The sequence below is a fragment of the Musa acuminata genome, chromosome BXJ1-1 (genome assembly GCF_036884655.1).
Source record: "Musa acuminata AAA Group cultivar baxijiao chromosome BXJ1-1, Cavendish_Baxijiao_AAA, whole genome shotgun sequence".
Lineage (NCBI taxonomy): Eukaryota > Viridiplantae > Streptophyta > Magnoliopsida > Zingiberales > Musaceae > Musa > Musa acuminata.
The window spans coordinates 36,446,582-36,505,000 of NC_088327.1; the positions used below are offsets into that span (position 1 = coordinate 36,446,582).

A 58,419-nucleotide genomic window follows, 5' to 3' on the forward strand; every position below is an offset into this window, starting at 1 on the left:
ACGATCAGGTATTGACTTCTAAGAAATATTCAGTCCAGTTATTAAACCTATAATAATCCGACTCATCTTAAGTTTGAGTATCACTCAAGGCTAGTACATATGACAACTAAATATTAATAGTGCTTTCTTATAGGGGATCTTAATTGAGGATGTCTTTATGTAGCAACCTTCTGATTTCATCCACCCTCAATATCCAAGCCATACTTGTAAACTACGAAAAGCTATTTATAGACTTCGCTAAGTTTCAAGAGCTTGATATACCGAACTTGACTCATTTTTAGCATCAATTGGTTTTATCAACTCTAAGTCTGATACCTCATTATTTCTACGATAATAAAAAGGAAGTACTATATATTTACTGATATATGTCGATGACATTATCATTACAAGTAGTAATCCTATGGAAATCAAGCAATTGGTAGGTCAATTCTTCATTAAAGATTTAGAAACTTGAAGTTACTTTCTAGGATTTATACTTCAATTCTCCGTTAAAGATCAAGCAATTGGCAGGAGTCAAAGCAACACTCATATTTTCTTAAAGATAAATATATAGAATGAAAAAATAGTTGCTACCCCCTCTCTACTACTAAATCATTAAATTCTATAACGACAAGTTTACTATAAATCTCACACTGTATCAAATACTTAATTTTTTACGATTCTTATCTCTCAAATGTCTAGATGTCTCGTTGGTCAATAATAAAAGCAAAGCACCTTGTAGTTGTTCTCGATGGACTGCGCTGACATCGTAGCTACAGGCAATTAATGCAAAGCAAAGAGATGCGGAGGAAGTGTAGATGAGAGTGGCCTGAATGCTGACGGTGATGATGGAGGAAGATACCGAAAGTAGTTAAATAGATGCTTGCCGTTCTCTCGGGGAAAAATTAAGGTGGTCTCACTCGATGTCTTTTATTGGGATCATATTCATTTCAAGAACACGGAAGTGGAGTCTCAATAAATGTGACGTAGCTTTACGGCATTCAGAATAAGAAGAAAGGGTGAGATCGTATCAACAAAGTCAGAGGCTTAGACTTGTTCAATGACTTTTAGGACTGTACAGGTGCAACAATACAATGCCGGCAGGAAGATTGTCAAATTGGTGTGACCAGTATGGCCACAAGGCCTAAGTTCCAAGCCAAACTGATTGATTCGTTGATTGTGATCACCTCAACTAAAACCCACGCTGAAATTTGAATAATAATTTATCATAACGATTGTATATCATCAATGTTATTGATTAATTAAGACTTAATATTAATGAATCTATATCGATTATATTAACATGTTTTAATTTTGTCTAGAATATTTCCTTTGACCACTTCTCATAAAAATTTTATTTGAATATCTCGTAAGGCTCTGAGCTCAAATCTCGTCTTTTATCGTTTTTTAATCAATACTATATGTCAAGGATAAAACTTGAGTAAATGTCTCTTCAAATTTCAATATCTTCGAGCTAATTTCATGCTCTTTGTTCTCCAAGAATACAATAGAAGGTACTGCTACATTGTGTAGCATTGATCATCAACGCAGTCGAACGATGAGCTCAATCGTGGAGATCGATCTCGAAAGCAGACTCCGGGAAGGTCTCCGATAGCCCGGTGGAAGTCCTGAAGGTGATCTTCTTCCCGGAGGAGTGGTCGTTGACGCAGACCTCGACGACGGTGAACCAGATAAGCAGCTCCCTGGCCTTCACGCCGGTTATCTTCTTCAGCTTGCGCTCCTCCACGAAGGCGGTCACCTCGGCGGCGTATGACACCAGCTGCTTGATCTCCTCGAACATGTGGTTCATCTTCTTCTTCTGTGTCAGCCACACGAAGCCGTCGTCGTGGTTGTAGCCGACCTCTTCTATGTCCTCCAACGGCAGCAGGCCACTGGGGAGGCCGAGCTCTCGGAGCAGCTGCATCGTCTTCTCCCTGCAGACGTCGTCTCCGTGGTAGACCTCGGCGCCCTTGCGGTGATGCTCGATGGCATGGGATGCCATTCTGTGGATACTTCGAGTTGCAGGCAGCCGAGACCGGGATTGATTACTTATAGTGGTGGAGGAGAAGAAGACGACTCGGGCGGCATTAATGCAAACAGCTTGTTGAGCTGTTTGTGATAATTTCAACTAAAAGATCGGTGCAGTAGTGTTGTGTTCTCTCGTTCGTTAGATCTTTTGGGTTCACGAAATGTGCGGTCGGGCGGTGTTTGGAGGTCCACGAATTGAATTAGACCTAAATGCTCGGTTCATTGATTCCGGCCATTGTTGCGTTCACCTGCTTCCATCCGTAGCCATTTGAAGCGTTGTCTTCCTACTACCACCGTCCACATTGCTGGGTGGTCCCTCACACGTGGCATGTAGTGGGACCAATAGAGTTTTTAAGTAAATAAAATTAATCCTATGATGAAAGGAAAAAAATTGTAAAAGATAGGGAAAAGAAACGAAAGATAATTGCAGAACAGAAAAAAGATCTGAGATGGTCTGATGATTGATCTCATAGCATCGAGAGCTAATTAATTTAATTTGCTGCTTGGTGTTGCCCTCCGAAAATATTATCGATATATAGATAGATATTTATATACGCACATCATAGAAACAACACAGAGTGACAAATGTACCTTAGAAGTTTTCTGATCAATCTTGGAATATGGCACGCATATCATGTAACACCCTTGATTAGTCCCACATCGAACATGATTAAAATTGACTTATAAAGGTCTGATGAGTGTATTATTATAAACTTCAGTTTAAGCATTTTAATAAGTGATTTAAACCAAACGAAGTTGATAGACTAATTAGCCCATCAGGCTCGAGTTATGACATATCATGTGTGCGTGAAGAAGGACGGAGTAACACATGGAGTATTAAGAGAGTAGTGAGGATAAGAGAAAACTTATAGGATAATTTTTTTTATTTATTTTAGAAGAAAATCATTAAGAGAAATATCCCCCATAAACAATAATTTTTCTAAGAGAGGTGAGGGTAAACTTATAATTTATGATTTTTCTAATCATTCCCCATAAAAACATAAATTATTTTAAAATAAATAAATAATTAATAAAATGAAGAACAAAATAAAGATTATTATAGTCAATGAGATGTATTTTCAAGGACTAAGCTCATTTAGTGAAATAACTACCTAAAGAGAATGAAGCCAATCAAGTCTTAAACTATGTTCCTTTTGATCTAGATTTCAACTAACCATATATAGTATATAATACATCCTCACAAATTTATGCTTTAGTAGTCAGTATTTTATTTATTCATGAGAAATTATAAGAATTATCTAAATAGGAAAGTCGCTATCAAAGATGTGTATAATCACATGTCATACAAAATATTACTTCGAGTTTCCTTAAAAAATTATATTCATCATATACCTATACATGGGAGTAATTGGTAATCACCATAGGGCTATAGGTTGGAGTTTAACTTCATTTGGACACTAATATGTTTTTCATTATTTATCTTTCAATTTGCTCATTAGCCAATTAATTAATTTGTTATTATCATATTGAATCTCCTTTAAGGATCTCCATTTGTACTCCAACCTTTGTACAAATGTACTACATTAATTAACTTCATTAATTAACTTAATTAACTCCTTTAAGGATCTGCATTAATTAACTTCATTTGTACTCCAACCTTTGTACACTAAGGTTGGAGTTAACTTCAATTTGCTCCTTAAACATACAAAATATGTTTTTCATTATTTATCTTCCGACCATTAAAAGATCTATTATAAACTAACCTATCACCCTCGATTATATCATGGCAATAGTCCATTTATTTATGTAAAACCTATATATAAATATATATATATATATATATATATATATATATATATATATATATTATACATGTATAGAATAAACATGTAATTTATTTTATCAATGATATAATCATTCATGTATCTAAATAACTGACATCTATAGTCAAATGTCAATCGATAAGCATGCTAATATAAAAAAATAAAGTATTTATAATTTATCATAATAAAATGATGGTAAATGATTACACATATTAAGCAAATCCATAATTATAAGCATGATATCGATACAACTACATTTCTTGAAATTTGAAATATCCACACATTTGTTCAAAAATTGAACATATAAAGAATGTAACATAATAATATTGCATGGCGTAATTTGCTAAAATGGATAACATTAATTCATTTATGCATCTATATAGTGTAATTTAAAAAGAGTTTTATAATTTGGAATGTTGTATGAGTTAACATTGCAACGATGTATATTATTCAAAATATATTTTGATAAAGGAAAAGATAAAAATGAAACAAATCACTCATAATATATTGCACCAATTATGAACACATACTAGCATTGATGAGAGCAGAGAAAAATTTGTAGTAATATATGCACCAAAATTCTAAATAAACTTTCCGTGATAAAGTCTTCTTCTAACTTTTTATTGCATTTACTGTGAGCATGTCATGCAAATAAAACATAATAGCATTCAGAAGGAAGAATAATAATACATTTTCAATTTTTGTTCACATGTATTAAATCAATTCATATATACAAATAAGATAGCTAAAACCTCACATTTCTAGGAAAATTTAGAATTAATAATTTGCTCATGACATTACATACATATGATATTTAAAATATGTGTCATATATTTCATGCATGCATAATACAAAAAAAAAAAATAGAATAGAGGTGTATATTCCAATATCACCCCAAGAAATAATACCATATACACATTTAGAAGAGTTATATCGTGAAAACAAATTACTGTAAAATGCAGATAACAAAAGCGTCCACCGGAAGAATGCTCATGTGATTAATATTATCCCAATAGGATAACTAAATATTTAGATTTATTTTATTTGCATAGCATTTAATGAAACATAAACTATGGACTGACCAAAGTCATAACAAGTAAATGCTTCATAGCTATATCTTGGGAGATATTTTCATTTCAAGAACAACATATTACGATATTCTTTTTAATATTGATCCAAATGATTAAATTATTTTAAGATCAAAATTAATTGATTCCAAAACAGTAAGAGTTACGACATGCATATTGGAATAGGAATTTAATATTTTTCCACATATGTTTATATGTATGGTTTGCACACATGTCATGAAGCAATAGGAAGTGAATAGTGTTTGAATTAAAGAGGTCCAGAAATCAAATTTGTTTTATCTTTTTATAACCAAAAAAATGTAGATATTAATTTAGTTATCAGAAATATTAAATCAACAGAAACATTGAAAGATGTTTTTTTTTTATCAAAATAAGAATTTTTATTTTATTTTTGACAGAAATCACAACTCCAATTAAATCAGGGAAGTTTTTTTTTATTATTTAAGTAAAGATATGATTAATATTTAAGAAAATATATGTAGTTAATCGGTTTAGTAATTTTTTTAGTGGAGTCTTATATATTTTTATATGAAAAGAGAATCCGTTTAGTAGCGAAGACGACAAACAGTTACTCAAACAGTTAAAAAATTGTATATTTATTAAAATCTAATTACAATAGATTAAATTCAAAAAAATATAAAACACATTATAATCAGATTAAAAAGCTACGTAGAACAATCAATCAGGATCAACAATAAATATAATAATTTTATTTCGAAATACCAACCCGATATTTAATTCAAGTTATTTTAGCAAACAATCAACCACTAATGCATAGATTAAATACAAATAAATAAATAAATAAATAAATAATCCTTTTTTTAATTATCGATTTAACACCTTGTTTCGTTTTAATCGAAGGGAGAATGTGCTTAGAATAGCGATCACACACCTTGGGATTTCATTTTTCTAACTTTTTATTTTTTTTCTTATAATTTCTTATATATATTTTTTTAATTTTAATCGGAGATCAAATATTATCTCATTCATTCTATCAATTTTAGGCTCAATGAATCTATCTCCACATGCACATGCACCCAAGGTGTCCCAAGGTATCCTTCCTTCGTTCCCAAGACGCACGGAGGCCCCCAAGAATAACAAGCGCTTAATAATGTATCCCTCTACCATCCTTCAAGAACTTGCAATCAGCAACAGTATCATCTACCAAAATGAAGCTAAACCCTCCATCCTCATCTTGGGTCCAACACCTATCACTGCTTAGTTTAGTCCTTTTAATGCTATTAAAAGTTGAGAGTTACTTCTACTCTCGTAGGACAAATTATGAATTATCAGATGACACTAATAAGCATGTTTAAGTTTGATTCTATTGTTTTTAACACTACGCACTGGGATTTAATTTTATGTCAAACCTAATCTACCTTGTACATGAGAGCGGACATTAAAATTTATTCCAGATTCAATCCTTTTCACATAGTTCCAATTTTAGATAGAATAACACTAGTAAAAAATTTGAGATAGAATGATCATAATAGGACTATCTCAAACTTTCAAGTGGCAAGTTGTCAATCTACATCTAATTCATTTGTTTGGGAAAACAATTCTAATAAAACACCAATGCAAAAGTTACATACCCAAAAGAAAAAGAAAAGAATACAAGATTCATATGATTGAATTCAGCATCATGATCTAAGTCCACTCTAGTTTATATCAAACTATCAACGGAGAAAAGGTCATATTTTGTAACAAAGATAAAATAATTATAAAAAAGAAAAATCCCTTTAGAATAACTTAAGAGTGGTTTTTCTTCTGCACTATATCCCAAAATCTTAAGAGTATTTATAGAATAATATCTTGGGGTAAAATATAGGATATTTAGATTTTGATTAATAAATAATAAAATATTAAGCTAACAAAATAAAAGAGTAAAATTTAGAAATGCCTAAATATTACCTGAAGGCAAAATCTCATCCCTATATATGGCATAGATATGAGATTTTCACCCTAAGATTTAACTAATATTATCTCTCATATAAAAATATTTATAGAGTGACTTGACTAATTTTTTTAATAAATTAAATAGTAAATTAAATAAAGATATAATTAAGAGAGAAAGGTAAAGAAAAAAAAAATGATTATTTCTGAATTAAATATATTAGGATTATTTATAGAAACTAAAAGTATCTCAAATATTATTGTGAAATAGTACATGTCGAATGAACATATCTTTTTATAAACAATCATAGAGCATACGCTATATCAGGCCTGATATATAGCATGTCATACATCATAGATCACATCACTGAGGCATAGGGTATCCTATTTATGTGTATCTTTTCTTCAAGAGTCTTTAGGGACATACTCCTATAAAATGATATTATATGTCTCATCAGCATGAGACATCTCTAGAAAATTTTCATATCAAATCTTTTGAGAATGAGACATCTCTAGAAATTTTTCATATCAAATCTTTTCAGAATGGTGTGTATGTACCTAGACTAGGACAAGCCAAACATCCTCTTAGATCTATCTCTATAGATCTGAATCTCCAAGATATATGATGCTTCCCCTAAATTCTTAAGAAGGACTAAGGATTTTTTTCTAGTGTACAAGGGAGGTAATCTCAAGGTTGAGGACTATATGGACTCGAGTTTCTAGTTCAATGTTGATGACAGCAAGCCAAACTTGTTAGGATCAATACAACACTAAGAGGGGGCTAAATTAGTGTAGCAATAAAAATGACGGTTGCGATTCCAAATCTTTCCGAGTTGATAAAAACGTAATAAAGAAATCATATTGAGAAGATATCGACTTGAAGTAAATGTACAATGCAGAGTACAACTAAGTAATGAAAGTAAGCAGTAAGGAAAGAACACACCAGATTTATAGTGATTCGGTCGTTGTGACCTATGTCTACTTCCGATTCCTCCTCTATCGAGGTCATCGACATCCACTAATGGTCTTTCTTTAATAGGCGAAGACCAACCATCATCTTACAAAACTTTGTCCTTTTTCACGAGTTTAGGAGACAACACTTACAAGCCTCGCACCTTACTTGAATGATCAGAAGATTTAGAAAGGGAGGAGGAGGACACTTAGCACTTTTACAATAATTTCACACCGCACACTTCTAGATTTTTGTTCACACTTTGTTACTCTTTTATGCAGGAAAGAGTGGGGTATTTATAGGCCCCAATAGCTTCAAAAATAAAGCCAAAAAGTATCTTATCATGGGTTTCTAGGGAACTAGCAGTACCACCACTAGTACTGGGTGGTACTACTGCCTGACACTATGACACTAGGTTCTAGTGGTACCACCGCTCGGTAGCATTAACTGCTGGTGGTACCATCGCCCATACCACTTGGGAGGTTGAGCCTTAGGTGGTTCCACCGCTAGCTCCTACGGTGCCACCACCTGACTGGGCTCCAAGCCATTGTTTGGGCCATCAGTCCAGCCCAAACCAGCCCTAAATTGAATCCAATTGGCCCCTAACTAAGTTAATAGGATTTCTCCCAAATCTAACTCAAATTAAGACCTAACTACATCAATTAAGGCCAAAACAATTATAATCAAGCAATCTAGTTGTCCGGCACGTCAATTGTTCATCCAAACTCTTAGAGAAACTTTCGGTGCACTTTTGGTAAACTCCCAGCTAGCTTTTGGTGAACATTCGACATATCGTTCAGATATTTAGCGTATCGCCCGACCCTCCATCATGTTGATTCCTGCAACATCCGTTCTCAGCGCATACTTCGATTCTTCCAACCCAATATCCGATCTTTGACTTTGGCCTAATGCCCGATTCTACCGTAATTATTTTGCTCTTTTCCATGTAGTTAGTCCTATATCACTTATCTCAACATATGAATTAGATCATTAATTTATCAATTGATTTCATCATCAAAATCTAAGATTCAACCAAACTTAGGGTATGTGTTCTGTTGAATCTCGAATTTTGATGATGAAGTCAATTGTCATTTGTTGTCTAATCTATGTGTTGAGATAAGTGTACAGGATTAACTACGATGAAAGTTAGACAAGCAGCAGAAGTTGCGCCGGAGTCAAGTTCATGATCACGTTCGGAGTTCGAGAGTTCGACGGAAGTTCGGACGGTCGTCGGAGGTTCTACGAGAACAGATCCGAGAAGTCCAGAAGCTTGCCAAGCGAAGCTCTTCGGAACTCGCCAAGTGGATCGTCGCAAAGTCTAGGAGTTTGCTGGAAGTCCGCAGGAGCATCACCAAGGGTTCATCGGATGATCGACGGAAGTTCACTGGAAACTCGCCGGAAGAAGCGATTGACGCACCGAAGCAAAGCTGCAGAAATTGTCTTAGATCTAATCGTAGTTAGCACGTTGATTAAGTTGGAAAATGGGAGGTGATCCCATTAGCTTAATCTTGGGGCAATTGGGCCCCTGAAAGACTGAAATTGGGCCGAATGGAGCTAACCATTCGGACCTTGATTGCACCAGGAGGTGCAACCGCCTAGGCCAGGAGGTGGCACCGCCTGGGCTAAGCCTCCCAGCGAGACTGGGCGGTGCAACCGCCCCAGCCAGGAGGTGGCACCGCCTGAGCTCAGTCTTCGAGCTAGACTGGGCGGTGCAACCTCCCTAACAGAGAGGTGGCACCGCCTGAGCTCGGTCTTCGAGCTCTGGCAGAGAGGTGCAACCGCCTCAATCAAGAGGTGGCACCGCTTGGGGCTCAGTCTCCGAGCCAGACTCAGGAGGTACAACCGCCCCTGACACAGAGGTGCAACCGCCTGGGCTCAGTCTTCGAGCTCTGCCAGGCGGTGCAACCTCTCCAGTCAGGAGGTGCAACCGCCTGATCCCGGAATTCCGGGATTTGATCGTTTTGAGCTCCAAATTTGAATTGGGTTGGGGCCTATAAATACCCCACCCATTCAACACTGAAAAGATATAGACCTACACCGAATTCTTGATCTTTTCTGTGATTCTAAGAGCTCAAATTTGTGAAAAGTCCTAAAGTTCTCCTCTTTCTGTTCTTCAAGTCTTGAGTTGTAAAGAGAGGAGAGAAAGGTCCTGTAAGGGTTGTCTCCTGAGCCCATCAAAAGGAGTGAATCTGTAAAAGGGCATTTGGCCTTCGCCTATTGAAGGAAGGCCTCTAGTTGACGTCGGTGACCTCGTCGGTGGAGGAAGCCAAAAGTGGAGTAGGTCAAGACTGACCGAACCACTCTAAATCTCTGGTTTGTGTTTATTTTGAGCACTTTATCATTACTGCAAACCTCCTACATAGTTACTGCTCTCTGCGCCTTTACGAACAAGTTTCTAAGTGCTAATCTTTCCGAATCTGCATTCAGACGTAAATCGGTGTTTTCATACATTACAGTTTAAGTTTACGTTTTGATTCTGCAAAACTGTCTTCTGCGCTTTTACGAACGAAGTTTCTAAGTTCAGATCCCTTTAAAATTGTGTTTTAGACGTTAACTACTTTTAAACGTAAAACTACGTTTAGACGTAAAACTGCGTTTAGACGCAAACTGCGTTTAGACGTAAAACTACGTTTAGACGTAAAACTGCGTTTAGACGCAAACTGCGTTTAGACGTAAAACTACGTTTAGACGTAAAATTGTGTTTAGACGTAAAACTGCGTTTAGACGCAAACTGCACTGCGCTTAGACGTAATCTGATCTTAGACGCAAACTGCGCTTAGACGCAAACTGCGCTTAGACGCAATCTGCATTTAGACGCAAACTGCATTTAGACGCAAACTGCGTAAACTGCGCTTAGACACAAACTGTGTTTTGACATAAACTGCACTTAATCATAAGTATTCTTAGAATCGGCTTTTGCATCAAAATAGTTTTTATCAAACGAACGCAGCTTTCGTTTTTAATCGCTGAAAGATTTCCGCTGCACTAATTCACCCCCCCCTCTTAGTTCTCTCGATCCTAACAATTGGTATCAGAGCAAGGTTAACTCTCTAACGGATTAAAACCCAAGAGAAATGGCATACGCCGGAAACCAAGTGGGGCATTCTATTACGCGTCCACCCATGTTCAGTGGGACGGACTACACCTACTGGAAGACCCGAATGAGAATCTTTCTTATTTCTATGGATTTTGAACTGTGGAATCTTGTCGAAAACGGATTTTCGAAGTCTTCTCTTCCAATGATCGATTGGAATGATTTGGAGAAGAAGGCTTTCGCTCTTAATGCAAAGGCTATGAATGCCTTATTTTGTGCACTTGATAAAAACGAGTTTAACCGTGTTTCAACTTGTGAAACTGCATTGGATATTTGACACACACTCGAAGTGACCCATGAAGGCACAAGTAGAGTAAAAGAGTCAAAAAACAATTTGCTGTTACATTCTTTCGAACTTTTCCGGATGAAACCGAGTGAAACCATTGGCGACATGTTTACCCGTTTCACGGATGTCGTCAACGGTCTAAAAGGACTCGGAAAGAGCTTTTCGGATTTTGAGCTTGTTAATAAGATACTAAGATCCCTTCCTAAGAGTTGGGATCCTAAAGTCACTGCTATTCAAGAGGCAAAAGATCTGCGAAATTTCCCTCTTGAAGAACTAATCGGGTCATTAATGACCTACGAAATGACTTGTAAAGCTCATGAAGAGCAAGAAGACATCCTTCCAAAGAACAGGAAGGATATGGTACTCAAAACTTCTGAATGCCACTTGAGAGAAAACTCAAGTGATGAGGACTGTGATGATGACTTGGCACTTCTAACAAGAAAGTTTAAAAAGTTCTTTAAAAGAAACAAGTTTAAGAATGATGCAAAAAATAAACTTGAACCCAAGAAGGACCAAGTAATCTGCTATGAATGCAAAAAGCCGGGACACTACAAGAGTGATTGTCCCCAAGTCAAAAGGAGAACATCAAAGAAGAAGGCGCTTCAAGCAACATGGGATGACTCGAGCGCATCCGAAGAAGAGGAGTCCAACACCGAGCAAGTTGCTCATTACGCCTTAATGGCCATCGAAGATGAGGTAACAAATTCAATAGATGCAGATTTATCATTCGATGAATTATTAAATGCTTTCTATGAATTGTTTGATGAGTGTAAGACTATCAGTAGTAAATACAAATTGCTAAAAAAGGAGCATGATAGTCTTATTTGTAATTTTGATAAGTTAAATGCTGAACATCATGATAGTTTAAGCCCATGCATAAAATGCCATGATCTAGAAACTCTCCAAAAAGAAAACTTGCTACTTAATGACACCTTGAAGAAATTCGAGGTTGGTAGCAAGTCATTGAACATGATCCTTACAAACAAGGGTCACGTTCCCAAAAGAAGTGGAATTGGATTCGTGAGAAGTCCTCACCAAAATCCAACCACCTTCATAAAAGGCTCCATCTTACATATTCGACATCAAGACAAATGTAACTTCTGTTGTAAATTTGGACACAAGACACATTGTTGTCCATTCAAGAAAATAAGTCCAAACAAATTGATTTGGGTTCCTAAAGGAACCATGACAAATTCTATGCAACATGATAGAAAATGTAGATCTATTTATGAGGCACCCAAAAGCAAATGGGTACCTAAACATCATCCTTTCTTGTAGAAAACTAAACCATCGCAAGCTAGGAGCAAGAGATGGTACCTTGATAGTGGATGCTCAAGGCATATGACCGGAGATCCATCTCAATTCTCTAAGCTCACTAGCATAGACGAAGGATATGTCACATTCGGAGACAACAACAAGGGTAAAATCATTGGCAAAGGAACCATAGGTAACAAATCCAACTTCTCTATTGAAGATGTTTTGCTAGTTGATGGTTTAAAACATAACCTCTTGAGCATTAGTCAATTATGTGATAAAGGATATATTATCAGATTTGAATCTAATGCGTGCATCATTGAAAAACCACACAAAAATATATCTATGATTGCATTGAAACAAAATAACGTATACACTATTGACATCAATGATTTGTGTAATGAAATGTGTTTTTCTGCTTTGAATGAGGATGCTTGGATATGACATAGAAGATTAGGTCATGCTAGCATGAAACGAATCACTCAAATATCATCCAAAGAACTTGTAAGAGAAATTCCTCATATCAAGTTCATCAAAGATAATGTATGTGATGCTTGCCAATTAGGTAAACAAATTAAGAGTAGCTTCAAATCTAAAAATCAAATAAGCACCTCTAGGCCCTTACAATTGATCCATATGGACTTGTTCGGACCAATCTCCACATCAAGCCTAGGAGGTAGCAAATACGCCTTCGTCATCGTGGATGACTATAGCAGATACACATGGACTTACTTCTTAAAACAGAAAAGTGAGTGTCTTAGATCTTTTACCAAGTTTTGCAAACTTGTTCAGAATGAGAAAGGGTCTATGATTTCATCAATTAGAAGTGATCATGGTGGTGAATTTCAAAACCATGATTTCCAGGAATTTTGTGAACTCAATGGATACAACCATAATTTCTCTACTCCTAGAAATCCTCAACAAAATGGAGTTGTAGAAAGAAAAAATCGAAATTTACAAGAAATGGCAAGAACCATGTTGAATGAACACAACCTACCCAAATATTTTTGGGCCGAAGCCGTAAATACTGCATGCTACATTTTGAATAGAGTTCTAGTAAGACCTCTACTAACCAAAACTCCCTATGAGTTATAGAACAATAAAAAACCCAATGTTTCATATTTTAAAGTATTTGGGTGTAAGTGTTTTATCTTAAATGAAAAGGACAACTTAGGAAAATTTGATGCTAAATCCGATGAAGGAATCTTTCTTGGTTATTCTACTGTTTCTAAAACCTTTCGTATCTTCAATAAAAGAACTTTAATTATCGAAGAATCCATTCATGTTGTTTTCAATGAGATTTCCGAAATCACGAAAAATGATCTTGACGAAGATGTTAATTTTGATTCCTTGAATTTAAATGAAACCCCTTCTCCAACTAGCAACTTGGATGCATCCACTCCCGAAATATCCTTACCCAAGGATTGGAAGTATGTAGATGCTCATCCCAGGGAGCTAATCTTAGGAGACACGTCAAAAGGGGTTCAAACACGATCTTCTCTTAAAACTTTTTGTGCAAACGCCGCCTTTCTCTCCCAAATTGAACCCAAATGCGTTGACGAAGCCATGAAAGATGATTCATGGATTATCGCAATGCAAGATGAATTGAATCAATTTGAGAGAAATGAGGTGTGGAAGCTTGTTCCTAGGCCAAATGACCATTTAGTTATTGGTACTAAATGGGTTTTCAGAAACAAGCAAGATGAAAATGGTATCGTGGTTAGAAACAAGGCTAGATTAGTGGCCAAAGGTTTCAACCAAGAAGAAGGTATCGATTACGAAGAAACCTTCGCACCTGTGGCTCGATTGGAAGCCATAAGGATGCTCCTTGCCTACGCTAGTAGTAATAATTTTAAGTTATTTCAAATGGATGTTAAAAGCGCTTTTCTAAATGGCTTTATTTCTGAAGAAGTTTATGTTGAACAACCTCCTGGATTTGAAAATAATAGCCTCCCTAATCATGTGTTTAGATTAAGGCAAGGTTGATACTACATTGTTTATCAAGAATTTTGAAAATAATTTTCTCATTGTTCAGATTTATGTTGATGATATCATCTTTGGCTCTACAAATGAATCTCTTTGTGAATCTTTTGCTAAAACTATGAGTCTTGAATTCGAAATGAGCTTAATGGGAGAATTAACATTCTTCTTAGGTTTACAAATCAAACAACTAAGCAATGGCATCTTTATTAGTCAAACTAAATATGCCATGAATTTATTAAAAAGGTTTAATATGAACAACTCAAAGGCTAGTAACACTCCTATGAGCACCTCTACTAAGTTAGAAAATGATGAAAGTGGAGAAAGCTTTGATCAAAAAACTTATAGGGGTATGATAGGAAGTTTACTTTACCTCACTGCCACCAGACCAGACATCATGTTCAGTATAGGACTTTGTGCTAGATTTCAATCAAACCCTAAGATATCTCATCTCAAAGCAGTTAAAATAATACTTAGATATCTTAATGGAACCACAAATCTAGGATTATGGTACCCAAAATCAGAAAATTTTGAGTTAACAGCTTATGCTGATGCGGACTTCGCTGGCTGTAGACTAGATAGAAAAAGCACATCAGGATCATGTCAATTTTTAGGACATGCCCTTGTTTCCTGGTCATCTAAGAAACAAAGCTCGGTTGCTCTATCAACAACCGAAGCTGAATATATTGCAGCAAGTGCATGCTGTGCACAAGTTGTATGGATGAAAAACACTTTAGAAGATTACAAAGTTAATCTTAAAGATATTCCCATTAAATGTGATAACACGAGTGCAATATGCTTAACTAAGAATCCTATACAACACTCAAGAACAAAACATATTGATATTAGACATCACTTTATACGAGATCATGTCACTAATCATGACGTAACCATAGAGTTCATTGATACTAAACATCAACTAGCTGACATTTTTACAAAACCTCTAAGTGAAGAACAATTTGATTTCATTCGAAGAGAATTAGGAATGTTGATGTGTCCGAATAGATAAATTTGTTAAAATTATTTTTCGGACTATATTGAATGATCAAATCACTTGATTGCCATGTTTCTATGATTATATGTGAAAATCTGCAACAAAATCTTGTCCGAATGCATCTTATTTATTCGAATGCTATAAAATAGATTTTCTCGTACACTTTCATGAAAAATAAGTTTCTGAAATAGATTTGATGAAGTGATTCATGTGTATGTATTCCATCCTGCAAAATCTTTACATAGACAATGGATTATAACAAAAAGGGGAAGAAGTATTTAAAGCAATCTATGTAAAATTTCTCTATAAGCTTGCTATTATTATTTTCCTGGTATCATAATTACTATGCTTTTTGTTGATGACAAAGGGGGAGATATATGAATTGATAAACACTGCCATGATTAGAAATACTATGAGTGATGCTATAAACACTGCTATGATTATGCCATCCTTGCATCACCAAGAGATATATGAACATGTGCTAAAGTTTGCATTATGCCCTGAGTTGATATCTTATCATGTGAAGAAAATGCAAAACTTGCTAGAATATTTCAAATGTGTGCATCATGTAATAGTGCTTCACAGCTTTATATGATAATGTTCAAACTACATGATGAATAGTTACAAACACAATCATACAAACTTGATGATGTATGTCAAGCCTTGACATCATCTTTGAAGAGATACATCATGATGAGTATCATGATGGGAGTATTGATAAGTTTAACTGATCTAACTTATCAATATGTCACTTGAATTCTTAGGTCTTGAATTCAAGGTTGACTTATCTCAACTATGGCATATAGATAGGGGGAGTTAAGGATAACTCCATTATCAATTGATTGTCATCATCAAAAAGGGGGAGATTGTTGAATCTCGAATTTTGATGATGAAGTCAATTGTCATTTGTTGTCTAATCTATGTGTTGAGATAAGTGTGCAGGATTAACTACGATGAAAGTTAGACAAGCAGCAGAAGTTGCACCGGATTCATGATCACGTTGGGAGTTCGAGAGTTCGACGGAAGTTCGGACGATCGTCGGAGGTTCTGCGAGAACAGATCCGAGAAGTCCAGAAGCTTGCCAAGCGAAGCTCTTCGGAACTCGCCAAGTGGATCGTCGCAAAGTCCAGGAGTTTGCCGAAAGTCCGTAGGAGCATCACCGAGGGTTCATCGGATGATCGACGGAAGTTCGCCGGAAACTCGCCGGAAGAAGCGATTGACGCACCGAAGCAAAGCTGCAGAAATTGTCTTAGATCTAATCATAGTTAGCACATTGATTAAGTTGGAAAATGGGAGGTGATCCCATTAGCTTAATCTTGGGGCAATTGGGCCCCTGAAAGACTGAAATTGGGCCGAATGGAGCTAACCATTCGGACCCTGATTGCACCAAGAGGTGCAACCGCCTAGGCCAGGAGGTGGCACCGCCTGGGCTAAGCCTCCCAGCGAGACTAGGCGGTGCAACCGCCCCAGCCAGGAGGTGGCACCGCCTGAGCTCAGTCTTCGAGCTAGACTGGGCGGTGCAACCTCCCTGACAGAGAGGTGGCACCGCCTGAGCTCGGTCTTCGAGCTCTGGCAGAGAGGTGCAACCGCCTCAGTCAAGAGGTGGCACCGCTTGGGGCTCAGTCTCCGAGCCAGACTCAGGAGGTGCAACCGCCCCTGACATAGAGGTGCAACCGCCTGGGCTCAGTCTTCGAGCTCTGCCAGGTGGTGCAACCTCTCTAGTCAGGAGGTGCAACCGCTTGATCCCGGAATTCCGGGATTTGATCGTTTTGAGCTCCAAATTTGAATTAGGTTGGGGCCTATAAATACCCCACCCATTCAACACTGAAAAGATACAGACCTACACCGAATTCTTGATCTTTTCTGTGATTCTAAGAGCTCAAATTTGTGAAAAGTCCTAAAGTTCCCCTCTTTCTGTTCTTCAAGTCTTGAGTTGTAAAGAGAGGAGAGAAAGGTCCTGTAAGGGTTGTCTCCTGAGCCCATCAAAAGGAGTGAATCTGTAAAAGGGCAGTTGGCCTTCGCCTATTGAAGGAAGGCCTCTAGTTGACGTCGGTGACCTCGTCGGTGGAGGAAGCCAAAAGTGGAGTAGGTCAAGACTGACCGAACCACTCTAAATCTCTGGTTTGTGTTTATTTTGAGCACTTTATCATTACTGCAAACCTCCTACATAGTTACTGCTCTCTGCGCCTTTACAAACAAGTTTCTAAGTGCTGATCTTTCCGAATCTGCATTCAGACGTAAATCGGTGTTTTCATACATTGCAGTTTAAGTTTACGTTTTGATTATGCAAAACTGTCTTCTGCGCTTTTACGAATGAAGTTTCTAAGTTTAGATCCCTTTAAAACTGTGTTTTAGACGTTAACTACTTTTAAACGTAAAACTACGTTTAGACGTAAAACTGCGTTTAGACGCAAACTGCGTTTAGACATAAAACTACGTTTAGAAGTAAAACTGCGTTTAGACGCAAACTGCGTTTAGACGTAAAACTACGTTTAGACGTAAAACTGTGTTTAGACGTAAAACTACGTTTAGACGCAAACTGCACTGTGCTTAGACGCAATCTGATCTTAGACGCAAACTGCGTTTAGACGCAAACTGCGCTTAGACGCAATCTGCATTTAGACGCAAACTGCATTTAGACGCAAACTGCGTAAACTGCGCTTAGACGCAAACTGTGTTTAGACATAAACTGCACTTAATCATAAGTATTCTTAGAATCGGCTTTTGCATCAAAATAGTTTTTATCAAACGAACGCAGCTTTCGTTTTTAATCGCTAAAAGATTTCCGCTGCACTAATTCACCCCCCCCCCCCCCTCTTAGTGCTCTCGATCCTAATATGTTCATCCTGAATGAATGAGCAGTAAGCTAGAAAAGTTCAAAGCAAGACACTACTGTTGACTCAACCACCGGGGTGGAGTATATTGTTGTGACAAAAGCAACAAAGGAAGCAGTTTGGATGAAGAAGCTCATCTTAGATCTAGGAGTCGTGCCGAGCAGCAAAGAATCGATTCCCTTATATTACAACAACAATGGGGTGATTGCTCAAGCAAATGAACCTAGGTCTTATTAGAAGTCCAAGCACATTTTGAAAAGGTTTCATTTGACTAGAGAGATCGTAGCCTATGATGATATAGTAGTGGAAAAAGTTATGTTTAAGGATAACATTGCAGATCTACTAACGAAGCTAATATCTCATATTATTTTTTAACATCAGCAAGTTTAATGGGGATTAGGCACATGAGTGATTGACTTTTGGTCAAGTGAGAGATTGCTAGTTATAGGTGCCCTATAAGCCAATCACATGTGTGATGACACTTGTAATATGTTATACAATCTTTTTGCTTAATAATAATAATGATATTTTCTTACTCTATATTGCATAATAAATATATGTTGTGATGTCCTTGAATCTATATAATAGGAATTGGATCATGATTAGATCATGATAATAAGACCAATTCCCTTTAAACACAAATCCTAAATATTCTTAGTCATTGGTTACTCGAGAAGAATATTAAGATAATCGGATAGATCGATGTACTATATACCCATCCATATAAAAGTGGCAGCTAATCTCATAGCTACTTATGTGGGGACATTAGGGATATAGTGTAGGTGCTCATTGGAGAATGAGTTCATTGAATAATTCACTTATAGAATGTTGGATGATCAATGATACCTTATCGTCAAACAACAATTCTATAGTCCTAGTTGTGTATCTAGTCCTTGGACTTAAGACATCAAGGATGCCTTGTTTGAGTACTTCATTCTTTGATACCAGACTTATAGATTTAGAAGTTCTAAATCTAGTACAAATAGTCATTGAGAATGATAGTTAATCTTATGAAGGCAATTGTGCATCAATAATAGATCATCCACCCTCGGTATCATGAAAAGAATATCCCGTGTGCTCTCATTCAGACAAATCCCTAGCTAGGGTCACTTAGATTAAAAGAGATGAACTTATCCGAGAGAATTCGATAAGAGTGAGACTTGAATAGATTCCGTATGGGCCTAACAATACCATGCCCAAAATACGATCTTTGGAATATTAAATAGATGAGAGAATAGATATACTATAAGTAAGGGTAGATAAGTCCAATGGATTAGATCCCTCTATACTATTTGGGGACTATAGCGTAGTGGCCTAGTACATCAATAGTTGATGAGTTAAGTAAATTATTATAAGAATAATATTTCACTGAGTCAGAAGGGGTTTTGATAAGTGCAACTCACGGCAAACTCGGTATCGAGCCTATAGGGTCATACATAATAGGTGGATGACACGATGAATAGAGGATTTGATATGGAATGTCCAATATGTCCTTTTTTTAATAGATCCATTGGGTGAGACCCAATAGAACATGAAACTTAGAATAGTTATTGGATGTAGATCTAATACCCATTAAGCTATTACATGGGATCCATTAGGGTTAGCAAGAGAGATCTCTATAAATATGAGTGGGTCTCCATGAGTCATAGGCTAGACTCACTTGAGCCGCCGGCCTCCCATCTCCTCCTCCCCATCTCTCTCAACCGACGCCTCTCTTGTGTGAGAGGACAGTAAGAAGGCTACCCCTTTGTCACGGCCTTAGCTGGAATTTCCTAAGGCGTGAGGCACCCTTGCGGCCAAGACGTGAACATAGCTTGCGTTGCCTAAGTCGTGAGGCACCCTTGCGGCAAAGACACGAACTTAGCTTGCATTGCCTAAGTCACACTTCGCCCTTGCGATATTGCTCCGCAAAGATCAGCCCACTTGTAACCTCTTGCAGGTCCCGAAGGACCTATAAAAGAGAAAGTTGATTAGTTCGAAAGAACGAGCGATGGACAAGTCCTAACGTCTCGCGAAAAGAGGGGAAGCTTTACAAGCAATTCAGCAAGCACCTTGCGTACACAAGAGAAAAGAGGGAGAGGGGGAAAATAAGGACTTTAGAGGGTTGAACGAATAGCTACAAGTCCACAAACAACTGCTCACCGGGTGCCGGGCGCGACAACAAGTTCCTGTTAAGGTAACGTGCGAACTTGCGAAAGGTTGTTCAACGCCCGACACTATACCGAAGCCCCATCCAACCCTATGCTACCCGGGGGTTTCAAAGAGGCTGAGATGGCTGATGTTTTGGTGAGCAGAGGCAGACTACAGAAAACAGCCTATGGCATACAAAAACAGAGCTGTTTTGGGCTGTTTTGGGGCAGTTTTGCTCGGTTCGGTGAGCGATCGCTTTGTAGCGCTATAACTTGTTTGAACTTACATATTTATAAGCAAAATGACTCAAAACCAAGGCAAAATAGGCCACCAAGTAGCTATACATTTAGATGAGAGCGACGGACAGTTCGTTGAATGGAGTTGTTGCGGGTGCGCGACGATCGTTCGTGAGATTCTCCCCCACTTAAACTGTTGACGCCCTCGTCGATGCTTGTTTGTAATTATTGATGATTGCTTCTTCATGTCGTAGGGCGTCTTCAGGCTCCCAACTGGCTTCAGTTTAGGGAAGCTTTCGCCACTTCACCAAGTACTCTGTTTGCTTAGCTCCATTGGGTAGCTTTATCTTATGGTCCGTCAGAATGGTTTCAACTCGCTTCTCCTAGGAGGCTGTGATGGGAGATAGCCGAGTTGGAATACTTCAGGAAGCATCTTGCGGATCCGAGTGGTAGGCTTTTAGGTTGCTAGCGTGAAGAACGTTGTGAATTTTGAACCACGCTGGCAGCTGCAACTTGTAAGAGACGTTGCCTACTATGCTGATAATTGGGAAGGGCCCTTCATACTTGCGCACCAATCCTTTATGGATTTTGTTCCTAAAAAATTGAAGTGATGCTGGTTGGAACTTTACTAACACCAAATCTCCAACCTTGAACTCTTACGGTCGCCTTCCCAAGTCTGCCCACTTCTTCATCCTTTTTGCCGCCTTCTCCAAGAAAGCCCGAGCAACATCTGCATTTCAGTGTCACTCCTTTGCGAAGTGGTAGGCTGACAAAATACTTCCAGTATACCCAATTGCCATGGTGTGAGGAGTTGACGGTTGTTGTCCGGTAATGATCTCAAAGGGGCTCTTGTGGGATGCATAGCTCCGCTACAAGTTGTAGGAGATTTGGGTAATGTCCAATAGCTTCACCCAATCTCGTTGGTTGGCACTCACGTAGTGCCGGAGATATTGCTCCAGGAGCGAGTTTATCCTCTCAGTTTGGCCATCCGTCTTAGGGTGGAGACTTGTGGAGAAGTGTAACTTGGATCCCAACAGTTTGAATAACTCGGTCCAGAATCATCCCAGGAACTGAGCATCCTGATCACTGATGATATTGTGCGGGACTCCCCAATACTTCACCACATCCTTCATCATCAGCTTGGCCGCCTCCTTTGCTGAACAGTGTAGGGGAGCAGCAATGAAAGTTGCATACTTTGAAAATCGATCGACTACCATGAGTATCAATCCGAGTCTCCCTACTAGTGGCAAGCTCAATATGAAGTCTAAGGAAATGCTCTCCCGCGGCCTTTCTGGTATGGGCAACGGCTCCAAAAGTCCCACCGGCTTCCACTGCTCCGCCTTGTCTTGTTGGCAAGTGAGGCATGTTCGAACATATTCCTCCACATCAGTCCCCATCTTCGGCCAGTAAAAGGCCCTCTCCATGAGAGCCAATGTTCGATGAATACCTGGGTGTCCAGCCCAAAGGGAATCGTGACACTCTCTTAAGAGTTCACGCCTCAAATTGTCCACTCGAGGAATATAAACCCGATTCTCTTTTGTGTACACGAGTCCCTCCTGGACCCAAAATCATCGTGTCTTGACTTCTTTGATGAGCTGCATCAGCAGAACTGCTTGGGGATCACTATACAGTCCATCCCTGATCTTGGAAAGGAAGTTGGAATGCAATTGACTTGCTTGGCCTCCGTCCTCCAATTGTATGACATTCACATGCTCCACTTTCTGACTCAATGCATCGGCCATGATGTTTGCCTTCCAAGGCTTATACTCCATTGCCATATCAAATTCAGCCAAGAAGTCCTACCATCGTTCTTGTTTTGGGGAAAGTTTCTTCTGTGTTTGGAAATAGCTCAGAGCGATGTTATCTATCCTTAGCACAAATCACGATCTGAGAAGGTAGTGTCGCCAAACTCGTAGACAGTGGATCACCGCTGTCAACTCCTTCTCATGCACTGGATACCGTCACTCGGTCTCGTTGAGCTTGCGGCTCTTGTAGGCCACCGGATGACCTTCCTGCATGAGTACTCTCCCATTAGCGAAGTCCGAAGTATCTATATGGACTTCAAAAGGCTCCCCATAGTCTAGCAATTTGAGCACTGGTTCTTCCATAACAGCAGCCTTTAGATCTTAGAATGCTATTTCACATTTGTCTGACTACTTCCAAGGCTGCTCCTTCTTCAGTAACTCCGTCAGTGGAGTTGCACGCTTCGAGTACCCCGCTATGAAGTGTCGATAGTAGTTGACGAAACCAAGGAAGGATCTCAACTCTAGCACCTTCTTTGGAGTTCGCCATTCCACAACCGCTTGCACTTTTGATTTGTGCATGCGAATGGAACCATCACCAATTCGACGCCCCAAGAATAAGATCTCTATTTGGGCAAAGTAGCATTTCTCCCTTTTACGAACAAAGTGTTCTCCCTGAGAACATTGAAAATTATCCGAAGGTGCTGAATATGCTCCTCGAGCATTTGGCTGTATATGACGATATCGTCTAAGTAGACGACCACGAACTTGTCCAAATACTCCTTGAATAGTTGGTTCATGAGAGTGCAGAATGTGGCTGGAGCATTGGTTAAGCCGAAAGGCATCACCAAGAACTCAAACGCTCCATACTTGGTCATACAGGTAGTCTTTGTTTCGTCGCCTTCAGCAATGCGCACCTACCAATACCTCGACCGAAGGTCAAGTTTCGAGAAATACTTAGCTTTGCCCAACTGGTCAAACAAGTCCGCGATGATCGAGATGGGATACTTGTTCTTCACTGTTACTTTATTAAGGGCTCGATAATCGATGCATAGTCGAAGGCTCCCTTCTTGTTTCTTCTGGAAGAGAACTGGAGCTCCGAAAGGTGCTTTAGAGCTACGGATGAGACCACCACATAGCAGTTCACCTAATTACTTTCTGAGTTCTGCCAACTCTAGCGGGGACATGCGGTAGGGTGGTCTCGCTGGAGGTTTCACTCCTGGCTCCAGCTCGATGTTGTGATCCACGCCTCTGCGTGGTGGAAGAGTCTTCGACAATTTGGGTGGCATAACGTCATTGAACTCTTTCAAGACGTTCACCACCATAGCAGGTTCTTGAATGGCCTTCTCGTCGAGTGACTTTAGCTTTATAGCAACCACGAATGTTAATTCACCTTTTCATACCCCTTTCTTCAGTTCTAATGCCGATATATATTGGGGCTCCTTGGTTCCTCTCAGAGAGATAGAAACCATGCAGGGGTCGTCACCTCCCATCATACATAGGGAGTTTAAGAATGGCATTGGCACCAACTTCGCCGCGTGCATGAACTCCATTTCAAAAATCATTTGAAAGTCATCTAGTGGCACTGCCATCATGTTGGTGTTCCCACTCCATGTCCCGATTTTGATGGGAACTCCCTTCGCCAACCTGGAGATTCGCTTAGCCTTCGAGTTCACCACCTTCATTTAGCTTGGGCTCTTCTCCAAGATCAACCCAAGTCGCTTTGCTTCTCGATCTGCTATGAAGTTGTGGGTAGCGCCCGTGTCCACCATTGCACGAGTCATTTGGCCATTTAGCTTGATGTTCACATACATCAGCTCACTACTTCCTGCTTTTTGTAGCTTTGTCTTCATGTTCTCTCCCACTTGACCCCACATGGCGTTCAACAAACGCATTGCCCCCATCTAGGGTCCTTGCGACTCCTCGTCGTCGCTGCTGGATTCATAATTGCTTGAACTAAGAGTAATAGCTTTGCCCTTGTCCGATCGGGGGGGGGGGGTGGATGGAAGCCATCAAAGCATTGAGTGCCTGTTTTTGTGGGCACTCCCTCACCATATGTAGTCCTCCGCACAAGAAGCATCTTCCAGGTTTTGAGGCCTTGCCTTTTGAGTTTGGCCCTTTGTGAGAACTCTTCTTCTTTTGTTTGCCCCCGAGCTCCTTCCCTCGAGAATGTTTTAAAGGGCGATTGTCTGAAGATTATTTCCTTCTCCCTAGGTCTTCGAAGGAAATAAAGTTAGTGAGCCTTTCTGCAGCAGCAATTGCCCCGACCATATCGGTGACATTCCTTTGATTTAGTTCCTGTTGAGCCCATGACTTTAAACCATCGAGGAAGCTGAACAACTTGTCCTTCTCGGACATGTCTTATGTCCAACATTAGTGCAGAAAATTGTTTCACATAGTCTCAAATAGTGGTACTCTGGTGGAGTTGTCTCAACTTCCTTCTTGCGACAAACTCTGTGTTCTCTGGTAGGAACTAAGTTCTCAACTCCCGCTTCAAGTCTTCCCATATGTCAACCTGACACCGACCTTGTTGGATCTCCTCCCAACGGGTTCGCCACCAAAGTTTCACATCTCCGTTCAGATACATTGTTGCTATAGAAACTTTGGTATCTTCAGAATTGGGCCTCGTAGCTCGAAAGTATTGTTCCATGTCAAACAGAAAATTCTTGAGCTCTTTAGCATCTATGGCCCATCCATATCCATGAGGCTCGGGTGCCCTCAAATTTTGTGGTGGTGCAACATGGGTGTTGCTTCCTCTCCCGCATTTAGTGCTCTTGTGAGCATAGCCACCCTAGAAGTGAGTTCCACCACAACTTCCTGCAGGTGTTGCATGGAGTCTTTGGTGTCATCTGATAGTTGGTTGACTAGGGCCTCGACCTTGTCAATCCTGGACTTTGCTTCCTCTTGCGAGCTCTCTACCCCAACAAGCCTTTGTTGTGTTGAATTTCAAATTTTGATGATGAAACTAATTGATTATGTTTAGATGTTTAACTGCATTTTGAGTGATACAGGTCTACTCGATCAGGATTAGACAGTTGATGCAGGAGGAATTGACGTTGCGCCGGAGGAGATCACGTCAGGATATTGGATGGCAAAACGCTTCGGACGTCGAGCATCGGGCCAAGGAGAGTGAAATTACGCCAAGGATATTGGGGTTGCGGAGGTCAACCGCCGATTGAGCAACAAGCCGCAAGAGAGGACGATGCACTGAAGAATCGGACGAAGCGCCAACCAATGACGAGCCGGGCAACAGAATGTCAATTCGCATTGTAATAATTGTCTAGATCGGAGTAGAGTTTTGGCTTGTGTGTGCAGGATTAACTACGATAACAACGAAGACATAAAGCGAAACAAAGTGTCGGAGTGAAGCGCTAAGGATTCGTTTGGGAGTTTGAGAGTTCGATGAAAGTCCGAAGGTTCATCGAGAATGCTGCTGGAACTAGCCGAGAATGAGTAGGGAGCTTGCCCAAGGGTTTTTCGGAAGCTCGCTGGAAGGTTCATGGGAAGTTTACGGAGCTCACTGAGAAAGATCGAAGCTTGCCAAAGAAGCTCGTCGGAACTCGCCAAGATCAAATCGTGAAGTCTAGGAGCTTGCTGGGAGTCCACAGAATGGTTTCCGAGAGTTTATCGGAAGACCATCGGAAGTTCATCGGAAGCTCGCCAGAAGAAGTCTTGACTTATGGACTTTGTAATAGCTTAGAAAATGTCTTTAAATTCATACTTAGCATGTTAATTAGGGTTAGAATTAGGTATTAATCCTATAACCCAAGTAGGGGCCAATTGGGCTCAAGTTCGGACTGGTTTGGGCCAAGTTTAGAGCCCAACCAGTGAGCTGAAATAGTATAGGCAGTGGCACCGCCCAGAACCCGAGAACCGAGCGGTGGCACTGCTGGACTGAGTGGTGGCACCGCCCAGTACCCGAGAGGTCCGACGGTGGCACCGCCAGTACACTGTCAGTGTTAGACACTAACAGGCGGTGACACCGCCAGCCTCGGAAACCCAAGAGAATTCAAAATTTGGAGCCCAAATTTGAATCCTCTTAGGGCCTATAAATACCCCTCAATTCTCAACTGAGAATACAACATTTGAAAAGCATTAGATTGAGACAAAAGCCTTTGTAAAGTCTTTAGCAAGTCTTGTTTTCAATTGCTTGAGTGTTCACCTCCTTCTTTCTCTTTGAAAATTTGTAAGAGAGTGAACCACTTGTAAAAGGTTGTAAGAGGGGTATTTGTCCTTCTCCTTCAAAGTGATTTGCTAGTGGAAGTTGGGAGCCTCATCGAAGAAGGCTTCGCAAGTGGATGTAGGTTGCATGACCGAACCACTATAAATCGGTTTGCGTTTATCTTATTGTCATTTATATTACTGCAAACTATCTTCACTTTGATGCTCTACTTCTTTGTCTCCTTCTTACATATGCCTTCAAGTTAAAACGTAATCGAAACAGTTTCAAACGAAACGTTGCTTTTATCGTACGAAGTTTCCGAAAGTGTTTAAATCGTCGAAAGTTTATCGTACTTTACCGCTGCACTAATTCACCCCCCCCTCTTAGCGCCGCTCCGATCCTAACAATTGGTATTAGAGCCCAGTATTTCTCATTTCGGATTTACACCCGAGAGAAATGGCTCTTAATGGCTTTCAAGAGGGCTTATCGATTGTTCGTCCACCGTTGTTTAACGGATTGGACTACACTTATTGGAAAACTCGAATGAGAGTTTTCTTGATTTCTATGAATTTGGATTTATGGAATATTGTTGAAAACAGTTTTCAAATTCCCTCTAAACTGATGAACGAATGGTCGGATTTGGAGAAGAAGTATTTTTCTTTAAATGCAAAGGCTATGAATGCCTTATTTTGCGCTTTGGACAAAAATGAGTTTAATCGGATTTCTACGTGCGAAACGGCTTTTGATATTTGGCGAACACTTGAAATCACATATGAGGGAACTAGTAGAGTCAAAGACTCGAAAGTTAACATTTTATTGCATGATTTTGAGCTTTTTCGAATGAACCAAGCGAGACTATAGGCGATATGTACACCCGTTTCACGGATGTCGTCAAGAATATAAGAGTTCTTAGTAAATCTTTTTTGAATTTTGATCTCGTAAGCAAGATCTTAAGATCCCTTTCAAAAAGGTGGGATCCTAAAATAACCGTAATACAAGAAACAAAAGATTTAAATATTTTTTCACTTAAAGAACTAATTGGTTCGTTGATAACATATGAAATGGTGAACAATGCACATGATGAACATGATGAACAAAATCACCTTCCAAATAACAGGAAGGATTTGGAACTTCGGACAAATGAATACCACTTGAGCGATGACTCAAGTGATGAGGACAATGATGAACTTGAACTTCGAACACTAAATCTTAATAAGTTTATTAAACAAAAATCTAAAATAAATAATGAACTTGAACGGAGGAAGAGACCAAAGAAGAGGAAGGCAACCAAGGATGAATCAAAAACATCCAAAAGTGAAACGGCGAATTGGGCTTTGACGAGCTTCGGCTACAAGGTAAGTAACTCAACTCTCTTGAATTATTTTGAAATTATATAATACTTTTCATGAGTTATTTTTAATTTAGTTTAGGATTAATTTTCTTAAAAATTACATGAAAAAAAATAGAAATCATGCTTATCATTCTAGTAATTTTGAAAATAATCATGAAAATTATATGTTTATGATAAACAAAATGATTTTGATTAAAAATACTTTATGAAATATGATATCATGCCTAATAAATTTATTGAGGCTATGCATGACGATGATGAGTTTTGGGTAATTTATAGTTTATTGATTATTGATGATTTCCATAATGATCTTTTACGATTTATGGATTATCGATTTATACCATGATAAAAGTTGCTTTCGAAAATGATGCATGATTTTTGTATGCAAACTAAGCATGAAAAGATAGATTCACCTAAAAAGAAAAAATGTATGACTACAACAAATAACAAATGATTTTGGTTGAAAATACTTTATACTCAATAAAACCATCATTGATGAATATGCTTTATGTTTAATAGTTTCTTTGGCTTATATGCTCTATCATGATAAATATTTTGAAAATAAATAAAATCATGTTTGATTTGAAGTAATGCATAATGATGATACTTAATGATGCAATTTTTGATTTGACATAAAAGTAGCTTTAAAAAAATGATGTATGTTTTGATTTGACATAAATGAAATAGGCATGCTTATAGGAAATAGTGAAGTGTCATGCTTGACAATTGTATACTTAATGATGTATAAAGTTATAATGAAAATATTAATATTTTAATACTATGATTTGATGATTTTATGCATGATATTGTAAAGTTATATATAATGATGCATAATGATAAAATTGTGTAATAAAAATATTAAACATTTTGAAACCATGTTTTAGTGTCATGCATATTGATCATACTTAATAAATTTCGAAATTATGCATGATGAATCTTGCGATTTATGGATTATTGATTTTTACCATAATGAAAGTACCTTATTGATTTTTGTTATAATAAATCTTACTCTTTCGGTTTTAAACGTGATAAATGTTTTTATGTGGCATAAATGAAACAAATCATATGTTTTGAAATAATCGAAAAGAGGAAAACATTCTTGAAAATTATTTTGCTCAATCTTATTGATTTTGATGAATCTATTTGTATCGTCTTTGTGAATCTCTTAGATTTTGATAATGATTTTGATGATTTAAATTTGAATAATTTTTTATCGAAATCACGATCTTGATCTCTTGAAATTCATAACATGAAATCCTTTATGAATCAAGATTGTTTTCTATTTAAAAGGAGATTTATCGAAATGTTTCATAGTCTTTTAGTATTCATGATCTTGATAATTATGTTTTGAAACTTTATGTAAACCAAGAATGTTCATCATGATTCTCTCTTTGAATATTTAAAGAGGAGAATTTTCTAGATGAATCATGATTTTGATGATTGAATATTTGATATGCATGAATTGAGATCTTGCTCTCCTACTATTCTTTTTGCTATTCACCAAAAGGAAGACTAATTATAATAAATCATGATATGCTATATGAATTTTATTGTATTCATGAAGTAATATCTCATCACTAATTTTTGTTTATATTCCTTCATGTGATGATATGAATGTATGAAACACTTATGATATGATTTTTTATACAATTCCATGTATTCGTGAAATATTTATCTCATCACCCAATTAATTCCTCTTGATACTCTTAATGTGATGAAGTGAAATTATGCATGAAATACAAAGGGGGAGATAGCTAGCTTGCACAAGTCAAGAAGATGCAAAAACTTGATTGCTAGCTTGCCTATCTTAAGTAGCAAAGATTGCTAATTTGCTTATTTCAAGAAGCAAAAGTTGTCTTCTTGAACATCACTATCTTGCCTATCTCAAGAAGCAAGACTTGCAACCTGCACATTACAATAGGAAGCAAGAATCGATAGCTTACACACTTCAACAAGAAAGCTATCTTGTATTTGCTTTCGAAATTTTTGCTAGCTTGTATGTTGCAAAATTTACTCACTTTTTCAAACACTTTGCTAGCTTGCACTTTGTAAAGGAAGCGAAAATAGCACTTCTCAAAAGAGAAGAAAGAACTTACTATCTTGAACATCACAAAAATTTGCTACCTTGCATGATGTAAAATTTGCTAAGATCACTATCTCAAAAGAGTTGTTATCTCAAAAGAAGCAAATGTGCTATCTTGGCTATCTCAAAATACAAAATATGCTAACTTATTACGGAAGCAAAATTGCTAGCTTGTAGTCTAAAGAGAAGCAATTAGTTGTTATCTCAAGAAAAGCAAATATGCTAAACTTACACATCTTTAATTGCTAGATTGCATGATGATAAAATTTGATACTATGTTTTTCATGCAATGTATGGAACTTTTTATCTCTAAACACTTGATACTTGGAATATTTTAAAATGTGATCTTGATAAGAATGTTTCAAGTTGCTCTTTGTACTATATCTTTTCAAATGAATCATGAGCCTTGATATCATATATTTCAGAATATAGAAATAACAAGATTTCTTTGCCTTGTATGCCTTATGTGATAGTTGTACATCAATTTGCTTTATTATGAATTATATGAATCTTGATCGTGAACTTGTTAAGAAGAATTTTAATGAACCATGAATCATATCTTTGGTATTCATGAATTTATCCTTATTGATATATTTCATGAATTTTTTGCATATTTAGCTTGTTGAATGGTTGAAATTTTTAGCCATTGAGTCCTCCCTTTCTTTTTGACTTTGATAAAGGGGGAGAAGGTTTTGCTAGCTTATACATTGAAAATGAAAGTAAACTTTCTAGCATGCTAAGTAAAACTTGCAAGCTTGCACTTCTCAAAAAGAGAAGAAAGATCTTGTCTATCGAAAGAAGCAAAAAGTGCAAAACTTAGAAAACTTGCAACAAAATTGCTCTTGCCATGCTTTGTATCAAAAATAGGTTGATATCCTTAAAAGTATCGCATTAAATTTTTTAGTGTATCGCAATGTATCACATGTATTGCAAATTAAAATTTTTGAGACTATTATCATATCATGTTTAACAATTGATATCTTTCATTGATATGATAAATTATCATCTCATGATGTATCGCATAATGATATCATGATTTGCGATTGTATCATGTGATCCTTGTTGAATTTTCACATTGATATCCTTTATGAAATGATTTCTTTGCATTATTATCTTATATGCATCATGTGATGATTGAAATATTGATTGATGCAAAGTTGATGTAAAAGTCTAAATCATTGGTTCCTCTCCTTCTTTTTGACATTGACAAAGGGGGAGAAAGTTATTGCTAGATTGCACACTTGAATGAAGAATTTGCTAGCTCGATCATTGTAATGAAGAAATTTGCTATATCAAACATCATAAATATTGTTACTTGCAAAGAAAAGCAAAGTGCAATCTTGCACAAAAATTCAAGTGTTGAATTGCCATGATTGAACTTAAGAATCTTGCTATGCTTCTGTGCTTATATGTTGTGATGAAAATCTAGCTTCATGTTGCAAAAACTTGCATATCTTTTAAAATAGCTAGAGCTACTTCTCCTTTTTGTTGATGACATAAGGGGAGAAGTATATTGATGACTTCATGCACTGAATTGAATATTTTATATATTTGCATGATGGTTTAAATATTTTTCGTAACATGTGATGAATGTTACTTGGATTTGGGATAATCCAAGTGTTCTATCAATAGCATATTGATAGGGGGAGTTTGGTTAAACTCCGGAGAGTTAAGGTTAACTCCGTTAGTCATCAATTAGTTATCATCATCAAAAAGGGGGAGATTGTTGAATCTCGGATTTTGATGATGAAACTAATTAATTATGTTTAGATGTTTAACTGCATTTTGAGTGATACAGGTCTAATCGATCAGGATTAGACAGTTGACGCAGGAGGAATTGACGTTGCGCCGGAGGAGATCACGTCAGGATATTGGATAGCAGAACGCTTCGGACGTCGGGCATCGGGCCAATGAGAGTGGAATTGCGCTAAGGATATTAGGGTTGCGAAGGTCAACCGCTGATTGGGCAACAAGCCGCAAGAGAGGACGATGCGCTGAAGAATTGGACGAAGCGCCAACCAATGACGTGCCGGGCAACAAAATGTCAATTCGCATTGTAATAATTGTCTAGATCGGAGTAGAGCTTTGGCTTGTGTGTGTAGAATTAACTATGATAACGACGAAGACATAAAGCGAAACAAAGTGTCGGAGTCAAGCACGAAGGATTCGTTTGGGAGTTCGAGAGTTCGATGGAAGTCCGAAGGTTTATCGGGAATGCTACCGGAACTAGCCGAGAATGAGTAGGGAGCTTGCCGAAGGGTTTTTCGGAAGCTCGTCGAAATGTTCGTGGGAAGTTCACGGAGCTCACCGAGAAAGATCGGAGCTTGCCAAAGAAGCTTGTCGGAACTCGCCAAGATCAAATCGTGAAGTCTAGGAGCTTGCCGGGAGTCCGCAGAATGGTTTCCGAGAATTTATCAGAAGATCGTCGGAAGTTCGTCGGAAGCTCGCCGGAAGAAGTCTTGACTTACGGACTTTGTAATAGCTTAGAAAATATCTTTAAATTCATAGTTAGCATATTAATTAAGGTTAGGATTAGGTGTTAATCCTATAACCCAAGTAGGGGCCAATTGGGCTCGAGTTCGGATTGGTTTGGGCCAAGTTTGGAGCCCAACCAGTGAGCTAAAATAGTGTAGGCGGTGGCACCGCTAGATTTGGCGGTGGCACCACCCAGAACCCGAGAACCGAGCGGTGGCACTGCTGGACTGAGCGATGGCACCGCCCAGCACCCGAGAGGTTCGGCGATGGCACCGCCAGTACACTGTCAGTGTCAGACATTAACAGGCGGTGGCACCGCCAGCCTCGGAAACCCAAGAGAATTCAAAATTTAGAGCCCAAATTTGAATCCTCTTGGGGCCTATAAATACCCCTCAATTCTCAACTGAGAATACAACCTTTGAGAAGCATTCGATTGAGACAAAAGACTTTTTAAAGTCTTTAGCAAGTCTTGTTTTCAATTGCTTGAGTGTTCACCTCCTTCTTTCTCTTTGAAAATTTGTAAGAGAGTGAACCACTTGTAAAAGGTTATAAGAGGAGTATTTGTCCTTCTCCTTCAAAGTGATTTGCTAGTAGAAGTTGGGAGCCTCATCGAAGAAGGCTTCGCAAGTGGATGTAGGTTGCATGACCGAACCACTATAAATCGGTTTGCGTTTATCTTATTGTCATTTATATTACTGCAAACCATCTTCACTTTGATGCTCTACTTTTTTGTCTCCTTCTTACGTATGCCTTCAAGTTAAAACGCAATCGAAACGGTTTCAAACGAAATGTTGCTTTTATCATATGAAGTTTCCGAAAGTGTTTAAATCGTCGAAAGTTTATCGTACTTTACCACTACACTAATTCACCCCCCCCTCTTAGTGCCGCTCCAATCCTAACATGTTGGCCATGGTAGAGTTCCTCCATGCTCGCTTCAAAAACATCCAGGCGGGTTTCCGCCATTGTGAGTCTCTCCTTGTGACTCTTTTTCCTAATTGACGCTCCAGATTGTGCCTCCTCCGCTCGTGGAGAGTAGCCAACTTCTCACTCATCATATTCGCTGCCGCGATCCTCTTGAGCGGCTCCAACAGCCTGAGAGCGAGTGTGCACATGCAACCCACCTGCGGCTACTTGGGGCAAGGGTCCGGCTTACCTCATCTTGCTTGATTCGCCATGATGCTTTGCCATGGCGAAGTTGCAAAGTTCCTTCGCTACTTACTCGAAGTCTTTGCCCGCTTTGATACCACAATGTCATGGCTTTAGTTGGAATTGCCTAAGATGTGAGGCACCCTTGCGGCCAAGACGTGAACGTAGCTTGCGTTGCCTAAGTTGTGAGGCACCTTTGCGGCAAAGACGCGAACTTATCTTGCGTTGCCTAAGTCACGCTTCACCCTTGCGATATTACTCCACAAAGATCAGCCCACTTGCAACCTCTCGCAGGTCCCGAAGGACCTGTAAAAGAGAAAGTTGATTAGTTCGAAAGAACGAGTGACGGACAAGTCCCGACGTCTCATGAAAAGAGGGGAAGCTTTACAAGCAATTCAGCGAGCACCTTGCGTGCACAAGAGAAAAGAGGGAGAGGGGGAAAACAAGGACTTTAGAGGGTTGAACAAACAGCTGCAAGTCTACAAATAGCTGCTCACCGGGTGCCGGGCATGACAACAAGTTCCCATCAAGGTAACGTGCGAACTTGCGAAAGGTTGTTCAACGCCCGACACTATACCGAAGCCCCATCCAGCTCTATGCCACCCGGGGGGTTCAAAGGGGCTGAGATGGCTGACATTTTGGTGAGTAGAGGCGGGCTACAGAAAACAGCCCGCGACATACGAAAACGGAGCTGTTTTGCTCGGTTCGGTGAGCGGTCGCTTTGTAGCACTGTAACTTATTCGAACTTATATTTTCACAAGCAAAATGACTTAAAACCAAGGCAAAACAGGCTGCCAAGTAGCTATACATATAGATGAGAGCGACGGGCGGTTCGTTGAATGGAGTTGTTGCGGGGTGCGCGACGACCGTTCGTGACACCTTGCTCAATTCCACTGTCGCCCTACTACATGGTGAAGCACCGTCATGAGGAAAGAGTCTGCCGTGAGGAGATGTGTCACCGCTGCCATCCACCATGTGAACTTCTATTAAGGAGGAGTTCACGAGAGCTTCTTCATCTAAGCGAACTAGGATATGCATTTTAGAGGATATACAAGTTCCCTTATGTGAGAATGCCTCACTTCTTGATAAGGTTTTATCATTTTGAGATTTGAACTCTCGATCATCTTCCGACAATTTGATGATTTTTGTTTAGGAAATAATTTTTGTTTTAATTTTTCGCTACGCATGTGATGCTCCGTAATGTTTTCCAATAGAAAGTACCTCTAGAATATATCAATTCCTAGGTCATGCATGTGTCTTGGTTATCTAATAAATAAAACTCCATCACACTATCTATAACTAAATTTGAATATATTGCGATGGGTGCATATTGTGCATAAGTAATTTGGATGAAAAATAAGATTATGAACTTTGCTTGAAAAATTTTCCTGCGACAATACTAATGTAATTTGCTTATCAAAAAATCCAATTCAATATTCTCAAATTAGGCATATTGACTTTAGACATCATTTCATTAGGGATCATATAAGCGATCATGACATATCCCTATATTTCATTGACATAAAACATCAACTAGCAGATAGTTTTACTAAACCACTAAGTGAGGAATAATTCAATTTTATTAGATGAGAACTAGACATGTTAAATCTTTCAAATGTCTGATTAAAGACCTCTTTCTTTTGCTAATGATTGAGGAGGAGATTTATCCAAATAAATCATAATCCTTCGGTGTTTATCATATGAAATTTATTTTACATGACTCTTTGTATTCATGACTTATATCTCCATTCATTTTATTGATGATAAAGAAGGGAAAGAAGTAACTCATAATTTTTTATGACAAGAGGGGAGAAGTAGTAATTCACGCCTAGCTTATGTGTTAAACGAGAAGAATTATAATGCTTTTATAACTTTTTTTTGTTAGTAGTCACTTATGCCTAACTTTTGTTAATTATTATATGAAATTCAAAATTGATTAAATATTTAGTTTTGCAATGATAATATTAATAAGATTGAATTTGTTTCAATTTAAATTTAATAATATTATTAAAATAATATTATTTTAAATTCAAGTTCATCATATTTTTAAGATGACATATAGATATAGAGAGTCTTATTAAGACCCTGTCATCAATTAACTTTTCGATGTCCATAACTTGATGCAATATTTAGATCTTTAATGTACCAGATATCAAAGTAATTGTTATTTTATACAATTGGATCGTTGATATACTCCTTTCTTTTTTATCAAGATTATCTTCTTATCTCAAGAAAGTAGAAAGTTATAACAAGGATAGTTGATATTTACCAATTAGAAAAAAAGATCAATAGTAAAAATCGGTGATCTCGAAAGAAAAGAAGTCATGAGTGGATGTCGGTAGGAAAGCCCAAATCACTATAAATTTATTTACCTCTTTTTACTTACCATTTATTTATAACTTAATTTTATTCTATTTAATTGTAACTTTAACTTGATTAATTGAGTTTTGGAAATGTGTTGATTTATAGATCAAATTTTATAATCAATTTGTACTAATTCATCCTAACACTTAGGCTTACTGATAGTCTCCCAATTAATTAGTTTCATGCGAATGGAAGAAGAATCAATATTCTAAAAAAAATTCTTAGCAATCCCAGTTATATGGTGTAAGACAGAATCAGAAATATTTCAATTGAAGACGAGGCGAGTGGGTATAGAGTTTACTAGAGAAGCTTGCGAGATGAGCCCTTTGTACCAGCTTTAGACCTTTGAAAGAGAGCCTTATCCATAAGAGTGTTTTGGAAGCTTAATGGAAACCAGCCCAGAGATAGGAAGGAATCGTAGGTACATAAAAAGCCAACTACCTTCTTTGATAAGATGATTGAAAACATTAAGAACCTGAAAGATATTGGCACAGTATCCTTTATTGACACGTAAAACCAAAAGGTCATAAGTGAACATCAAGTGGGGCACCCTTATTCCTTTAAAATCATTAAATAAGTTGATAATAGAGGAGAGGATTTGTTAGGCAATGATAAAAATATTAAGAGAGAAAATCTAGGGATATACAATCTAGAGGAGATAAATGAGAGTCAAAATTTCAAGATTTAATAGCAGAGCCATTAAACCTGTTTGTTGCTATTACCAATCCCACAGCCATTAAACCTGTTTCATGTTTATATTCTCTAACAATTATTTAATAGCAGCTAAGATTTTTTCAATTGAACATGGTGTTCTGTTGAGGAAAATCCTTCCTCCTAACCTATATAAATAAATAGAAAACACATATCAAACAAAAGATATATCTTTTTTGATATATGTTTCCTATTTATATAGGTTAGGAGGAAAGATTTTTCTCAATATAGAGCAACGAAATGTTAGCTGTTTTCATTATTCATATGGAAACAAAAGTGTTGAAGCGCATTTGATAGTTTCCGGTACTCTCATTTGGCATTCTGGGATCCAAATAATACAAATCTTGCATGTTCTTGAATCCAAATAGTGATAATTTTGAGTCCCCATATGCTAATGGTTTCTCCGAGAGAGGGATTTTGATATCGGATGATGGAAATGGAAAGGAACAAGTTTCAGACTTCAGCACGTTGAAATTTCCACAGCAGTGCCTTCTTGGAAGCAGCAGTTGATCTTTCTTGCTGCCGGGAACTGTCTCCTAGTTGTAGCATTATTTTTTATTCTGTTTGACTTGAAGGATTATTTCTGCTTAGTCCACTTGGTTTTTGTATTTTTGACTCATGCTTATTCAACTCCAAGAATTATTTGTTCAGATGGAGGAGGAAGCCATGTATGTTGAGTTTCTCAAAGTCAGACACTGCCACAGCCCCATAGTTCATACCTTCTGCAGCATCAATGTTTCTTAATTGTGTTGATACCTAGTACATGCTGTTCTAAATCCTTTAGCTGAGAGCATCAGATGGCAAACACACTGGACTTTTATGTTTCTTAAGATCACAAGGTCATTTCAAATGTCAGGGCTGATCCAATTGTAGATGTATTTAAATTTCTGACTTCCATATTGAATTTTCTAGTTCAGAAAGACTACAAGACTTCTGGAAGTTATATTATCTTATTCCTTGTTAAAGAAAGTTGCCACTAATCATCAACCTTTAGATGTAGAGGTTGTAAGGAGTCCTTTTCATGGTTGTCAAACTACATAAAGATAGATCATAAATGTTTTGTATAATTCAAGCTGCATTATTCAGTATACATATTCCTTCCAACTGCAACCACAAAAACGTGCAGGGGAGTCAGACTAATCTACTTTGCCCATTGTTCAGCATCTTATCTCCCGTTATTATGCGATCGTTGACTTAATATTGGGCGATTTAAATCAAATAACTTGTCATCTTTCTTGGCCACAAATGATTTATCAGTAGAAAAGAGAGAGTTGCCCAATGGCATTGGAATTCAGTTTCTTAAAACAAGAAGATGATTCTTGTAAGAAGTTAATATCTTTGTATACAGCAGAATTAGAACTTTGGTGAATGTATAAGCAATGTGTTCCACCTTCATATATGTAAATATATATATATATAGCTAGAGTTCAAGAGGAGTCATGGATCTGAATTGTGTAGCAGCCATCCAAGATCTTGAATTGCTGCCATCATTATGAGAGAGAAAAAGGAAAGATGATACTGATGAGGACAATCAATGAAGACAAAGAATGTGAATCTAAACCTCTGTGGTTTCCAGCAAATAATTCTCATTTTCGAATTTGATGGTCAATCCTAATGAGAGTCAAAACAACGTTTAGCGATGCCAAAAGTCAAAATTTCTTTTGATGCCAATTAATCCATGTTTAATGGCTCATATATAAGTTGATGAACTGGAGAATGTCAAACCAGATTGTTGAATCCATGTTTAATGGCTCATATACAATTTTATGTGCTGATGCAAGTAGAAATGCTCATTATTTTTGAGAAAAATAAGAAGAAGAAATGTCAACCATTGTTAATTGGATGAAGCAGACATGGTCAAGAAAAGAAATCATCAGGTGAGAGATTGGCTTTTGGCAGCCACAAGAGTGAAAGATGGAACTCAGCCACGGAATCAGTCAAGTTGCTGAAGCAAGACCCAAAGTAAATGATCAAGAAGAACACAGCTCCAAATTAGCATGAAGGTTATGACCCAAGAGAAACAATGGCTGGGTGCTTCCTCATCCTCGCAACACCTCACTCTGAAGCCTCCGTAAACCCATCGGTTAATCATGTTCTTCTAAGATTAATTCATGGCTTCTTTTAATGCACGATTGCCTCCCTCTTGGCTCTTTGCTGTGGTCGCCCATGGTAGACCATCAGGAATATGTCGCCACCAGGAAATAGTTTATTCCCTGCAAATGCTCATCGGAGAGGAAAGTCAAGCCTTTGCAGGCATCATTCTCCCGTATAAGTACTCCCCAATCTCTGCAACTGTGTCACCAAGCCTTTCGATCACTCTCGAGTGCCATCTATGGAGTTTGGAGGCTTGGTCTCTGAAGGAAGTTGGAGCTGCTTCGACTCCGAGGTGATGACACACCTCTGCGACTCCCACCATTTCGCTGAGGAGCAAGATCAAGGCCTGAGCATGGTGACGCCTGCCATGCTCTGTTCTGATCACAGCTCCCATTCATACTCTTCCTACTGGCCTCAATACAATTCTAGTAGTTTTCTTCCTCTCGCCGACTACGGAGGCTACAGCATTTGCACTGGTGAGGAGCAGATCACCGCGCCATCCTTCCCGGGGGATCAATTCAATCTCGAAGTCGGAGGCTTGTTCGCGAAGCCGCCATTTCCCCTTCTTCCCTGTGATCACAACGCCGAGGCCACCAAGAAAAGAGTCACTACAAGTGAGCTTGAGATGACAGGGAGCGGGGATGGCCACACCGTCAGCCCCAACAAGAAGGCTCGGGCCGCCGCATCGGTCAGTACTTTTATCTCTCCGCCCACTTCACTGCCGATTCCGAACCATATTGATGGTCGTTGCAAACATCGCTTAGGTGCCTAAGAAGAGGAAGAATCCACAACCCAAGAAAGCTCAGAGGACCGTTGCCACTGCCAATGAAGAAGAAGGCAATGGCGAGCTGAACTCACAAAGCTCCAGCTGCTACAGCTCGGAGGAGGACTGCAATGGTTCTCAGGAGCTGCTGGGTTCTGGCATCACAAGTTCTAGCTCGAAAGCAACAGCTGGTCGGAGTTCATCTACCGATCCCCAAAGCCTTTACGCGAGGGTACGTAACAGACACTGATTTAGGTTGACGACAGTGTTCATTTGTGTGCTCTGATCCGATGCTGCTGTTACTGCGTGATCGATGTCTACAGAAGAGGAGAGAAAGAATCAATGAGAGGCTGAGGACATTACAGAGCCTGGTTCCAAATGGAACGAAAGTAAAGACTCCGACCTCAGAGTATTATTCTCTTAATTTGTGTGCTCGATCACAGAAATCTAACGAATCCCGCCTGTGGGTCGTCGATGTAACGCAGGTAGATCTCAGCACAATGCTTGAAGAAGCAGTTGAGTACGTGAAGTTCCTGCATCTCCAAATCAAGGTGACGCTGCACGTTCTACCATATCTTGTTTGAGCGAGAGATGAAGGAAGAAAACCTCGCTGAGCTTTTTTCTTGAACCATTTGTTTGCAGCTTTTGAGTTCTGATGACCTGTGGATGTATGCTCCTATCGCTTACAATGGGATGAGCGTCGGATTCGATCTAAATATCTCTCCATAGAAGGAGACGGTGGTCGTCAGAATGGAAAGCTGAAGGAAACATGATCGATCATCACTTGAGCAGATCCCTTTAGCTGTGCTTAAAAGTTTTGTGATGGAGATGATGAAAGGAAGAGTTGGGGAATGGATATTACAAAACAAGCTTCTTTGTACATGAGATCTCTACACCAAATGCAATGTACAGGGGTCGCTCAATGTTGAATGTTGGATCTAAAAGTATTGCTACAAAATATAAGACATTGTGTGCTCCTCATGAGCTTAGATTAATAATATAAACAACCAGTAGCTCTCATACAGCTCAAAATATTAATGTAATGCAACCCCCAGTGTGGTTTGGTATACCAATAAAGATGATACGAACAGTAGACTTAAACATATGAATGCCTGGTGTTTGCGCAAAGCCGATGTGCACTCACAAATAGAAAGCAGCCTCTTTGTGCTTGCTGTGTTCCATCTCAAGGAATTCCTCGGAGTTAAGCAAACCACTTGCACTCAGTTTCAAGCTTGGCTTTCCCTCATAGCTCACTAGATCATCTGAGTAGGCTGTGTGTTGGAAGCTGAACATAAGAATTGGTGGAGACTGAACCATTGTTCCATGTGGACAGACAAACAGGTTCAATTTCCGCCAATTTCTTACCTTCAACTGCTCTGCTCATTTTCCATCATTCTTCTTATCAGGGTTTGTCGTACCGAATTGTACCGCCCGGTATGGGCGGTACGTACTGGTCCGATAGGTTGTCAGTACACGGACTGTCTGTTACCGGTCCGAATGCACTGTAGCACTGTAGTAATGCTACAGTACTCGGTACACCTGGGTGTACCGCTCGGTATACCGTAACGTATCGATACCGAACCCAGATCGAAATACCGGTACGGTACGATATTACGAACCTTGCTTCTTATAAGCACACACTAGGATGTAGTAGCTTGTTTCCACCTTAGCATGGAACTAAATCGTTTGATTCATGTTCTTTTATGATGAGACATCAAAAGAAGACCTTAGAAGTTCAAATAATAATCCAACTCAGTTCAAATCATGAACTGCTTGCTTACTGATGGTGCCAGACAAACCTAGTCTAGAAAGGGTAGAGCAGTCGATCATTCAGGCTTATAAGCAGTAAAAAATGCATATACTGTAAAAATATCCATGTTTAATTTCCAGTAATCCTCTGCTATATAGGTGAAGAAATCTCTCTTCTACTTCCAAAAGCAATTTGCTGTATGGAAGCATAAAAAGTAAGAGAAGAGAAGAGAGTGTGGGAGTAGAATCAAGAAGAGAGAACGAAGGGTTGTGGAAGCAGATATACGTATCTTTCAGTCCACGGATCTGAGAAAGTGGCCCATGACGTCCATCCTTTTCTCCTCCAACCCACAATAATAGAAGAGATTACATTAACTTAAAATATTACTTGAGTGATAACAAGTGACGGTGATAATGACGATCTTGAACTTTTCACGATAAAATTTAAAAAATTCTTAAAACAAGAATAAAAAATAAAAATAAATTTAAAAGGAAAAACTGTCATAGAAGAAGAAAGTATTCAAGGCGACTTGAGACAAATCGAGCTCATTCGATTAATTTTTATATTTATATGTTGTAAAAATATTTATATTTATATGAGAGAATGTGATGTTACAAAAATCATTTTGAAATTCTTCTCTTTTTGAAAATGAAGAGATTGCGTTAACTTAAAAGTCGGATATAAAAGTTCACATCCATAATAGAAGATATGATGTTACGAAAATCAGCATACCCTTCTTTAGCGATTGTATTAATTTAAAAAACAGATACAAAAATTTATACGAAGAGGATCTGATATTACAAAGATTAAGTTAGAAATAAAATTTGCATTAACTTAAGGACGAATATAAATATTTGTATTCATATCAAAGAATGTGACGTTACAAAAATCAGGATATGGTTTTGAAACCCTTCTTTTTTGAAATGGAGAGATCGTATTAACTTAAAGACGGATATAAAAATTTGTAGTGATGTTACAAAAATTAGGATATGATTTTGAAACCCTTCTTTTTCTGAAAAAGAAGAGATTTCATTAACTTAAAAGACAGATACAAAAATTTGCAACCAGAGGATGTGATGTTACAAAAATTAGGGTAAGATTTGAAACCCTTCTCTTTCTAAAGAAAAGAAAGATTACATTAAATTAAAAGATGGATACAAATATTTGCATCCATATGAGAGGATGTGATGTCACAAAAATTAGAGTACTGTTTTGAAACCCTTCTCTTTCTAGAAATAGAGAGATTGTATTAACTTAAATATAGATACGGAAGTTTGCATCTATAATAGAGTGTTTTCTCTTTTATATTTTTATTATTCTACCAACGTTAAGAATCTAATTTTTTTTCTCGGTTGATAGAAAATAGGGTGGACTTAAATAGTGATGTTGAATTGAACCATATAAATCTTGCATTCATTTTTTTTAAGTTTATATCTTATTTTATTGATTTTTAATTAGATTTTTTTTTCCCGAAACAAATGAACAAAATGTAGATAAGGACTTGAGGTTATGGGTGAACATACAAGTGCAGCTCGGGAGAGGTCATGATATGATCATTCTGTCTTCATTTTTCTAACAATATCACTCAGTCTATTTAAAAAATTAAATTATTATGAAAGGGTTAAAAATCTATATTAAATTTTAACTTCCCCCCAACTATTAAAAAAAGTTTTAAAAATTTTTATTTTATCTTTTTTTTTTTTTAATTTTGTGTTCCTCGACTTGGTCTGTGCGGCATGGTACAGAGATTTTTGTTGTTTGCCTCGATTCATTCGAGCTTCTAAATCCTTTAATTTAAATCATGTTGCTCACTCTTCATTGCAATCTTTCCCTCTTGACCTACATCCACGAACGAAAGAAGAGCAAATCACTACTATAAAAGGGACAATTACAAATGTTTTAGGAAAATGTTCCTAAATCATAAAACACCTGAAACTATTAAAAAGGAAAAACCCAAAGCAAACAATTAGGTTTTCTTGTGGTGCATATGATTTCAAAGCCTAGGCTCTTATTTATAGTTGTATTAGGAGATAACAAGCTTAATTTTCTCGATGTGGGACTATGTGGGACTTGCCAAACTAACAAATCTCCACCTTGGCATGTCCCAACATTGACAATTAACAAAACTTGCTCCACCTTCTTCAAAAAAGCTTCAATGGGCAATCACCAACAATGAACACCAACCAAGTCCAAGCACTGCTTGAACTTATAAACTAGAAAAGGCTTCGTAAGCATATCAGTTGGATTGTCCTTCGTATGAATTTTTTGAATAAGGACCTTTCCCTCAACAATAGTATCCCGAATAAACTGAAACTTCACATCGATGTGTTTCGTCCTCTCATGATACATATGATCTTTAGTCAAATGAATAGCACTTTGACTATCACTGTAAATTATAGTAACACCTTGATGCAGACATAATTCGCCAAACAAACCTCTTAACCATAAAACTTCTTTGATCGCCTCTGTCACTGCCATATATTCTACCTTTGTAATAGATAAAGCCACGATAGGTCGTAAGGAAGCTTTCCAACTAACTGCACAACCGCTAATGCAAAAAATATAACATGTCAAAGATCTTCGTTTATCAAGATCCGTAGCATAATCAGAATCGACGAAACTAACCAAAGTGTCACGATTTTCTCCAAACTCCAAACAAGCATCTAAAGTCCCTTACAAGTATCTGAGAATCCACTTTATAAGTACCACACTTATTGCTTGTGAAATATTTGGACGAGTACAAACCATTGCATACATAATACTGTCGATGGTACTGGAATATGGAACTTGCACCATATATTCTTCCTCTTCAACTAACTATGGTGATTGAGCAGTAGCCGAAAATGGCTAGCAAGAGGAGTATTTACTGGCTTATTGTTTTTCATGCCAAACCTCTCCAAGACTTTCTCGATGTAATTTTTCTAGGTCAGAAATAATTTTTCAACTCCTCGTTCTCTTTTGATCTCCATGCCAATAATTTTCTTAGCTGCTCTCAAATCTTTCATTTCAAATTCACTACTCAGTTGTATTTTCAAAGTGTGAATTTCTAACAAATTCTTAGCTGCAATAAGCATGTCATCAACATAAAGCAACAAATATACAAAAAAGCCATCAGTTAACTTCCGGAAGTAGACATAGCTATCATACATGCTCCTCGTGTAACCATGACCCAACATAAAAGAATCAAGCCTCTTATACCACTATCTTGGAGATTGCTTCAATCCATACAAGGATTTCTTTAACAAGCAAACATGGTCTTCCTTACCGTCAACTTCAAATCCATGAGGTTGCTCCATGTAAACTTGTTCTTCAAGTTCACCATGTAAGAAAGTTGTCTTGACATTAAGTTACTCAAATTCCAAATCATACATGACAACTAAAGTAAGCAAAATAAGAATAGAGCTATGTTTAACAACAGGTGAAAATATATTATTAAAATCAATACCATGTACCTAACTATAGCCCTTTGCAACCAATCGTGCTTTGTACCTTACATCTTCAACCCCTGGAATACCTTCCTTCCGTTTGAAGACCCATTTGCATCCAACAATTTTCTTACCCGAAGGCGGCTTCACAAGACCCTAAGTTCTATTCTGATAGAGAGATTCAATTTCTTCATTCATCGCAATCAACAACTTAGCGGAATTATCACAAGAAACTGCATCATAATAGGTAGTAGTCTCACCAACTTCACTTGTTTCTTTTACAACAAACAAAGCATATACAACCAAATTTGCATATCTTTGTGGTGGTCGAATATCACTCCATGGTCTATCCTTAGCTATGGAATATTGCTCTTCTTTTGGATCATCTTCGTCAGTAGACTCGAGACCATCTACTGGCATTCTTTGAGTAGGAGAGTTCGACTGTAAAGAATCAGAACTACCAATCTCAAGCTCCACCTGCTTCTGAGCAGCATCATTTATACAACTAGTAGATTCCTCTTTGGAAGATAACATAGACAATTCATCAAAAGTAACATCTCTACTGATTACAAATTTTTGGGATTTGGGATCAGAACACCATAATCTGTATCCTTTCACCCTAGAAGTATACCCAAGGAAAATACACTTTTTAGCTCGAGGCTCTAATTTTCCTTCATTTACATGCATATATACTGGACACCCAAAAATTTTCAAATCAGAGTAATAAGCAAGAGTACCTAACTAAACTTTCTCTGGAGTTTTAAAATTAAGTGCTGTAGAAGGAGCACGGTTGACAACATAACAGGCCATATTAATCGCCTTTACCCAAATGTCCTTTGTCAACCGTGCATTTGAGATCATACACCTTGCTCTCTCCAAGAGTGTTCTGTTCATACGTTCAGCCACACCATTTTGCTGAGGCGCCATCCTAATAGTGCGATGCCAAACAATTCCTTCATTTTTGCAGAATTCATCAAAGTCACCTTCACAAAATTCCATGCCATTATATGTTCAAAGCCGCTTAATCTGTTTACCTGTTTGCTTCTCAATCAAAGTCTTCCACTGTTTAAAAGTTAGAAAAATATTATTTTTATGTTTTAGAAAATAAATCCAAACTTTCCTGGAATAATCGTAAATGAAAGTCAACATATACCTAGCACCACCCTTAGACTAAACACAAGTTGGACCCCAAAGGTCTAAATGAATATAGTCAAGAGTACCTTTCGTTTTGTAAACTACTGAAGAATTGAAGCTGACTCTTTTCTACTTTCCAAAAAGGCAGTATTCACATAAATCCAGTGGCCCAGTACTTTGTCCACAAAGAAGACCCATTTTGCTCAATATGCTCAAATCTTTTTTGCTCATATGATCCAAACGCATATGTCATAATTTGGTGATATCAGAATCAGACAATGATGATGACGAGACTGCAATCAAACCCATGACAGTTTTTCCCTGCAAAATATACAAGCTACCAGACCTACAAGCTTTCATAATAATAAGGGCACTTCTAGAAACTTTCATAACTTCACATTCAACTACGTATTTATACCCAAGAGCCTCTAGCCCCATTTTATGACAATATCTGCACTTCAAATTTCTATATCTGGATTTAGATCTAGATTTAGATATACTATTATCAAATTTCCTTTTATCCGTTCTACCCTTGACAACTAGACCCTCAGCCTGATTCCCTCTACTTTCCCTAATGATATCCTTGTCTATCTGCTCCTTAGATTTTAGTGTAGATTTAATTTCCTGATACAAAATTATTTTTTTCCATAAATCATAGTATCACAGAAATACATAAAAGATTGGGGAAGAGAACACAAAAGTAACAAGGTATTATCCTCATCATCAATTTTCGCATCTATATTCTTCAAATACATAACTAAGGAATCAAATTTATCAAGATGTGAGAGTATAGATGTACCTTCAGTCATCCGAAGCATATACAAACTCTGCTTCAAGTAGAAACGATTCTTCACTGTCCTCTTCATATACAAGACTTTAAACTTGTCCCATATACTTTTAGTCGTAGTCTTTGTAGCTACCTCCTGTAAAACCTCATCAGAGAGATTTAGAATAATGCTTGATCCGGCCTTCTTATCTATAACTGCAAGATCTTCCTTTGACGTATCATCTGAAATGTTCTCAGCTCCCTATAGTGCGAAATTAACTCCGTCTTAAACAAGAATGGCCTCTATCTTGAGCTGCCACATGCCGAAGTTGATATTTCTGTCGAATTTCTCGACAATTATCTTTGTTATTGTCATCATTACCCAAAGATCCCGAAACCATGCTCTAATATCAATTTGTTAGAATTGGCCCCAAGAAATTTACCAAAGGGTAATTTGATAACCCAATAAAGATAATAAAGTAGAAAAATAAAAGAAACAAGAACACCAGATTTATGTGGTTTGGTCAATTGACCTACATCCACGGATGAAGGAGCAAATCACTACTATAAAAGGGATAATTATAAATACCTTAAGGAAAATATTCCTGGGCCATAAAACACTTGAAACTACTAAACAAGAAAAGCCCAAAGCAAATAATTAGGTTTTCTTATGGTGCATTTAGCTTCAAAGCCCAAGCCCTTATTTATAGTTATAATAATAGATAACAAGCTTGATTTTTCCGATGTTAGACTATATGGGACTTACCAAACTAACACTTTTGTTCTAAGGAACTAGATGAAGTATATACATAGAACCGAAGTATATACTATATAATAAAAGATCATGATAGAGGTACAAATAGAATGAAAATTTTATATTTTTTATATCATCAATCAATCTATATGATGCGATGATCAATCATCAATTTGAGTGCATAATTTGATTACGTAATTTAAATACATGATCGAGGAAAATCTCTCCCTCAAAACCTATATAAATACATATTACCTCAATGAAATAATTCACTATTATTCACAACAAGTTCTTCCATTCTTTATTATATTATAGCCCTCTTGCTTCAAACAAGAAAGGTTTTCTATCACTTCTCCCTTCCTTCCCCATAGAAGCTTACTAATCTATCTAGTGATAACAATCTCCCTCCTTTCACTTACTACTACTGCTATTGCTACAACATCAGTGGCTACTCCTTCCTTACACATCGTCACTATTGTCGTCATTATTACTATTTCTTTCTCACACAATAACAGCTATGTTACTATTGATAAACAGATAAGATTTCCTCAAGGCAGTTGAGGAAATCTCTAAGCAGTTAAGAAATATCCTCCCTGCTGAATATGTATAAATAGCTATCGAGAGTTCACTATCTAAATGAATTAGGCAATTACATCTCATACATTTCATAGTTTCTTCTACAATTCTTTATCTTTCTATCTTCTTCATTTAATTCTTTACATGGTATCAAAGCCTTCTTCCTTGCGGATGTAGGCAGCTCTACCGAAGACATCTACTACTCCTCTTTTATGTTCAGTTGGAAAGGGCATTGCTACTGCTTACCTCTCCTCCGACGCCGCTACTTCCTATTCCGGAGTCGGAGACTGCTCGGTCACCTCCTGCCCTCACAAGAACCTCGCCTACACTACCGTGGTGGCCGCCAACCTCTCAACTGCTCCCTGGCTAGTGATCTCTCCTCCTCTCCCATCGCTGCAGCCTTCTCTGTAGTGCATCGTTGCATCACTGCATCGTTGCATCGCTGCATCGTTGCATCGCTGCAACCTTCTCTATAGTGCATCGATGCAACCTCCTCTGCAGCTTCCTCACCCATCGCTGCAGCCTCCTCTGCAGTGCATCGCTGCAGCCTCCTCTGTAGTTCATCGCTACAGCCTCCTCTGTAGTTCATCGCTACAGCCTCCTCTACAGTGCATCGATCTGCTTTTCTCCTCCTCCCTCCCTCTTATATCTTTACATCTTCTGTAAAGATCACTTAAACCACCACAAAATATCTGGGATGTCTTCATTTTCCTCTTCCGATATTCCTATCCCTGTTTCTGCAGGGACTCTGAGTACTTCTTAAAGTTTTATCACCATCAATGTTGCAGCACTCATTCCCTTCAAATTATCCAAAGGTGGCAACTAAGCATCTTAGCGGGCACAACTTTCTAATCTTCTATTTGACTATGATCTCCTAGGTTTCGTTGATGGCTCTCTCTAGTGTCCACTTGAAATGATTAACATCCCAGGGGAACCCAGTCCAGTGCCAAATCCAGCCCACAAACTATGGTTACGTCAAGATCGCCTCATCCTCCAAGCTATTCAAGCTTCCGTTGCTGGATCCATTGCCCCACTGATATCCTCATGTACGACTGCTGCAGAAGCATGGTGCAAGTTACAAACAACTTTGGCAAATCGCTCACATACTCGTACACTCGGACTTCTCTCCAATCTGATGAAAATGAAACAAGAGGGAAGTACTATTACTGATTATCTATAACATATCAAAGTTATCATCGATGACTTAGCTTTGATAGGTCATTCTCTCAGTGATGAAGAAGTCCTAATCCATACCCTCAATGGCCTAGGAGACGAGTACAAAGAACTAACAGCAGCGCTTCGGGCACGCGACTCACCAGTATCATTCAAAGAACTTTATGATAAGTTGATCGACTATGAGACGTAGTTGAAGCGTGATGATAGGTTGCCCGGACCACCTATTACAGCTCAGGTCAATCAAAAATCCAAGAGGAAGAGCAACCAGTAAAATAAGCATGTCAACAATGATCTGGCTAAGCTGCCTTCTAGACCTATGGGGCCCAGACCAAACCCCCCTTATTCATATCAAGGTGGTAACTTTCATAATCCTTAGCCATTGCGTCCTGACTTCACAAGCTACCAACAAGTCATTTGCCAACTATGTGATAAAGTCGGACACTCTACGAAAGTCTGTCAGTCTCGCCCCAGACTCCCTGCTCCATCACAGTGGCCTCAGGCAAATTTCATGGCTACTCCAACTCCTACCCAACCTAATTGGATTGTGGACTTGGGCGCCTCTCATCACATCACCTCTGATCTTGCTCTAAACCATTTGAAATCATTTATATCGATGTGTGGGGCCTTGCCCCAATTCCTTCTTTTGATAAGTTTTGTTTTTATGTCATTTTTGTAGACTATTTTACTAAGTACACATGGTTATATCCTCTCCACCATAAGTCTGATGTTTCCACAGTATTTACCACCTTTCGAAAGTTGGTCGAGAAATTTTTTCAATCTTCCATTAAAATAATTTACTCTGATAACGAAGGCGAATATCAAGCCCTCACATCCTGTCTCTCCACTTGCGGTATACAACATCTCAAGTCACCCCCACATACTCTCCAATTGGTTGGCTCTGTCGAATGCAAACATCGACATATCGTTGAAACTGGTCTCTCCCTTCTACATCAAGGATCCATGCCATCACCTTTTTGGTCAGTAGCTTTTCGAACTGTAGTTTATCTCATTAATCCTATGATCACTCCAGTCTTACAATACCGGTCACCATTTGAAAAATTATTCCACAAGCTTCCAAACCTTCATAAAACTCAAAGTTTTTAGTTGTTTATGTTATCCATGGCTCCGTCCCTATGCCTCACATAAGCTAACACCACGATCTAAGCCTTACACTTTTATAGGCTACTCTCTTGAACATAATGCTTTTGGATGCTATGAATCCCAAACTAAAAAAGTCTTTATATCACATCATATTATTTTTTAGGAGTCTGTCTTTCCTTTTTAAAGCAATCCTACTATGCAGGCTACTCCGATAAACATACATCATTGGAATATCCCTCCGATCTCATTACACGAACCTCCAATGACACCGTCCAGTCCTTACTCTCAAGATCCGCATACTACTATTACTCCAGTTCAATAGCTTCTCACTCCCTCTATTTCTCCACTCCCTTCCTCACAAGTTTCCCCTATTAATGAAGTAATACCTTCGGCAACATTGCCACTGGTTTTATCTTCTCCTAGACCTAGTGATATTGTTGTGTCGACGGTTGACTCGGTCCATGACAGTGACTCGCCCTCGGCTATACCACCAACATAATCTACCACTTTCATCCTCCCTAGACATCCAATGACAACATACTCCAAAAGTGATATTTTCAAACCACGTCAAGTCCTTGACTTACATGCTATAACAAGTTCCTCCACTAAGGCCAGTGAACCTACTACAATCACTCAAGCTAAAAAATCTTCTCACTGGCGAAAAGCCATGTGTGATGAATATGATGCTCTCCTCCATAACTCTACATCGATCTTAGTACCCTTTCATCACATACAAAATATCATCGGCTGTAAATGGGTTTTTCGAATTAAGCGGAACCTAGACGGATCCATTGTCAGAAATAAAGCACGTATAGTCGCTAAAGGGTTTCATCAACGACCTGGTGTCGATTTCACAAAGGCATTTAGTCCTGTTGTTAAGCCCACAATAATCCATCTTATCCTGGCTAGCATATACGACAATTGGATGTTAACAATGTATTTTTACAAGGGTCACTTACTGAAGATGTCTTTATGCAGCAATCTCCTGGTTTCATTCATCCTCAGTATCCGAGGCATATCTGCAAACTTCGAAAAGCTATTTATGGACTTCGTCAAGCTCCAAGGGTTTGGTATACCGAGCTTGGCTCATTTTTGACTTCAATTGGCTTCATCAATTCTAAGTCTGATACCTCGTTATTTATTTACCAGCACAATGTAAGCACAATATATCTTTTAGTATATGTGGATGATATTATTGTCATGGGAAATGATCCTTTGAAGACTCAGGCATTTCTAAAGCACTTGGCCGATCGATTCTCCCTCAAAGATCTAGGAACTTTAAGCTACTTTTTGGGAGTGGAAGTAACATTTACATCTTCAGGTCTCTTCCTATCATAAAGAAAGTATATTCAAGATTTATTAGAACTGGTTTATATTTTAGAACTGGTTTCTTCTGGGAATATGTTTTAGAACTGGTTTCTTCTAATAATTTTTCTTTGATTTTATTTATAAATTATTTGATTAAATCTTTATCAAAATGTGTTTATTTATGCTTTTGTTCTAAGGAACTAGATGAAGTGCATAATATATAATAAAAGATCATGATAGAGGTACAAATAGAATGAAAATTTTATATTTTTTATATCATCAATCAATCTATATGATGTGATGATAAATCATCAATTTGAGTGCATAATTTGATTACGTAATTTAAGTACATGATTGAGGAACATCTCTCCCTCAAAACCTATATAAATACATATTACCTCAATGAATTAATTCACTATTATTCACAACAAGTTCTTCCATTCTTCATTATATTAGAGCCCTCTTGCTTCAAGCAAGAAAGGTTTTCTATCATTTCTCCCCTTATTCCTTCCCCATCGAAGCTTACTAATCTACCTAGTGATAACTGATAGAATGAGAGAATGAAGAATTAAATTATAAGGATAAAGCAAAAAGGCACACTTCAAGTAGTATCATGTGAAGTCTATTTATACATAGTGAAAGAGGATATTTCTTTAACTGAGCAGAGAGATTTCCTCATGCAGTTGAGGAAATCTCATCTGCTATGCAGTTGAGAATATCTCTCTTTTATTAGAGAAAATCTCTCTGTTATCATGCCCCTGCAAGATCGAGCTCCTGTCAAGGATACCGATCTTGGATCGATGAAACAAAAATAGTTTGCGGGCTAGAGGCTTCGTGAGTGAGTCTGCAAGTTGATCAGCCGTATGGACATGAGAGACACGAAGTTGATGTCTGACAACTTGATCTCGCACGAAGTGAAAGTCGATGGCGATGTGTTTCATGCGCGAGTGGAACACTGGATTGACACATAAGTAGGTAGCTCCAACATTATCACAATATATTGTGAGAGTATGAGTAAAGCTAACTTTGAGTTCCTTGAGGAGATTTGTGATCCAGTTGAGTTCAGCAGTAGTGGTAGCAATAGCATGATATTCAGCTTCAGTTGTAGACCGGGCCACTGTCTTTTGCTTCTTAGAACTCCAGCTGATTGGATTAGACCCAAGAAAGATGACATACCCTGACGTGGAGGTTCTATCATCAAAGTTTCCCACCCAATCAGCATCAGCAAAGGCATGGAGATGAAGTTGAGTGGTTTTGCTTAGAAAGAGACCATGATTAAGGGTCCCTTTAAGATATCGCAAAATTCGTTTAACCACAGACCAATGTATAACAGAAGGTTGGTGCATGTATTGAGACAATTTATTGACTACAAATGAGATATCTGGACGGGTGAGAGCCAAGTATTGTAAGGAGCCAAGTACTTGCCGGTATTGAGTTGAGTCCGTGGTAGGGTTGCCATCACATAATTTGAGTGATTCACCAGTAGAGAGAGGAGTAGCAACTACTTTCTCATCCTGCATATTTGTCTTTGATAATAAGTCTTGAATATACTTTCTTTGAGAGAGGAAGAGACCGGAGGATGTAAATGTTGCTTCCATTCCCAAAAAGTAGCTTAATGGTCCTAAGTCTTTGAGGGAGAATCGATCAGCCAATTGATTTAAAAATGTCTAAACCTCCAAGGGATCATTGCCTGTAACAATAATATCATCTACATAAACTAGAAGATATATTGTATTGCCATGATGTTGTCGGAGGAATAAAGAGGTGTCAGACTTGAAGTTGATGAAGCCAATTGATATCAGAAACGATCCAAGTTCAGTATACCAAGCTCTGGGAGCTTGACAGAGACCATAAATGGCTTTTTGTAATTTGCAAACATATCTCGGATACTGGTGATGAACAAAGCCAGGGGGTTGCTGCATAAAGACATCTTCAGTTAGAGTCCCCTGTAAAAAGGCATTGTTAACGTCCAGTTGTCGTAAGTTCCAACCTCTGGAGATGGCCAAACTTAGAATAAGCCGAATTATTGTGGGTTTAACTACAAGACTAAAAGTCTCTGTAAAATCAACTCCAGGTCGTTGATGAAACCCTTTGGCTACTAATCGTGCTTTATATCGAGCAACGGACCCGTCGGGGTTTCGCTTAATTCGGAATACCCATTTACACCTGATGATATTTTATGCAGGATGAGAAGGTACAAGAGTCCATGTGGAGTTATGTAGAAGAGCATCATATTCTTCACACATAGCTTGACGCCAATGTGAAGATTTTTGTGCTTGAGTAATTGTGGTGGGTTCACTGGTCTCAAGAGAAGAATTGGTGATAGTATGGAGGTTGAGAACCTGACGTGGTTTAAAGATACCACTTTTTAAGTGTGTTGTCATTGGATGGCTAGGAACTGCAGATTGTGTTATTGGTAAGAGTGGTGGAGAGGCATCGACAGGATGCAAGAGAGGTTGAGATACATCGATGGCACTAGGTAAAGAAAGTTGTTGTGTTTCTGAGGATATGACTTCAGTGGTAGGGGAGACTTGTGAAGAAGGAAGGGGAGAAGGAATGGGGGGAGTGGAGAGTTGTTGAACCGGGAGAACAAAAGAGTGTGGATCTTCAACAATAGGACTGGATGGTGTGGGAGGAGGTTTATTTGAGGGGATCGAATGTATACTCCAGGAATGAATATTTGTCGGAGTGGTATGAATGGTAGGAGATTCATAGTTTTGAAATGGAAAGGCAGATTCAACAAAAACAACATGTCGTGAAATAAAGACTTTTTTAGATTGTGGTTCATAGCACCGAAAGGCTTTATGCTCAAGAGAATATCCTATGAAGATGCAAGCTTTAAATCTTGGCGCTAACTTATGTGGGGCATAGGGACGTAGCCACGGATAACATAAACAACTAAATATTCTGAGTTTTTGAATGTTTGGGGATTTGGAAAATAGTTTTTCAAATGGAGACTGGTATTGAAGAACTGGAGTGAGCAAACGATTAATAAGGTAGACAGCAGTTTGAAAGGCGGCAGACCAAAAAGTTGGTGGCATGGAGGCTTGATGTAGAAGTGTGAGACCAGTTTCTACGATATGTTGATGTTTACGTTCAGCAGAGCCAACTAGTGAGGAGTATGTGGGGGTGACTTAAGGTGTTGGATGCCACAAGTTGAGAGGTAGGATGTGAGGGCTTGAAATTCACCTCCACCATCAAAGTAGACTGTTTTAATTGTAGACTAAAAGAAGTTTTCAACCAGCTTTTTAAAGTTGGTGAAGACATTTGAAACTTCTGATTTATGACAAAGAGGATATAGCCATGTGTATTTAGTAAAATAGTCGATAAAAATAACATAAAAGCTAAACTTGTCAAAAGAAGTGACAGGAGCAGGGCCCCAAACATTAGTATAAATAATTTCAAATGGTTTAGAACATGATATAGAGGAAACACTAAAAGGAAGTCTATGACTTTTATTATGAAGACAAGCATCACAATAAGTGACAACCCTATTATTTGTAAGAGTAGGAAGAGAATAACGAGAAAGTAATTTATTTTGGATAGGGAGAGAGGGATGACCGAGACGACGATGCCACACATCGATTGAAGCTGCAACGGAGGAGTAAGCAGTGGGCTGTTTTATTTGTGGAAGTGACGGCCATTCATAAACATTGTCCTTACTCTGGCCTTGGACCAATGATGCCCCCATGCTCAAATCCTTAACAAGAAAAGAGTTAGGAAAGAATTCAATGAAGGTATTATTTTGTTTGCAAAATTGAGAAACAGAAATGAGATTTCGTTTAATGTAAGGTGCACATAAAACATCATCGAGTGTAAAGGTTGTGGTAGGTGAATTAAGCAGTGTAGAACCCGTATGAGTAATAGGAATTCCTTTACCGTCACCGATGATGATGTCCTCAGTGCCACTATAGTTGTTGTGAATGGATAAGTTCTGGAGATCTGAGGTGATGTGGTGGGATGCGCCAGAGTCCATAATCCAATTATGATCACTAGTCGTTGGAGTAGTCGTGAGATTTGCTTGAGGCCAATGTGATTGAGCAGGAAGTCTGGGTCAAGATCGACAGACCTTTGCAGAGTGACCAACTTTATCACATAGTTGGCAAACAATTCTTTGTTGGTTTGTGTAGTGAGGGCGCTAGGACTGCGGATGATTGAAGAAGCCACCTTGGTTGTTGTGATTGGAATGTTGAGGATGAGGAGGAGGAATAGTTGGTATAAAGCTCATAGGTTCAGAAGGTGTCTTGGTCAAACCTTTGTTGACAATCTTGTTATACGAATTGCCCCTCCTTTTTTGAGTGACTTGAGCTGTGATGGATGGTCTTGGCGGTTTGTCCTCGCGCTTGAGATATATCTCAAAGTCAATCAGCTTGTCGAAAAGTTCTTTGAATGTGATTGGTGAATCACGCGCCCATATTGCTGCTGCCAATTCCTTATACTCGTCTCCGAGGCCATTGAGGATATGAACAGTAACTTCTTCATCACTGAGGAAATGACCTACTAAGGCCAAGTTATACTTCCCTCTTGTTTTATCTTCATGAGGTTGGATAGGAGACTAAGTATGCGAGTGCGAGAACGATTGGCCAAGGTGGTTTGCAACTTGCACCAAGCTTCAGCAGCAGTGTCACATGAAGAAATGAGTGGGGCAAGGGATCCAGCGACCGAGGCTTGAATTGCTTGAAGGATGAGGCGATCCTGGCGTAACCATAGTTTGTGATCTGGATTTGGTACTGGATCGGATGCGCCTGGGATGTTGAGCATCGCCGGTGGACAATGAAGAGAGCCATCGACATAGCCTAGAAGATCATAGCCAAATAGTAGATTAGAGAATTGAGCACGCCATGATGCGTAGTTACCACCGTTGGATAATTTGAAGGGGATGAGGGTTGCTGCATTTATGAAGATAAGGTTTGTATGTGGGAAGGTACTATGGTTCCCTGCGGGAACAGTAATGGGAGCATCAGAGGTAGATGATGATGACATATGGAAGATATGATCAGGGAGAAAGAAGTGTTGGTATAGATCAATGTCACCTGAGGTGGTGGCAAATAAGATCTGTGAAAGAATAAGGTCTTCGTTGAAGGAAAAGACCTATGCAAGATGGTGTAAAGCTGTAGATTTCTATGCAGCAGTTCTATAGGAAGGACTCTGGGCAGTGATGCAGCCAGTGGTGTGATCAGCTTTATGCAAGACAGCTACAGATCTGTGTGCAATAGATCAGCAGTTAGGAATCTTGGCAACGAGGCAGCAGCGTGGAAAGTTACCGAAGGCTGCTTGTCTCTGCGAAGGTAGAGCAGGATGCTGGCTGCTGGGAGGCCTGCACCCAGAAGGTCATCTCGGAAGCAGTGAGGATAATGTTGTCGGAGTCGAGGACAGCGGTGGCGAAGGCGTTGGAGGGAGAAGGCCAGGAGCTGGTCTATGGACCAGCGCACGGAAGCAGAGCAGATATGGAGTTTGATGATGATGCAGCAACAGCTTCCATGGCCTGACGTGAAGCTGATGGGTGAGGTTGAAAGACTCAAAGAGGAGAACGCCGCTCTGATACCATGATAGAATGAGAGAATGAAGAATGAAATTATAAGGATAAAATAAAAAGGCACACTTCAAGTAGTATCATGTGAAGTCTATTTATACATAGTGAAAGATGATATTTCTTTAACTGAGCAGAGAGATTTCCTCATGCAGTTGAGGAAATCTCATCTGCTATGCAGTTGAGAATATCTCTCTTTTATCAGAGAAAATCTCTCTGTTATCAATAACAATCGCCCTCCTTTCACTTACCACTACTGCTATCGCTACGACATCAGTGGCTACTCCTTCCTTACACATGGTCACTATTGTCGTCATTATTACTATCGCTTTCTCACACAATAACAGCTATGTTACTATGATTGCTCGTGTTGTTACTATTGTTTTCTCACATAACAGTAGCAACGTTGCTATGATCGAACAAGCACTACTCTCACTCATGCGCTTGTGTCTACAAACAGTGATGCAATGTAACATCCTACTCCTAATTCCACACATATCTTATATGTATGACTAAAGTAGGATGTCATATTTCTATTTTCCTATTGCTATCATTATGACTGTAGTGAAAAGTAGGTCATCTTAAAATTAAAACATGCTACTTACTAAACAAAATGATAAGGTCTTCTCTATGTCTAATGTTTTTGATACCTGTATATATTTATACCATCTAAACAAAGGAAAACACAAATATAACAAATTCAAATTTTATAATACAAAATGCTCACATTATCAAATCCTAAATTTTGATGATGAAATCAATTGATGAGTTTATGGACTAATAAGCATTTGAGATAAGTGATGCAAGAGAAGCTTCGATTATGGACCTAAACTATCGAAAGACAAATCGTTGAAGTAGGAGAATCAAACGTTGGGCTAGAGAGCATCATGTTATAGGTTGGATATTGGGCCGAAAGGATCGGGTATTGCGCTAAGAAGGTCGGATGTTGTGGGAGGTCAACATACCGATGAATTGAGCAATATGCCAAGGAAAAGGATGAAGCGCCGGAGGTTCGGACGAAGTGTCGAATGAATAGATGACATACCAGACAATGTGTTGAAGGCTTCATGATTGTAATTAGAGTTGTTAAGTCTTGATCGAAGTTGTTTAGAGTCTAATTGAGTTAGTTTTGGGGCATAACCATTCTAACTTGATTGGGAACCCATTAGGCCTGAAATAGGGTCTAATTGGGTTTATTAAAAGGCCAATTCAGTAACCTGGGGTTGGGATGGGCGGTGGCCCTACCTATGAGTTAGAAAGTATGGATTGTGATTTTTTAGGAATTCTGGTGGTAGTGCCACTAGTGTTAGTGATAGTAGCACCTAGGCCAACGGTAGTACCGCCCAAGCAAGTGATGGTACTATTAGAGCCTAGGTTCCTAGGCTTTGTATGATGGTAGAACTGCCTAGTGCAAGCAGTAGTACCACCAGTACATCGAAAACCTAGGAATTTGAATTTCTGGCTTCATTTTTTAAG

At 38.4% G+C, this 58,419-nt stretch overlaps 2 protein-coding genes across 2 annotated transcripts; one reads left to right on the forward strand and one right to left on the reverse strand.

Moving 5' to 3' along the window:
- Nucleotides 1-1,416: 1,416 nt before the first annotated feature.
- Nucleotides 1,417-2,016, reverse strand: LOC103973334 (uncharacterized). Its single transcript, XM_009387871.3, has one exon. The coding sequence runs from the start codon at nucleotides 1,979-1,981 to the stop codon at nucleotides 1,544-1,546; it is 438 nt and encodes a 145-aa protein (XP_009386146.2). The 5' UTR covers nucleotides 1,982-2,016; the 3' UTR covers nucleotides 1,417-1,543.
- Nucleotides 2,017-38,589: 36,573 nt separating this feature from the next.
- On the forward strand, nucleotides 38,590-40,437 carry LOC135587664 (transcription factor bHLH84-like). Its single transcript, XM_065079302.1, has 5 exons — nucleotides 38,590-39,348; nucleotides 39,425-39,655; nucleotides 39,747-39,812; nucleotides 39,909-39,974; nucleotides 40,066-40,437. Exons 1-5 carry the CDS (start codon nucleotides 38,899-38,901, stop codon nucleotides 40,150-40,152), a joined length of 900 nt encoding a protein of 299 aa, XP_064935374.1. The 5' UTR covers nucleotides 38,590-38,898; the 3' UTR covers nucleotides 40,153-40,437.
- The last annotated feature ends 17,982 nt before the right edge of the window (nucleotides 40,438-58,419 follow it).

Coding starts and splice junctions, on each gene's coding strand:
- LOC135587664 (XM_065079302.1), top strand. CDS start 38,899: ATGGAGTTTGGAGGCTTGGTCTCTGAAGGAAGTTGGAGCTGCTTCGAC. Junction 39,349..39,424: donor AGGCTCGGGCCGCCGCATCG/GTCAGTACTTTT, acceptor AACATCGCTTAG/GTGCCTAAGAAGAGGAAGAA. Junction 39,813..39,908: donor TGGTTCCAAATGGAACGAAA/GTAAAGACTCCG, acceptor GATGTAACGCAG/GTAGATCTCAGCACAATGCT.
- LOC103973334 (XM_009387871.3), bottom strand. CDS start 1,981: ATGGCATCCCATGCCATCGAGCATCACCGCAAGGGCGCCGAGGTCTAC.